The sequence below is a fragment of the Rhopalosiphum padi genome, chromosome 1 (genome assembly GCF_020882245.1).
Source record: "Rhopalosiphum padi isolate XX-2018 chromosome 1, ASM2088224v1, whole genome shotgun sequence".
Lineage (NCBI taxonomy): Eukaryota > Metazoa > Arthropoda > Insecta > Hemiptera > Aphididae > Rhopalosiphum > Rhopalosiphum padi.
Genome location: NC_083597.1, coordinates 81,767,810 through 81,839,898, shown reverse-complemented (window position 1 = coordinate 81,839,898; position 72,089 = coordinate 81,767,810). Strand labels below are relative to the sequence as shown.

Below are 72,089 nucleotides of genomic sequence, written 5' to 3'. Positions count from 1 at the left end.
TTTATTCGTGTACGGGTATTATGCGTATATAATATACGCGCGCAAACAACGCATACCAACAAAAGTGTATCTTGTTTTACACACGAACGAGTTACAATGAACTTTACTATTCGAAAGGCTTTGTTTTCCGAACATGCCATTAGCCGCAGGCTTCGATGTTAAACGTTCGAACTTGATACGCGGAGGTTACACGGCACAACCATATTTGTTTACTTTATGAATCGCGTATAATATTGCGCAGGCATGCGATTTGACGTGTCGAAAGCATATATTATTATTTATTATTTATTATATTTATATTATATTATATTATATTATTATCTGCGCGCATCTGAGATACAAATCCCACGAGGACACGTCTGCCGTACGGCATATTGTAGGTGATACACATTTGTGCCGAGTAAAATTATTGTTTACTGCGGTTAAAGTGCCCATTTAAATCTGAACCATCTTTACAATCACACACGTCCTTCGCGCACGCTATATTATAATAATGTGTGTTACAGACGTGAAAACTTGGCAAACTATGTAAAAAGGCATATACGTATTGCACATACTTCCCGACTTTTTTTCAGGAACACGTGTACACTGGGCTATTGTACCATTGTGAAATTCAGCAAAAACCAGTCGCTACATAATACGTTTAAAAAAAAATTCCATAAAATCATTCAATGACAGTTATTTATTCAAAAGTACAGTCAAATCAAACTTATAATTCTCGATGTCTATGATATATTATACATAGGTATCTAATATTTCAAGCAGTAAACGGAAGTTTAAATTATTTTATTTTTTACAATTTTTCGGAAATATAAAATAAAATGCCTTATTCGAAATAAGCCAAATGCCGTGTTTTACCTCTACTGCTTCCAAAACAAATATGCAATTTCTATACTAAGTCCTGAACCCTGGTTATGGTGTATTCCCTAGATTCACTTACAGGATCAAAATCCTTCTGCTATTTATATTATTTATTTATTTTTGTTTGTCCATATTAGGTAGCACTATTATACTGCGGTGGAATAGGATTTGATAAGCCCGGGGTAGACTCGTTTTTGGAAACCGAATGCCGACTTTTTTCCTTCGCTATTTCATTATACACTCGTCGTTCGCTCCTTGTCTGCCTGTTTTGGTTTGTGTTGTTATATTATAAAACGCACGTGAATCGATGCAGCAGACGGTGTACAATATAACCCAGAGAATTCTACTCGCAGATCCATATATATATATATATATATATTGTGGTAAGAGCAACCGCCAGGAATTCGCTATATTACTTAACCGATATATTATTGTTTAGTAAGTTTCTAAAGACTTAGCTATATTATATTGTACAAGCATTTATTATACTTACACGGTAGACTCTATCGACTTGATTAAAATGTAAGCCATTATTTATTATAAATTAAATATCTATTGTGCAAAATAATGTGGACGTGGTCAAAATAGTTTATTAATTACTACAATCCTATTGTACGAGAACACAAGACTATTGAAATTAATGAAAAACAATTGGTTAGGTAAGTGTTTATACTATGAAAACGTTGTAATTTTATTTCTATTATAACACGATCGCGCTTTAATTTTGTTATACGTTTAACCCTTTAATGTTTAATCCTTAACTTATATTGATTCATGATGATTCTCTATAAATATTAGTAAAGCAATAATAGGTAGTAAATAATTATACAAAAAATGGCTATAAATTAAAAAAAAAAAAATTATTAAATTGTTCATAGATTTTGAAACAATAAAGTGAATCTTCGTTTAAAAATAAAATTCTGATTTGTATATTTTTTTATATTTATAATTGATGTACATTTCTCTATAAAAAAAAAGTTATGAGTATTTACACAAGTTGGATTTTTTTAAATTTCAATTAAAAATAAATTATAAACATATTCAGTGGAAGTAAAAATAAAATTTATAACAAAAGTGAATTGTTGCTATTTTCATTACGTTTTTGGTAAATATAGCTGGTTCTGAGATAAAAAAAAAAATCACCAACTGACCTACCTGTTGCTTGTTCACAATATGTGATTTATGTTTTCAAATGCAATCTGCTTCAGTAAATTATTCAATTTATATTTTATTCAACTTCAAATTTATGTAAGTTATATAAAATCCAGCACTCTAAGATTGGAATTTTTATTATACCTCAGAACTAATTTCTAATTTCACTGCTGGTAACTTTTATGTTTTACATTCTATATGATACAATAACTTAACATTTAATATTTTAATTAAAAATCAGGAAACTGTGCTCTGCAGTCTGCAGTATAAGAGCCTGAATTGAGCTGTATTGTATATTGTAAAATAGTGCTAAAATATATTTAAAACTAGGCTTATAGGTGATTCGTGATCGTTTTATCGAACGTTTTTATTGATCACTTAATCCACATGAGCGCAATAGATGCAAATGATACACAAGTAAACGAAGAGTATATGGCTTGTAAAATAACGCGTAAAATGTGTAAAATTGAAATTTATTGACATCACGTTGGGATTCGGTTAACTTAAATAGTTTCTAGTGTTTGTACAGGATTTCATTTAAGTCAAGAATCCCACATTGTGGTTTAACAAAATGTTGTATTAATTTTGTATGAGAATTTCAAACTTCACTTATAACGTGACGTAATTATAGAAATCGTAAATTAAAATTATTCACTAAAAAATAATTATAACATACAAGTTATATTATGATATTTTATACAGGATTAAGGTTATTATTTTTAGTATGTTGATTAAGAAGATGATATACTGCGAAAAAATAAACTTTTTTGAAAATTCTATGTATCGAACATAAGGTCAACGAGCTGTGTGCTTTATAAATTAATGTGTAAAATTGTGATTCAATGATAGAGATATTTCACCTAAACCTTATATTTAGATGATATTTAGATGATTTATATAATGTATTATAAAAATAGCCTTTGCCGTTGTATTTAGTATACCTATAATAAGTATAACCTATCGGGTTACTAAATATATTATCTATAGGCGAAACATTATAGCCTATCATGTTAAAGTCATTTTTATACTTAAATTTACATATTTAGTATTCGCCTTTAAAATAGGTAATAATTGGATTCATCGCGTCAAATATCACAAATACGCAATAAGACTCTGTATTGTATGCTATAACGTATACACGCAATGGGTTATCTATTAGCGTTTTTCCAGTCAGTCGGTAAAAATTAACTCACATTTTTGTATTATATACATTATTAACGCGTCACTGAAAATAAAATACAATCCATTATTATTATCATAATATCCCATTGACACACAGAGCCTACTTTAAAATGGTGACGGTAAGCGTGCGCCAAGCCGCCAATATCACTATAATAAATTGGAAAGCCCCTCCAAAGAAAAAGCTCATCTAAAATCGACACCATAAACCTAAGTAATGAAGACCATAATATAGATTGGATAACAATCGAATCGTACTGAAAAAAAAACTAAAAGGAATAATACGCGTGGCCCGGAGTATATTACGCCTCCTACAGCCAAAGCAAATCCATTTAATATATATATATATATATTAGGTCTTTTGTTTATAAAAGCGACTAAAGCCACTTAGGATACCCACTATTAAAGGGGTTATTTTTCGTGGATACACGCAAGGTATATAAACCATAATACTATGGAAATTAATTATTCAAACTAAATTAAAGAACCAACAATTATTATATTACCTTTGGGTATAGCGGATGGTTATATAGGTATATTATTTATTATTAATGGTATAATTCATCGCCAATATTTGTGTAAAAAATGTAAAAAAAAATGCACGTAGACAATGCGATTAAACAGTAAATAAGTTCCAATTAATTAAACTCTAAAAGTTGTACGAGAGTATGACTAGTACGATCAGTATACAGTTCAATACCAATAATATGCAATTATTTATGTTTAATATTATTTTTGCAGGCAGTAGAACGGTTGTGAATTTATGCTCGCTACGTTTGAACTATATTATATAAAAATATGTCCATTGATGATGATATGGTAACTATATACAAAGAAAATTAATAATTAATTGCTCTGCGAACTTATATTAAAATAACCACCTCTCAATCAATAAGAATATTGATTTTAAACTTAAAGGTAGGTTTTTTTTTCCGCACGACTTACCAAAACGTTCTGACCAAAACCTAACGTATTTTTTGATAGCCACGAGATTTTATTAAACAATTTTAAGTATTGAGAACTTAGTTCCATCGGGATGGTAGCAATTATTTTCATGACATTATTAAGTCTATGAAATACAATAACTTTTTAAATTTCGAGTGGAGCGATGAATGTATTGATTATACAATAATGTTTGTTTTTTTAGCTGTATCTATAGTTTGTACTTTGGAGCGATTAAAATTAAAAATCCCCAATATTTTTCAAAATAATCAGGAAAAAAACAAACAAATTTTGTTATACAAAACCAGTATTTGATAAAATAGATTTTGTTTTTTGGTGAAAGTCAATAACAAATATTTATACCTATAAATATTTGAAATTTACCCAAATAATAATTTTTTTTTTACATTTAGTATGATTTTCATAATATTTTGATTCTTTCTTAGATATTTATAAATATTTGAAAGTTTCAACTATCATTTTTTATACATTTCGGTAAAATTATTTTACTGAGTTATATTTAAAAAAATAATACAAGGTTTCTTATAAACATAATTTTTCATATGCAATGTTATTTCATTGAATTCAAATTTAACACATCCATTTCAGTGACCCACCTAACATATTCATATACCTTACAGCAAAACGATGCCCATTTTCCTAATTTTTTAAGATAATAACAATAATAGTTGTTTATCTACGATCCGTTTTAACAAAAAATAATATATTTTAAAAGAAACGTTAATTCTATACTGATCTTCATTATCTGAAAATTGAAATGTGATAGTAATAATATGAAATTTTATTTTAAATTATTTCAAAATCCTATTAAAAGTTTATTTCATTAATAAACATTTTTTTTTAAAACACGAATGTAGCCCAGGTAACAGATATATAACGTATTATAATAACATAATAATAGGTACTTATATAGTTATATTAAAGTCATACAAGTTATTACAATTTATAATTATAAAGTAATAGAATAATAATAATGATGATAATCTATATACTAGGCAATACTTTGCTAGTGGTTTTAAGTTACGATCATAAAGTTCGTAATAGACGAACAATTCATATTAAGATGTTCCACGTTTGAATCACTAAAATCTAAAATTAGTAAACATTTTGTTATGTATAATAGATAAATATAAAATATAAATAAAACACTAAAATACATTCTACACTCGGAGTTTTATTAAATATAAAAAGTTGAGAACGTAACTATTAATATAGTCTTATAAAAAAATTAGGATATTATGTGAATATATTATATCATACGTGATACGATGGTAATAATAATATAATTATTATTAACTTCTAATATGTTCAAAAAATCAAAACATATTATAGCGTTTATTAGAAACTAAATAGTGTTGATACAATATAACATATCGATTTTTTTATGAATATAGAACATTTGCATTTAGTTTATTTTATGTTTATTTAAAAGTACAGTGATTTACCGTTCTGGTATAAAGTATAAGGAATTTAGGGATACTGATAGGAATTCGTGCTTAGACCTTTGCCGTGTAGTGTTACCCGCTTTTATTCACGTATAAATATGCAAATATTTTATGCAATACTTACATTCAATGCTGTGAATAGCCGTGTGATTAATGGAGACATGTCAATGAAACATTTTGAAATTGTTTAGTAGAAATAACTAATATTTTAAATAATCTATGTTAATAATTTTAGTATTTTACATAATGCGCGCAGTATGAATATTCAACGCTCGGTATTGTTTAAATACTCTATTAAATATTTATCATACACTATCCATATACTTTATCGATCGTGCATAATGTTGTGGAAATAAAAAAAAAATCTTAACTAATATTTACGGTATTATAATAATATGCTCATAGCGTATTACGAGACACTATACTAATATAATGTTATCGTGTAATCGATGCAAATGAACCGTCTAAAATTTCACTGTCGTGCACCCGTTCGAATTGATTTGTTCCCATCTGTATATATAGTTATCCGGATAATGTTACAAGATCTAAGCGGTTATGTTCGATCCCAGACTCTCCATTCGTGTTATGAACCCGCATCGCACGGAATTTGACCTCAGACCCGGATCATTTACTCTGCTGTCGTCTAATTCGATTAATTAGGGGATTATTTAAACGCAATCTGTCCCAAAGCTGTCAGCTAAAATATATTCCTCATTACACGATGACATAATATTATTATGTTACACAGGTATACTAGTAAGTAATAATATGACGTATACAAATAATAATATGTCGTACTATATGTAATATTTTGATCTCCCTGCCGCTTTAGGTTTATTGTTCGCTGACGCTATTGCAGTTGCCCTGGTTTCACACGTGGCGAATGTTCACATGAAATCAATCGCGTTTAATTTTAAGTGAATGTTATTATTTATGTTTGCAACGATTGTATCGCGTTCACCAACATCGAGAACGTTGCGGGTATTCACTTCGTGCGAAACCACCTATAACTACTTATAAGGTCGCCTATAGTGCTATAGACCAATAAAGGTGTGATTGCAGTCTACATTTTATATCCACCTTGTTATATTTGTAATTTTTTTTATGTCTGCTCGCATAATACCTATATATTGGTGTATCAGTCTTATAGTATTTAGATAAAAATAAATGGAAATATTGTAAAAATAACTTTTATACATGTTTTAACGTGTTCGCGTCCTCCTCTTGGTGTAAACAAAAATATATTATATACACAAATATGTATTTAATTCATTAATTTGAGTTCAAGTATAATGTAATTCCCGTGGGTATAGATAAAACAAATAAATACAGTAATCCAATGGAATAATAGAGCATCATTCTAATATTATTAATCATAATGAATTTGGTTAGGTTACTTACCTAACACCTAAGTTACCTTCGATAAACCGTGTTCGGTTTTCAATTCAGAAACGACATCAGGTCACGATGCATAGCTTACAAATGAAAAATGAGTTTTCAGAGGATCTAGAAGTTTATAGTAAAAACTTGGTATTCTTTTTCCAAATACCTCAAAAGCATTGCGTTTCTTTTTTTCAATTCTACATTTATTATGCTGTACCCGGTTATACGTCGAAATGAAAACGGCGACACGGCTAACGCAAAGAAAAAAAAAATAAGAAAACGATAACGCGTCCCGCTGCGGTCGTAAAGCACCGACATATTATGGTTTTCGCTCGGTGTGTATTTCTAAAAAGTCTCTGGGGCAGCGCAGCGTCCGTGGTTCAATAAACGACATTTTCGAATCCGGTTTTTTTTTGCATGTCAAAAGCGAATTACGAGAACGCCGCCCATCGCGTCAACCGTTTGACTGTTTGTAAGATAATATTTATTGCGCAAATTAATTCCGATTTAAAGCATCCATTACAATATGATGAGTAATAACGCAGTCGACCGTGCATAATCGGTGGCTCCTCAAAAAAGTATCATCTTATAATAATACATAAAAAACGTACGATAGATTAACGAAAACATAAGTATTGTTGTAAGTGTTACACATTTGGTTTATTGTTATTATAAATTGTTATTATATACAGTTAAACGGCGATTTTTATCTCATCATTTTCGTCCTTAAAAGATAATTTAAGCACAAAACAAAAATTGCACTGTACAATCGATAAGACGGTGCAATAATTTATATATTTTATTATGACCAACACAAATACACACACACACACATACATACATACATAAATACATACATAAGACACACGTAAGTACAAAATATACAGGGTTATTTATTAAACATTTTAGTCTCGAAATTCAGATTTTTAAAGTTTCTAAGTACAATATTATTATAAGACTCCATAAAGTTTTGTAACATTTGTATTTTATACTTAAAAATTACATAAATAAAAATATTTAAATACAATAAACTTACGCGTAGGTACAACGGGGGGGGGGAGGATGGCGAGTACGGTTTGCAGCCGAATCGCTCTGTATATAGAACGTCTCAATAACATATAATATTTTACTTGCCGCAATCGTCAGACAAGAATTTGATCGTGTATATGCAGTGATGATCAACATCGACGTTTCGTGTTGTATATTTATTTTATTCATTTGCGGGTCTATTAACGTTACTCGTTCGAGCTCTGCGCAGATACGCGGCGCGCACGTCCGAGACTTCTTTGGCTTTCCATTTTTTTTTCTACAAACATAAATTACTCTGATGGGATTCATGGGATTCATGGAACGAAAATGACCGACATAGCCGTCACGGGTAGGTATATATAGTCTACCTATATATAGTTGCGCAGTATGATGTGTATAATATAACGCATTCCGCGTCCGTACCTCATCGCGATACGTTTTTCGTTAGTCACAAAATACACTCATTTTGTAGTGTTGAAATCGTGACGATAACCTATGGCGAAGACGACTTAATCTCTCCGGGAATATTGTCGTTCGACACGGCATTATATGTATTATTATTTAATGGTATACGCTACCGGACGTCGCGCGCCGCATACACGCGGACGGCGGACGGTCGTAATATTATTATGAGGTACGTTCGCGTGTCGCACCGCGTTCACGACCATGACAATAATATAATATATATCGTATTAATTGGACGGGAGTTGGTAATGGCCTACACGATAAATGCGAAGGTCAAGCTGTTATATTTATTTGGCCGTCTGAGATTTATATATACAGTGGTAGTTAGGTAATAGCAGCTTTAATGAATATCAATAAAAATATTGAATTTGACTGCATTACATAAATACACACACACACACACACACACACACACACACACACACACACACACACACACACACACACACACACACACACACAGATATAAAGTATATCTAGAAGATCTGTCAGTTCAACACATAAATTACATGCCATATCTCCCGGATATACTTTGTATTAGGTAATAATCTGTGGGCAACAATTATACTGATTATAATATTATTTAGTGTAGTAATATTTTAAATCATAATAACTACTGCTATGTTGTTCTACAGTCTGACCTCTGACATCGTGAAAATATATCAGGCCACAATAAGATACAACATACAAAGTACACAATTAAAAGCATACTACTTACTTATTAGTACATACTTATATAGGTATTATACCTACTTGTTTAATTCCACCATGTCGACGTTGGTATATTGTTTTCGTAAACGTATTTTTATTTTTCCATCGATTCAAATAAAATCAACATGATAAATCAATTTATAACATTATTTTATGTTACGGAATATTATATTTTTAAGATTTTAAAAAATGACTTCATATTATATTATAAAATAAATTATTTATAGATACATAATTTGTTATGACTGGATATTAACTGGAAGTTGTAACTCCTGTCTTTCAAATTACATTTTTCCAAACAACTGTCTATATTTATGTTTTTTTCACGATTTTAAGTTACTATTTGTCAGTTAGTTTCACGTTTCGAATTCGTTACGCGATTCCATTAAATCTATATTAATTATTAAACTTGTAGCATCGTGATCGACCGATACAGAATTAATTCAATCATTTCAATCAATTTGATTTCGATACAAATAATAAAATAAATAATATTATTATGTACGCAGTTACAATTTATAAGGTTTCGTAAGTTCTGTTTAACGAATATATTGAAATTCAAACTCGATAAAACTCGCTCGATTTCACATGCTTTTTTCATAAGTGCATTATCGAGTAAATATTTTCCCGTGAAAATAGGTACCTATACAATAATATACGGAGAAATTCAATTTGTTTTGAATAGTAAATGAGATGCAACATAATTTACTGTATATTATGTATAGCATTTCACAATTATTGCCATTTTAGATTCTCATGCTGCAGCATCCCACACTATTGCTATTATTATGCTCTAATATATTTATAGTACAAATTCATACTGACTTTAATGAATTTTACCATATGAGAAAATCGTCTATTAAAATTTAGTTAATATTTTGAAAAGTAAATATTTTTTTAAATTTATTATGTTTTTTAAAAACGTTGAAAAATATAACATACTATTTTTTTTATGTTGATCAATTTACGATTTAAAATTTGAATTTTTACTTGATGTGTTTTTTTTAATATAACGTAGTTTGCGATAAAATAAATTATCATTATTATTTATTATTATACCACCTGTTGTAATACAATAACAATGAGAAAATCGTTTATGATTATGTACATGAAAACCATCCCAGATAATACCACCTACCTATAAATTATATACAAAAATACAGGTAACCATTAACACTTGGTGTAGGTTTATATACTATATACCCTAAATTCCCGTTACAACGAATACAACGAAAAATCCCGTTATAACGAAAGTCATAGAAGTCCCCTGCCGGAAAGCAGGGCTTATAAAGACTATATTCAAATTTTCGTTACAACGAAATTTCCGTTATAACAAAAAAAAATCGGTCCCTTGGAGTTCGTTGTAACGGGATTTTACTGTATAATAAAATAATTATTATTGCATAGTTACTGGTAACTTAAGACCGGAATTTGCATAAAATGCATTTTGCTATTTTTAACACCATATACATGCAGTCAATGAGTGTCCACGAATCATTAATTGATTGATAATTATCAAAATTGTATACTGCATATTTTGGCATATTCTGACATTAGTGCATATTCTAAATATTTTTGCATATTTTAACAAAAAACCGTAAAAATATACACCTAACAATCCAAAAAGGTGTTGAGTAAAAAAAAACAAATTATAGGTACGTTTATATAATATTAAATATTTTACGTCTCAAAGAATATTCGGAAAATAAAAAATAAGTTACTAAACTTTCATGCAGGTTGGTTGTACAAGTTTTATAGCGGAGACGTGGCTTTACCTATTTTATCTAATCTTGTTGATAAAATACCCGAAACATCATAAATAGGTACATTATATTACAACCACTGATATATATATACAAGACAATTTTTTTTTGTAATTTACCAATTAATTTTTAAACAAGTTAAAATTCCCAAAATTGGTATACTGCTATATTATACATTTTATACTTTTTATTTATGAAAATTTAAATAATATCATTGCAAAATCAAAATCAAATATAAAATGTAATAAAAATTGAAATTTTATTTTGCATCTTATGCATATTTTTCTTGCATGTTTTGACTTTTTTTAGTGAATGTTTGCATGCATATTTTACAATTCAAAATTCATAAAAATCCGATCTTTACTGGTAACCAATAGCGAAGTTTGTAAATGTTGTAAAGTCTACGGATTTGAAACGTTTAAAAGATGTGTACACCTTACAGAAATTCTAAAAAGTATTATCAACGACATTCATTAAAAAAATGAATTTATTTAAATATGTTCCCGTATCATGGAGTCAAAGTACATATCTATATCTATATTATTATGTGCATTATGTGTGTCATTAAAAAGTTGTTCAATTTTATTAAGAGTTCGTGTATATATGATCATTATAATATAGTCGCTCGAATGTTTGATTATAATTTACAATAATAAAAGTCAATGTCCTAACGATCAATGAAACTGAAATAAACGTTGTTGTTTATATATCAGTAAAAATAATGCTAACCATAATTTTTTTGTTTAATAAAATACTGGGTAGGTTTGGCGTATATTTATGTCCGAATATTATATTTTATAACAATCACATAATTATTGATTATAATAAAACCTTAAAACCTTAACTTAATAAAATATCAAATTTTATTCGTTCATAAAAACTAACATCATTTATATAAATGCTATAATACTTCCAGTTTTCTATATTTACATTTTATCTATGAATAAATCGACTCGTTTAATTAAATTTGCTTTTTTTATTGCACAGAATTCATTTTTATTTGTTCATATCAAGATTATAATTAAAAACATATTTTACGACAAATTTTAGTGTTAAACTCAATAATAATGATAAAAATAATAAATTCATTTAAATATTATAAAAAGTATATGAATCATATTATTACGATTTACGAGTATATTGAGCGTTAGTATTATTGTACTAAATGTAGTATGGTAAAAGTCAGTGTGGTTATCGATTATTTAAAATTTAAAACTAGTGATAAATAATCGTATTAAAATAACGATTCCTGTTTAGAATAATACAAAATTATTCTTATAAAACCATTACGATAATGGTATATACTTTATGTCTAAAACTTTAATTACTCCACACATTCTCAATCGCCGTCATCATCCCCCCCTATCCCATCATTTTTGTGGTAATCCATATTTGCACGCTATAACCATAATAACTTGAAAGTATTGAATAAGTAAGAAATTATGATTTAATAAAATTAAATCCTTTGTTTGATAAAAAAAAAAAATTAAATGTATTTTTACTGCGCTAGCTTGAATATTATATTTAATTGTTTTACAATTTAATGTTTACAAAATCATAAAATAAATGACCACTTTTTACTCAACCGAAAATTAGTTACATAAACGGAAAAACATTTTTGGTGCAATTTTTTATACTGAATAAAAAAATAAAAACGTTTATACAGACACACGTAATAATATTTTTTGCATATACTATATTCGTATAGTTATTTAAATTATTATTTAAATATAAATTCTCATTAAAAATTAATATTTAATAACAAATATAAACACTAATATAACAATAATTATTGTATCGTGTTATTTGAAGTTTTTGAACTTCAATTAATTATTAATACACCATACACTTAAGTATATGTTTAACTCATTGAATTCATTTAAATTGTTTAAACATTAAAGAAGAAAAGAAAATATTTAAAAAAGTAGGTATGTATAATTACATTTGTAAAAAACTATTTATTTATTAGAAAGTGCCATATTAATTTTTATTACAATGATTCACATTATAATATAAAACTATACATTTAACGTAAATAAAAAAAATTTTATTGGTTTCTTTCAAAATCAAATTCCGTCAATTTATAATATTGAGTGGGTCAAGAGTATCTATATGACATAATTATTGTAGACGGACCTATGTTTAATGCTTTACAAATTACGATTTTCAAACCAAATAGGACATAAATGGAATTTCAGAAAGCACAGCTATTTGTATCCGCTGTTGTTTTCAATAGACATCTAGTGCAGCGGGTTAGTGTTGGGTAAGGAGGAGAACTGGACGATATATCCAGGACGGAAAACCGGAAGTCTACTTGAAAATAGAGACATGCAAAAATTTATAGGGAACCACTTCGCTGTGGACAGGGTTCGAACCTGTGCGGGCAGAGCCCATTGGATTTCAAGTCCAACTCCTTAACCACTCGGACACCGCAGCGGATGACGATTTTGTCAAGATTGATCGTAATTATTATCGAGAAGCAAGGGTGGGCATTGGGCAAGTGCCCCCCCCCCCTTACATTTGATTTTTCACCTTCATTTCCCCCTCCCCCTATAATTTAATATTGAAAATTTCACTCTAATCTAAATATGCATTTTAAATTGAGTATTTTATTAATTTGTTATATTATCACTGATTAGATTATTTTTATATAACTTATATAATTCGTTAATTGTTATTGGGTTTAAGGAAATTTTTCTACTATTATAGTATTGTACGCCATGATATTATAATATGATTCCTGTTTCGTCTAGCTGTCTAGCAATATCATAAATATTCATAACAGTTTTTCCTTGGGAATGGAAAACGCCACTAACGACGACGACAAAGACGGTAATATGTTTTTGGAATTTTATAATGAAATAATATACATTACATTATTCAATATAGCGTAAAAACTAATCGACTACAGAGTATAACAGTTTTTCGTAACAAGTACTTACACAAATTAAAATAATTAAACTTAAACTGAAGTTATATTATATAAAATTTGACTAAATTATATTCAAATTAAATATGCTTTTTTTGCACATTTAGAATTAAAAATACTCAATTAAATCAATATTAACTGCACACTTTTAAAAATCTCATACATTAAAAAATAAAAAGTTATATATTGTTTATTACAAATAAAAGAAAATGGAGCAAATTTGAAGTTTTACTGTAGTACATTTGTGATAATAATATAGTAAATATATTTGTTGATTATTTATTTAGAAATATATACCCAAACCATTTTTAGCAATACTTTCCTGAAAATATGGTATAAACAAATTAATGGGTGATCGAGTAGTTATATATAAATACTTACCAGAAAAAAATTTGGCACCGCCACTGGGGACAATCCAAATAAGCAAATACGAAATTTTAAATAAACTGTAAACTAATAAACATCATTAATTACTTCTCTTGGAATTTAAAATATTTTTATAAAAATATGAAATTATTTCCGTTTCTCCTTAAAGCTTTATTAGTACATAATTATTGTTAATGTCTATTTTGAATTACGTACAGCTATATTATTTTGCTCACTAATAATGCTTTTGGTTGTACATAAAAGCCGCCCTAAACTTTTACCAGATTATCATGCAGTATGATTAAAAACGGAAAAGTGGGTGGTTTTTTTTTACTTTTTCATTTTATCATTACGGAATGAAAAGGAAAATCTATTTTGTTTCGGAGTTATTAAAGGTTAATTAATCGATAGATAGCGCCACAATAAATTCTTTTATTTATCTACACAAGAATAATATGAGTACTCACAAAGTTCCTAATTATCATTACGAATTACGACCACTAATATTGTCCACATGACGCAAAAAATCACTTCGAAATCGCCTCAGTTGTTCAATCGTGCACCATTAATATGCCACAGATAATATTATATGTACAGGGGCCATAACACTTAACAAGGAGAGCAAGCCGAGAAATAGCTCGTCCCTGTATACATATATAGCTAACAAATAAAATATATTTTAATGAAATTTTAAATTGGTAAAAGAATGAACGCTATTGTCGCTATTGTTCTACAAGCTTAAAATGAATTTATTTTTTCGTACTTTTCATGTAAATAACCCCCAGCTAGCAAGAACATTTCGATAATATTACGTGATTATATACTCTGTATACACATAAAAGCAATTATACGCAATTTAATCAGTCACGTAACGGTTAGGTAACATACCTACATGACGTTGTAAATTAACATTTAAATATGATAAAAAAATTTGACATATATAAAAATTGAAAAAGTATTCTTAAAAATGAACATCCCTCATCCTCCACGATGAAATTTCTATCTACTTTCCTTATTATATATATATTATCCGTAGACATGAATAAACGGACGTCTAAGAAAATTGTATAATAATAAGATTATAACACGACAGTTATACCTAATTGTTATTAATTGATATTAAAATTATATAAATTTAAATATTGATTGCACTTAAATGATCATTACATAATAATATTAATTGATCATTTATTTTATATTAATGTCTTATTTATAGATACCATATATATTTTATCATTTTAATCGTAACTTAGGTAAGGTAAAATTTGAAAATTGTAATTTTTATTATTGAGGGGGCGAGCGAGATCTGTTGCTACACCTCTCCAATTACAAATTGATTGCAATTGTCAAAAGAGTTTCGATCGATTTTTTACATTGGGCATCAGATATCTAAACATTTTAGTACTACTTATTATTTTGTCAATGTTTAAAAAATATGGATCGTTGTAGTATAATGTCACAAAATGATTTTAATGTTACTCGATCAATAATAATATAATATTTTATAAATCAACAACTTCAAGATAACTACTGTATATAACATTTTATATTATATGCCTACATACTGCGCGTATTTCAGTCATACAAAACAAGAATTGGTTTAAAAATGTAATTAATATATAAGCTTATCTTTCGAGGAATTCATTTTAATATTATAATACATGGTTATAAAACAAAAATACTTTCAGAACATTTCCTGAGCCGAAAAAAATCCATGAATATATAGGTATACAAGGTATATAGGTATGAATATATAGTAATAAAGTTATTTATTTAATAAACAGAATATATACATGAAATATCTCACAAGAAATATTAATATAAATGTGACGAGACTTAAAGGTGAGAAAACACTGCGGAAATTACATTTTATTTTTAAATATCAAAAAATGTTAGATTAGTTTTTAATAAAACGAAAACAAAACACTTCCTGTTATAAATTATATTATGCCACAACACCACAGTGAATTTGTATAGTAAGTACTTCAAAAATTGATTGCGGTTTGCTGATTAAAAAAAAAAAAGAAATCAATTAAATAACTATAAACCTCAACGATGTAGTTTCAATCATCGACCTGATATTGCACGTAAAAATAATCCTGTACAAAGGGATATGATTTTGTATTTTAAACGCGTTGTATCATGATCTCTTTATGTGTAGGTGGTCCTCGTTGACGTCGCTATCGTGCCTTTGATATAACTCGTAGTAGCTTCATTCTGATATACCCATACAAAATCATATCTCCGAAATTAATTTATATAACATTTTATTCCTACAACGATTTACTGCACACATAACATTTATATATGTTGGCACCATTAACCAGTTCTATATTTTACATCACATTTTGTCACTTCAAGGTAAAAGCTTCATCTAATTTTCAGCATCTATATATATATATTATTATTATGCTTCATACGTGAAAACGTTTTCTTAGGAAATTCTCCAATTTTCGCTCGAAAGCACTCTCGTCATTTTAAAAGGCTTTTATTCTATAAATGTGTGTATAAAAAAACCCCTAACTTTGAGTGGCTGGTCAACATTCTGTAGGACGTTTTAGAAGTTTTTTTTATTATTTATATACACTAACCTGCCTCGTTTGCTCCAAAAACCAAAGTGAATTTTTTTATGACGTTCACCACCTTGTATATATGGTTGCTGGAGTTCAAGTAAAACGGATACAAAGTATATTAGTTGGCTATTATTGATTTTTTTTTTTCGATAAATAAATAACGCAATCTCAGAGATATAGAAGAAGTTGTAAAAAAAAAGTTATTGAATTCTACCAAATTCAAATTGATAAATAAAGCAGAAATGTAATATTATGTCATTCACCGAGAAATTCGAAGTATCTACCTAAATAAATTAGATACCTAATCATCGCTATGCTGTTACCCGTTATATAACATGAACTTTATTGATATTCAATAAACCAACGAAATACAAACAGTATACTAAGATATAGTTGCAGCCATTGTCGTCATTTACTAGCAACGAATGAACTATTGAAAATATTTAGTTTAGTTTAAATTTTAAATAGATAGTATTTTTTTTTTTAATATTAAATTAAGTTTTATATGATACATTTGTATGTGCATAACTTTAAATTGTTCACAGAATATTTAACATTAGGTATTGCTTGGCTGTTGGATTATTGGATGGAATAACTTTTTAAGTAAGATGTCGATTTTCACTTATTGAAACAAGGTTAGGTTAACGTACATAATATATGCTTTTTTTCTTATTTGTTTTTATAAGTCAATTCTAATACATTTCTCTACAATACAATTTTACGAAAAATTAATAAAATGTGTAAGTTTATGAATTCTTACTTAAATAATCAGTTTTAGATAATAAACTGAAACAACTTGAATATTTTGATTGCAAATATTAATTGTCTAGTTTCAAATATATCCACAGACAACATTTTTTTATTTAAAATTAAAAATATTATAATGAATAGTGCTTTTTTATTTTTAATTTAATAACTTTGATTGATACAAACATTTCATATCTTCTTTTTATATATTGAATTATAAACGAGTATATTTAAAATTCAATATTTTGAAATACATTTGAAAAACTTGCAACAGTACAATATGATAAATTACAGTGGAGAAATATAAACGAGTTTCAATATTATCTTCAATACCTACTCCAAATAAATATATTTCATATTTCTTTTAGATAAATTTGATATTTAAAGTCAACATAATATTTATGATTTAATCATTTTATCAGTTATCTATCATTACTACTAAAGAAAACACACGCTATTGGTCATCTTGCTATTGAAAATAATTATATAAATTAAATAAATCTTAAATAACTGTGCTTAACAAATTGTTGTATAATCTATTTAAAATATTATTACTTTAAAATTATATAAATTAATAACGTTAATTAATAAATAAAATAATATTGTGGTAGAATGCAATTTCGTATAGATTTTTTTGCAGTTTTATTGTTAGTTACAGCCAAGTAATCCACCAATTTTTAGTTTTCAGTTACCTACGAGTCTATGGAGAATTGTTTACGTTTCAACTACCTACTTTTAAAAAAACTCAGGCTAACGGAAACTGCTGAAAAATCGAATTTAGTTCCCTCGCGAGTACTTGCAAAAACATTTGATGTCCGCACCTGGGGCAATTTCAAGTGAACATTCTCATAGTTTTTTTTGTATCATTAAAATTTGCCTTCCTTTTTTCCCCTTTATATTTTACCGAGATTTTAGTAAAATAAAAATCATAAGTTATGTCAGTTTTAAAAGATATAATGGTAAATATTACTATTATTTCTGCAAAAGTGTAAAACTGCACTTGCATACAGCACGCTATTTTAAATCAAAGAATATTTTTTAAGAGTTTCTATTTATTTATTTATTTTTGTTTTAGATTTTTCCACTATGCTTTAAGACAAAAAAGTTGCAAAATAATAGCATCATAATTTACAACTGTCAAAAACAAAAGTAGGTACCAACGAAATTACGTTTTTACTACGTTGCAAAAAATAATTACCTATTAACACATAATAATAAAACCGTGTTTTTAGAAAACGTATTAAAGTCAATATAATGATCCGAGTATAATAATATATCAAACAAACTTCCACCTACGCTTAAATAAATAATACTCAAATAACAAACAATAATAAAGGCAGGTATAAATATCTGTTTTTAGCACACAATGGTGGTTGTTGCTTGTTAAAAACATCCTTTGTCGACTGATTTGATATTTCACACAGAATTAATTTAAAACCCCCGTAGGGTGTAACGCAAAGGTTATCAGTAAATGGTATTTTCGTGATATTTTATAGTACGTTAAGTTACCATTGTTGTATTATAGTAGCACAATTTAATATTTACCCATATGTGTCGTAAGGAGTAAGGACATACATATTATATAATATTATGTACTGTATAATAAATAAACAAAAATTACTGTGTATTATGCAATTATTACTGATCGCATGTTATACTGCAGGTAATTTTAGTCTCACAAATAAGCTTGAAGACTTTAAAGTTCTTCCAAACAAATACAAAATATGAAAAGAAATTTGGGCTTTGGGTATACTTTTTATACGGTTGGTCCACAATTCATTTAAATGCACAAAACACAATAATAATAATACGTCATAGCAGATTTTATGTTATAAATTATATTATTAAGGTTTCATGACGATATATATTCCGGAGCGATAATTGTACCTATTTCAAAAGTTGTATTCGATTGGATAATTTGGCTGTTGGTATTTTATTTCAACAATGATGTACATCAAGAAGTATCGGTATTTCAATTTCTCAATCACTTTTTATCTACATTATGTTGAGTAATAGTTAATATTATATATATATTTATATATCATCATAAATATACATTTTCGTTTTAAAATGTCAAAAACCGTACCCACAGTCTAAAATCAAATTTAATATTGGGTAAAATATGCAGATCACAGGGAGATAGCGTATAATTATATGATGAGTTAATCGATTTAAAACTGTATTCGGTGTTTGCGAATTTTGCGCATTTTAACAGCAGTAACACGATTTTGATTCTGCATGAAAGTTGTGCTGCGTGTCAAACCACCTCATACACCACGTGTATAAATTATTATAATAATCATATAATACGAAATTTAAATTGATATAATATGAACGCACTTGGATGAGCCACGAAAACATCGGGTTTCGAACATGATTAAGGGATTTCGAGGAAACTTTTGGTCGCGTCAAATCTGCGTTGATCGGATTATAATAATAACACAAACGGTAACGGCTCTCGGTACTGACGACTTGGTAGTGGGTACCTATACGTGTGTTCAAATTGCATAGCTCGACACGGTGACGCCCGTAAGCCATGGTGGTAACTGGCGAGATTATAATATTATTATTACGGGACACCTAGCAGGACACCTAAGCCCTGCGAGGATACGTCCGACACGTTTTACGTCTTCAATTCGTTTTTAAGGGCTACAGTATCATCTAAACACACGTGGAATTCGAAACAGACGCAGTGGGTAGGTGTGTTCGACTTTTGCGCGAGATTTCCATTTTTTCCACGAACGATTATATTCATAAAATCATTCGGACCGAATAATTGAAAAATCGATAAGTCAAAACTTTTGTAAGTATGACAAACCTTGCACTAATATTATTTATGTATAAATTTAAATTATCGTATTTAGAACAACTAAGTGTCCTTTTTTTTTTTTTTTAAATATCTCATCAATATTATGTCAAGAATAGTTATCAGTATCGATAATATTTTTAATTAATGTTCTTTATTTTTTATAAATATCTATACGATAATAATGACCAAACAAGTTTATTCGTGTATACAGAATATTTCAAAATTGTTGGTAATAATATGATTTACGCACCCGCTGAGTGCTACGGAATTAATTAATTATATAGACAGCTAACGACTCACACGAATATAAAGTAAAAAAAAATATTAAGAATTAACATTATATAAATAATAAGTAAATAAAAATAAATAAGATATATATATATATATATATTTATATATATGTGATATAATATTTATAATGGTTTTTGTCATATATGTCATGATAATTAGATTTCCTATATTAAAATAGAACATTCCTATAAAACGAGTGGTGACTGGTGAGTAATATTATACTGTTTCGTCCATTGTACAATAAATAGATTTATAATTATTATATGAAAAAAAAAGACTAGCGTACAATGCAGTCATTCAGCTCGGTATAGTTACCCATTTAACTGATGTTTTACAGGGAAGAGACTATAGGCCCTTCTCACAAGTGTATAGTTGAGTGGGGTGAGAGTGTCGGAGCTTCTAGTCATGCGTATTTAATAATAATTGTGTAAACTACTGTATTTTTTGTGACAATGAGTACGCTAGCTGGCTGTACAATGTATATACATATATTCGTGGATTTTTCCTGGTGGAAAACGTGTCATTAGCGCATGTATACATTAGTGCCTATACCTAAGCTTGAAGGTTGCGGCGGCAGTGAAACGGTTAATGAGCCTCGTAAATGTCTTTTTCCCAGAATGAGAACACGACGAGGGTCTATAATATAAAGAAAATGTCGAGACACCGTCGACGACGGTATAGCCCTACAGGACAGTGCGATTGCCAGTTTATATATAATAAAATCGTTGCGTATACCCATATTATCTTACTAGTTTTCGAACCCTTTTCTATGAAACGCCAAATACAAAATTACACGGTAGTGATGGAAAATGGATTTGTGTACACCATGATAATAATAATAATAATAATAATAATAATATCACGATTTAACGAATGAATAATAATATGTCACAACTCGCGATTAGTATGATTTATATATTAGCTATATATCTAAAATCCTATATATTATGTATATCATTATATTATAATAAAATGAAATTGTATCTGTCATATTGATTGCACCAATATTTAGCATAATATTAATTTTTTAATTTGTAATATATGTCATTTTAATAATAATAATATAATATTATATATATATATTGGAAACTATATACACGATAAACATAAAAAAAATCAAAGTTAAATTAAATACGCATACAACTACCTTAGATACTATTATTTAGTAATTTAAATTTTAAAATTTGTAGTAAGTAAATTATTTATTTGTTTATTAAACATTCTTATTTCTACTTAAATTTATAAAATTATTTCATTTTAAAACAGTTAGTGTTTTCTGAAATTAGTGTCTTAAACTAAAAGGATCACCTCATTTCTATATAGAACATAATAAATTATATGATATTTATTTAAGATGTTTTAAAATTACAATTATTGTTATTTACTCCATCGAAATGTAATATTACAAACATTATTTCTTTAGTACCTATATAGGCTAAAATATAGTTTTAATCAGACGTAATATACTATTTGGATATATTAATAAACTTTTTACCTAATATGTAAGACATAGTTGTTATAACTTTATTTTTTGATGACAACACAAACAAGATTACTCCGCGTAATTTGTCAACACTATATAATATTCTATAAATTATACATAATAATATAATGTCGTGTGCGAGATATTCTGTCTATACTGCGTTATTGATATTAACGATAAAACGACAAGAAGTGCCTAAATAAAAGTATTGAAAAATGACAATAGCTACAACACCTAATAATAATATGTTAATATCGTTAATGGACTTTTAGATGTTTCACACTAATGTACACAATATTGAATGTTAAACGGTTTATCAGTTTTATTATTATAATACACTGATATAAATTTATACATTGTGATAATATATGGATAATATTTGTTCATGTATTAATAACGGTTAGTTTTATTTGAAGGTGTTTGCGGTGAAAAAATAACAATCGGTCAGTTGATCATATACAGTATATTATACTATAATATTATCTACAGAGGAATTCGACAACCTTGATTTTCACATTTTCTCGTTATTTTTTATTTTATGACGTAAGGTAGATATTGTGAGCATTTATTATGATAGGATTTTTGAAACATATTAGTATTATTAAAACAAATGCATATATTATATACAGTAAACAAATGAAAACATTTTTTCATATATACTACACAAATTAAACAAATAGTTATGATATTATATAGTTTCAAACAATCAGAATTTTAATAAATAAATAACACGGGAATGCTCGGTTAGGATATTACAAAATTTTGCATATTTTTTTTTTGGTAAGTCAAAAAATAATATATAGCCAAGTGTGTTAAAAATCACTTTCACTTACTGGAGATTAAATTAATATTATGCTATTTTTATATTGCATATTTTAAAACTAAAAAATTGTTTAGATTACATTATTGAGTTGATTTGTCAAAATTGAATATCCTAAAATGTCAATAAAATACATTATTGAGCTAATTTGTCAAAATTTAATATCCTAGTATCTCAATTGTTTTTTTTTTTATTTTATTATTATATTTTATTTTTTGACAGCGATAATGCTCGATTTTGCTTATTATTGACTATCGCGGTGTTATTTTATGTATCTATGGTCCGCGTATACTTTTTTTATAAAGAAATGTTCAAACATTTTTATATAAAAAATGCATAACTCATTATTTGAGCATATTTCGACATTTTTGCAACAAATAACAGCATAGGTATACATCTGTTAGTTTTTCTAAAGCACATTAAAAGTCCTAATTTTATAATGATGATAATAACATTCGGTAAATGGCTCTGTAAATTATATAATTATATGCGCACGGACCCCTTATTAAGAAGGTACATATACCTATCCACTCACACAACAATATATAGTCGTGATGCGGTGGTAGGACGATCGAGATCGGTCGGTTTTGTGATTCGGGACGACGATGCCCGTCGTGCCCTCGGGCAAGAGGTTGAGTCGGACGGTACAGCGGCGTGACACAACCCCGAAAATAAAACGGGTAAATTGGAATGAACGCGCGTGGGGAAATGATTAAGGTTTCGCCGGTGAACGAGGGTGTCCTATAGCAGCTGGTGTGCGGGGGCGCGCGGTGGATATTACAATAGGGGCGGGCGAACGGATTATTATATGCGACTATACACTATACACCTATATATACGAGCGTAGTACGAAGTATAGCATTTAACGTGGGTATATACGCGGAGTAAGGCTTTCGCGACATATTCACCCTGTTGTACGACTCACGCCGTATATAAATTAAGTCACCGCTCGGAATTTATATACCTGGCTTTTCCGTTTTCGCCATACCCACATACTGTTATACCCATATATTCATCTGATATATATTGCGATGTACTGCACCGGCCGTAGGCCAACCACTTATTTTATATATATTGTGAAAGCGAACGCGACCGTCCCGCGAAGTACCTAACCCAAACACGCACGCATATACATACATTACATATTATGGTGTGATGTGTGATAGCGAATGTGACTTATACGAGGCATATTTATATATATATACATATATGGGTTAAGTACAGCAAATTACGAAAAAAAATGAAAATTTAAAAATCCATTGTCGACCGTCGTAAATGTATACAAAACATTTTGATTTTCAATATTTATATCATTATACCGGTTAACAACAATTTTTACCAAACAAATTGGTAAATTTTGTGTTCGAGTGTGCAGTACTTCGCGACTTTTGTTTTCATATATTTTATCACGAAGTGACTATATATGCTTCATTTAAGCACCAAACTTCCAGCACAGTTAGTTCGTTCTAGTCTTAAGCATATACCTATAAAAATATTATGTGTGCGCACAACACATCTATAGACTTATACAAGTAATTTGTCAAAATAATTCGAAATGTATTTTTTCAATTGGAAATATCACAAATCTTTAACATGTGAAAATGAACGGTTAATGCAAATAAAATTATTCGTATAATTGTTTATGATGAATTCACGGTAATTACTAATTACTAATTAACAAAAGAATCTTTTTCGTGTAAATTAAAAATTAATATTTACGATATTCACTGGTTAATTATTTAAATTGTTATTTTACTTCATTTTCCGTAATAAAGAATATCGTATTTTCGCATTGCGATATTATATCCTACATCTAAAATATTATAATATATTAACGGCTATCTGCCAGCCTCAATAAAATGGGATTTACAAGACTCAGTTATAAAGTGCAAATATTTAACACATTGATATTAATTGCAGTATACTGTATACAGCACACCCAATAATGTTTTTACCGATTTTCGTTTTAAACACTCGATAACAGAACTGCAAATCGTTACAACTTTATCCCTAGTCTATCTTCTTCTTCTTTTTTTTTAATCTATCTAGATTACGTACTCTCAAAATCAAACTTGAATATATTTGTAAGCAATAATAATTATATTATGTACAATTATTAGATACATTCGAACGGTGCGTGGGTAAATGGAATTACATCAATTTGTCGTTCATTATATACGCTATCCCGTCCAAATAAAAATGTTTTATGTAGTTTTCAATAGCATGATATTTGATTTTTGTTTTTTTTTTCTTATATTAAATTATCTTTGTAAATGAAAATGCTATTATGTCCGATACAGAAACGACAAGTTAACTTTTCTGAAAAGTAATGATTTTAACTTGTTCCTTTTTATCCACGCCCCCTCTATTTATTTTTCGCGTCAGATATTATGCCATCCCAATTACTTACATGCGCTATCGTTGGTTTGCGATATTCTCAAAACAATTTCCAACATTATAGGGAAACAATTATTCACCGATCTGTGATCATTAACATGTTATTGTACGTATTATATTTAGAAGACAGTACCAAAGCTGTTTAAATGATTGCAAGACTTTACACTTTATAGACTTTGTTGCACGGAAATAGCACTTTTATAAGTTTCAAATATGCATAACAAATAAAAACGGGACATACTTATTTATTGATTGTGTTTTCGTGCAGAACACGTATTTGTCTTAAGCATGAATATATTATAAACCTAACCTACCTCAAGGCAGTCCTATTCAGTAGAACGACCATTGAGTTTCCCATACCGTCTTTTCAGAATATTTTATCATACCACGACACCAACGACACTATGACCTACACTACGTCAACGCATAAATATACATAATAAGCTTAATAATACTATCTATGAACACGCCCAATATTATCAAGTAAAATGTTAAACTAATATTATGTGCTTAGGTTTAAATCTCCGCATGCAAGACATTTTTAAGATTAATTTCAATTTATTTTATGGTGGATGCATACTATATTTTTAGTTACCCAATACATTATAAATTGTGCAATATCAACAGATGATTTTTTTCTCGAAATTTCTAAATTGAATAAATATTTATAAGCCACACTGATTTTAATATTAGTGTTTTAGATGAACGATTAATTAGTTATATTTATGTCATATTATAATTAACCCTATACTTATTAATAAATCACTGCAACGTCTATAGTAATATGATGTATGCCGTGCGGTCAACGACCAGTGCCACAACCACAGTTTTGAAGATCCTGAATAGAAATTATTTTAAAAATCCTTGCACCATCATAACGTATAGACGTATAGTTATAGATAGTTTTAGGGCAGGTACTCACCATCACCGATACATGTTTCACGAAATGACATCAGCAACTGTCTAAAAAAAGATCATTTGTAGGAACTTTTTAGATTCAACAAGAAAAAAAGGTCATCAAATAAGTTGGCACACAGGGAAAATAAAATTCAATCAAAATGTTTTATTTGACACGCGGGAACAGAAAGGTTCGCGATCTGGGTGTGGATAGAGTACTTATTTAAAAAACTTTTTATAGTTTTATACTTACACGATAATAATATAGATATTTAACATTGAGTTTGTATCGATTATTTTCAACTTTATAGCCCGATTTGCTTATTACAATTTTGAATATTATTTTGTTCTGTGTATTTGCAATATATTATATTAGGTGGACTACATGAACCACATCGTTATTTGTGAATTTATAGAAAACATTGTGTGGTGCGAATTTGCAATGACATCCAAGTGAAACGAATCTATAGAATTTAATACATTAGGTTGGATAAGTTACGGTAGAAGCATCATCACTTCCGATACATAGAAAACATTTGGTAACATCTGAGAAGAGCAGGTCTTGACAATTTGTAACCATTTTAAGTTATGAGTTAATACATGTACAAGTTTATATGAATGAAGTTATGTGCAAATAGTTTTTGTTACTATTGTGATAAAGAAAAAAATAGATATAAAAGTATATAAGTATAGCTACAGTGATACGGCAACAGCGACAGATACAAAATAAAGCTATTTGTGTGGTCTAAGTTATCACACAAAATAAAATTGTTTACTTGTATTTTTATTTTTTTTTCGGTGTGTGTAATATGTATTATTATTATTATATAATATATATAAACAAACATAGTTTAGAATTATTTTATGTCTGAAGTATTACACTATTACGGTGGATTTGAGAATGTTTTTAGGGACTAAAATGAAACAATATAGGACGTACATCAGTCTGCTTACTGTTATGTTTATTATTCACGGTTAGTAGGTTAATCGCATCATAACGTCTGTGCGGTCGTTATTTATTTATTAATTGTATATTTGTATATATATTATTTGCGCATAATGTAGTACGATGCACTTTGTATCTACATGACTAAATAGTAAAGGAACCCATCGTTTCGCAAAATTCAGATAAAACTTTTATAAAACTTTCATATGATTGCTAAATTCTTAAATGCTAGCTGTAGTTAAATATTTTAAAATTCCAAAAATCAAAGTTTGAATAAATCCATACATACGTAAAAATGTGTTGAGCGTATTTATTATTGGCCATGCCCTATTATGCTTTACGTGTTAATCACTTGTTGATACATTTTTTATTTCATCAATTTTGTAATTACGTAATTATGCATGCACAGATGTATCATATTGTAAGTAAACATAATGACGGGGAAAAAAGCACTGCGTTTCAACTCCTACGTTTTGTGATATTGTTTCTTCACAATACCGTTTTAAATTTTATAATGTATACGTAATGATGTATGTATGAAGTGAGTGCAGGGGATAAATAAAATGGCAACGAGTATAAAAGGTTCTGAATACATTTCTGAAAACTTATATATTTTGGATACATTTTCAAATAAAAATTTCCGTAGGTCAACATTTTAAACATTAAACGACTTTATAAAGTATTTTTTTTATTTTTATTATTATTATTTAATGACGTCGATTTCTACAGTTGTACAAAATCGAGATAAATAATGGAGACGTGTTAACTACGAGCGAGCGAGTGTCATTCAATTGTTTGTTTTTAAAATAATCGATAATTCAAACGTTCTGATAAGTTGAATATTCTTAAATTAAAATATTTTCAAAAAAACTATGTGATATAAAACTGATAAAAGGCATCTTTAGATGTAATGTATACGTTTGCAACACATTAGTAGTTATTAGTGTTACTACATTACGGTAGTCGTGAAACTGTCGACGACGCGAAACGATATGAGCTTTGTATATGTCTCCCGACAAAGGAGTTAAAATCGAATATGTTCTCGAAATAACCATAATGATAATAATAATAATAAAAACCTACGGTAATATGTATTATTTTTGTTGAAATATATAACGATCGATTATTATAGTCTGTCTGGGACAAATCTTTATACGCTATACGGTACACCCATGTTCACAGTATATGTATATACGCGAAATAATGTTTCACGGTATAAACCACCGCTATTTTTTTTTTTAATACGTCACCGTGTTTTTATATTATTATATATCATATAACATTATACAGGTGCACTTATCCGCGTACACGCTCAATGGACCGAAAACCGAAACGACGGTAACGGCGTGCACATGTATAATAATAAAGGTACAACAATAATACAGGTACAGCCGTTTACGTATAAAGTGCAATGACTCCGCGGAGAAGTAATAGTAATATTGGTACTATACCGTAGTGATGGGTTTGGCTTATTGGTCGGGCGATATAGGTCGGAGAATTACCTACCGTGCGTTTTATTGTTGCGTCGTTAATTTGCGTATAACAAATTTGCAGGTGTAAAATATTTTAAAATAAATAAATAATAATAATAATATAATATAACGACCATATCGACGATATCATATCTGGTGCGGAATGGCAGACTATGGCAATTGGATTACCTACATATTCAAAAACCTCAGCTGCCGGTTCTCGTCCTCCCTCAACCATAAAATGTATTGTACCCAAATGGGAGTGGGGGGGGGTGTTCTCGTTTGAAAAACAAAAGTTTGTATGCATTCCTTAAGCAGTGCGGACAATTTCGAGAATTTAAAAATATCGTGTATAAAATTCAAAATATTATAATTTAAACAAATACACTTCACGACAAAAATTGGGGGTGAGCACTGAGCATCGTGTGTTTGCGGGTGACGAATCACTCTGTATATCGAGGAATTTCTTCTCGTCAAACCGTTCGGACGGACGGTCGGCTGCAGGTCTCGCTACCAATAATAATTTATTTCCCCGACGTTGACGCGTTACAACTAATTATTATAATATTATTAAATCGCTGTATAATATAGTTGCGCGGACGAATCGGTTTGCGAATAAAACGCGTGCGCACACAAGTCCGCGCGCCATCGTGCCCGTAATAATAATATAATATATAATGTGATGTTATACTATTATTATTATTATTATTATTATTTCTGTGCGTTGACGACGACGGCCGCCAGCCGATTTGGTGCGCGTTTTTCGGCGGTGGCGGCAACGCTGGCGCGGCGGAGAGCGATCGCGGCCGCCGGCGGGGAACGAAATCGACGGAATTTCGTCACGGAATCTCGATCGTATGTACTGCGCGCACTCTTTGTCGGAGATTTGTCGGTCAATACGAAATATTTATCTTGGAAATTATTTTCTTTTCTGTACTGTACCGACCCGGCGGAATGGGTAATTACCGTCCAACGGCCGTAAGGCACTGCGGGTCTGATCCGTTTTGTTATTTTTTTTCCCCCCCGACGCCGCCGCTGCTGCCGTCTTCTTCTCTTCGCCGCGTTTTTCATCTCGTGCAGACTATAAAATATGCTCATATAGGTACACCTATATACCGGTACGGGGAAACTGGTTTTGTAATCTTGCGCGCGCCAGATTCACAAAATGACTTATGGTCAACGTGAACTCGACGTCAATCAGCTCATTTTTTATGATCCGCAAAAATTACACCTCGCGCTTTTGATTTTTTTTTTTTTTTTCGTCGTTCCTTATTCCCCTCTCCGTGTATACGGAGTGATCCATTTAACATAAGCCACTCGTTATTTAAAATAACACTTGAGTTTTTTGAAAACGCTTCTTTTTACGCGATTTTAAAAATGTTTTTTTTTTTTTTTAATACTCGAGAATTATGTAAAAAAATATATTTTTAAAAACTTCAATAGTTTTTAAAATATGAATATATTACGTTAAATGTATCACCCAGTGTACCTGTGTATAAATAAGTGCTCGCGTGTACAATTACGTCAATATATTATATGAGTGATTTCAGCTGTGTTACGTATTAGCTAGATCTTTGGTCGGCACGACGGCCAACGCACGAAATAAAATTTGAAAAATCTTCACCAGCCAAAGTTTATTGTTTATTGCTGTGGTCGAATGTCACTATACATTCATTACTTATATATTTACATTGCATTATTACTGTGTACAGCCGTCAGGATGACCGATCAGTCAAAATGATTATCAATCTACCCACACGGCCTATAATATATTATTATTAAACATATTTTCTCACGTCAAGCAAACTCATTCCTGGTATATTATATAATATAGTTTTCAGGTTTCGTGCTTTACACGTGTTTGGTCCGTCTCTTATTACTTAAATCATATAGGCAGTGATGCGCATTTACCAGATAATTTTTAAATTTTAGGTAGGTAATTAGAACAGTTGTAATTGAATAGTGATTAAGTGATTATATTGATTTAGTTTCTGGATTGAAGTTTTCATTGTGAAATTAATGATTTGACTTACTAAATAAAACAGTAAATTTATACTCGTAAAAAGAAAAAAATTTGTGTGTGTAAAATATAACATATTAACATATTACGTTAAATGTTTCAAAATATACTCTATATTGTATTACATTTTAAAATTTTAAAGCATTTTGACTAAACAAAAAATGTTCTATCGTAATGTATAAACATAAAATAAAATATATTGATAATTTAAGACATCTATTAATAACTCTTTAAGGGTAAAAATATTTAGAAAACTATACAATGTTTATACATCTTAATATAAATATTTGTTGACAATTTAAAGAGTGTATATTATTTGTTTTTAAGTTACACTAAGAAAACAAAATCGATTTTATCAAAACTGATTTTGCTTAAAATTTATATTTTTCCGATTGCTTTGAACAATACTAGGAATTTTCTTTTTTCAATTCCAGGATAACAATTATATCCGATTTTCCTCACTGAATTTGAAAATAAAAGCAATTTATTTTACAATAAATCGTGTGATAAAAAAAAAAATCACATCATTGTAAAATCAATAAGTCGTTTATCGCTTCAAAGGCTAAGTTCAGACAGTCAAACACATAAAGATATTTTTTTACTGTCGTTTAAAGTTTTTATAAATAGTTTTAGTTGGCGTTGTAACATTTAATAACATTCACATTTGTTCATAAATTAGAAGATATTTATCTTTCAGAAACTAATAACAATCGCTTATGTATAATATATACATATCAAATGTTTAATTATCAATACAATGCAGTAATTGTAAAAAAAGACAAAAATAAAATTAAAAAAATCGTTGTTCTATGTGTATATATATTATGACATTATGTTATATTATGTTTCTATATTATGTTCGATACCTAATCCACATAAACTAGTACTGATTCTATAAAAAGTTTTAATTAAATAAAAACACGTTATTCTTTTATAAGAATATATTTTATATTATGATGTATACCTAATATTGATTATTATTTATAATACCGTCGTACACTGTTATAATGAGATGGTCTCTCTCTTTTATCTGAATTCTCTAAAAACAAATATTATAAATTATAATAAATAATAATTATTTATATCGATTTAAATTAAGCAAAGTTTTCAATCTGGTTCGGTAGGTTTCCTATTATAGGACGTGCCCAATTTATTGAATAATTCTATCATACTATCATAAAGTCATAAGCCATAATAATTGAATTCATCAGTCACTCGATGATTGTTCATCGCCTATTAATAATGGTATTTTAAATATTGAAATTATTATTTCGTCATTAATCAATATTTATTAATTAAATATATAATACTTATTCTTTTCGAATGATGTTACAGAATTATACTTGGTAATGTAGGTAAATACAATTTAAGGAAAATAATCAATAAATATTTCAACATTTTATGTTATTTTTGCAATGTATATTGTATATATTTTGTATTATAAATTATTGATTATAGTATACGGCGGTAGCAATATCCTACTCTCGCGAGTATATAAGTTAGACATCATTCAGGAGTAATATTAAACATTTAAGCTGTTTTTCTATACCATATCAAAACTAAATAATAAAAAAAAACTTTCTATAATTTTAAGAAAAGATTTAAGTTGTATTGTAATATATTATTATTATAATAAATTTATAAAATTAATTAAAAATATTACAATATTATTATAATAATAAATTTAAAATATTACAATATAATAATAATAATAATTATTATTATTTAATTTTTATTCAAATTTGAATCGATTAAATTGATAATAGTATAATATTAAATATTAAATTAATTATTATAATTAAGTATTATAGGTTATATTCAAATTTATATATAACTAGGAATCGTCTTATTGTATTAGTTCATATGCATTTTAGTATTTTTTTAAAAGATATATACAAGATATAATATATTTCAAATTATATATTTTGTATTTTGGAATTCTATAAAATACTAAAATAAACACAAAGCAAATATAAACTGAAAAATCCTTAAATATCAAAAAAAAAATTACTTTTGCATTATACTTTGAATATCATACATGGTCAATAGCTAACAAATTTAAATTATATAAAAATTTTATATTATAAAATGAACACGCGCCAATATAGTCATATAGTATTTTCGATATTTTTAAATTGCTTTAAGAAAAATATTCTCCTGATAAATCTTATATTATAATTATAAGTTTTTGACTGAGGAAAAATGTGTAATTTATTAAAAAACAAACTAAAAATTTAAAAACATTAAACAGCTTTTTCTATAGCTTTAAACTAGTCTAAAATCTGAGTAAAATCTATTATAATTAAATAACTAAAATAGTATAAAGAAAATAACCCCTACCAAAGCTTCAAATTCTTTAAGGGTAGCAACACAAATTGGTAAAACTCAAGCAAAAATCTGCATAAACGTAATATAACCAAAATACTTTGATGTGAATCAAAAATTTAAACGCAGTATGATGGAGAAATGCACTTATTTTGAACTACAATATGTTATACAAGTTTTATCAAATTGTATGGATATTGTCAATATTTTAACTTCAAACGCTTATAAATTAAAATCATGACTATATTTATGACATACTTTTACTGCTGTAATAATAAATTATACAAGCCCCATATTATATTTAACATTTTTTAAAATTAGATTTTCACTTATCCGCATAAATTGAAAAAATCCATAAAATTAAATATTAGGAATGCGAATAACTAATTCATATAACATATTTATAACACGCTAATATATTTAGTGGAAAATGCTATTAGTTTATAAATTAAATAAAAATAAATAAATCACGAGTTTTGTGAAAAATTAATGTTTTGTAAATATTTTTGTACTTCCACTATTTTTATATTGCTTTAATTATTTAGAAAAATATAGGAATTTTTTACTAAGTAGGTCAAAATTGGTACTTGATCACTTCCGCTGTTTTTCTCAGAATCAATAATCAAGTTATAAAATACTCAATGTCTCAATATATACAATATATTATTAAAAAAAAAACTGCTAAAGCGTTGCAGCCCTTGCTGAGTGTACCGAGTGTACTACTATTGCGTTTCGAAAACTGTGGATCATAAAGCGGTGATATTGAATCAGATAATGTATATGAAGCATAAATATAATATATTAGCCTACTACAATAATAACTTCTTAATAACGGAACGTTTAATGTTCACAAACCCCTTCAACGTAATCTCGAGATAATTAAATAAAATAACTACATAGAGAATCTTTGATAATATTAATGTATAAGTGAGATTTTCCTTTTTTGTTTTATTTTTATTGTCTAATACGCATATTATATGTAACTCTAAACAGTAAATATATTTTAGCAAAACGGCATCTCGGATAGGCAATTTAGCTACATCGCCGTAGCTGGTCACGGACTCACGGAGTCACGGCATGTCTATAAACACTTCAAACGGAACTGGGCAGATTGCCACAGTTTCTCATCCGAGTTTTTTGATGTCTAAACGTAACTAACCACCCTGAAACCGCCGAGGCTTCGACTACAACAGGTTTTGCGTATTAATTTATTATGTTATAAATATTTTTGATCCATTTACTATTATACTAGTTGCAAAAAACAATATTATAAATGTAAAATCTAATTATAAAATACTATAAAATAATAACTATAAAATATGAAATTTATCAGATATTCATCTAACATCATTTTATATCCATGTAATCATCAAAGTCAAAAATTGATAAAAATATCAATTTGTCTTATTCCATCAGTATAGGCAAAATATGTATTTACATATCTATGCAATATTTATTTATTTGTTTATCTAAAGTAATCATCTGAACATATGTAAAAATATAGAAAAATAACGGGAATGTTTTCGTAGACAATATTGATTTTGTTTTTTTTTTGTTTTAATACTAAAAAACAACTATTGAGTCTTGAACTTATCAAAAGATATTTTAATAAACATTTTCTTAACATAATACAGTTTTCAAAATAATCTAATTTGTTTTATGCTATAAAATATAAATAAACATTTGAAATTGTCCACTTCATTAAGTTACTTTATTTATATATTCGCGTATAATATAATTTTTATTTACGAGTAAACATATTTACAATTTTAAAAGAATGATGTTCTTTAATAGATATTTGAAGTTATCATTTTGATGAAATCGAATATTTAAACGAAAAATAATATGATTTTATTTTACTATTTAAGTTATTATGTTTAAATACTTTTAATTAAAAAAGTGTAAATCCTAAAGAGTTGAAACTTTTCAGTATTACGCATGTTATTATTTATTATAAACAAAACAATTTTCAAAAAATTTGGATTAATTTGTAAGTATTTATACCAAGAACTTATTCAGATTATATTTACTTGTTTATTTTGTTTTTAACCAAATTGTTTTTGACAAAAATTAGTTTAACCTACTGTACAACTAAGAGTACAATAAATTACATACAGTGAAATAGCATTATAAATATATAATAGGTAAAGTATCCTTAAAAATATTAGTTGATAGACTATTTTTTCTCAAAATCGTTCTCTGTACGTATACAACGATTTATCATTGAATTCGAATTTAAACAAATCAATCGCATAAGCCTACTGCTTTCCTGGTTTTTAAATCTATCATGTCTAGTTCTTATTTTTATATTGTTTGCCTGATAATTTAGGTTCTTGTTATTTATATTTTTCTCCTCGGAAATTATCTTTATCACATTACCATTCGAATTTTGTAAACGACAGTATTATATTACAGTTAACTGTACAGCAAATTAATATAATATATACGTTAATAAGCATAAATTGTTATTTACAATAGTTCATTATATGGAAACTGATAACAAAAAGTCAGTATCATGATTAACGGTTATTTCCTAGTTTTATTTAACTATTCTGTATTGTTTTATTGAAAACAATTATTCAATAACTAAGCAAAGTTGTTTAAGTTTTTAATATAGCCTAAATTAATTTTTAATTCATCTTTTTATTAAATAAGTGATATACCAATTATTATATATTTTGCTGGTTATTTATTATAATATAAAAGTCAATAGATATATATATATATATAAAAATATTTTTAAACCTTTATATTACATACATCGTTAATTGATTTAAAATTTGTAATACAAAAGACAATACATTGTGTCATCCACAATACTATGTAAATGCTAAATTTGTATTCTTATTGTTTGGAAAAAAACACTTCAACAACAATAAGTAATTTATTTTATTTGCAAAGTGAGACACATGCATTCACTAGTATATAATGTACTCGTATACATACATATATATATATATATATATATATATAAATCTTAAATAATAAATTTGTTACATTCATTAAATATGTATAACATAGATACAATAATAATAATAATAATAATAATGAAAAATACTCTCAAATTTTATGCAAACGCTTTCATTTTATAGGTATATTATATTATATTGAACCTTTTAAACGAAACACTTTTTAAAACAGTTGTATTATTATAATTTACCATTCTGTAATAATATAATATATATCATCTGGAATATTGTCATCTTTAGTGGTTTAAACATTTTTATTATTATACTATTATTAAATTAATTGGCTTGGTTTTAAACAAAAATAAAAGGTAATACTAAAATTTAAATAATTTTGGTTTCAATACATGACATTTTTTGCTAGTTCAAAAAGCTTAAATATCGAATACAATGTTCCTCGTACATTTGTATTATACATAATATTTACAAATACTTAGGGTACAAGATAAGCATGATTTTTTTTTTTATAAGCATTTAAGTTCGAATGTTAATAGAATTTGTGAATATCGCGAATATTTGTAAATAATTTTATAAAATCAAAATGCATAAAATATTTAATTTTTATAGCTTAATATTTTAATTTTAAAACAAGATTAATAAGCAGTTAATACAATTACTAAAATATCTAAAACACACATAAGCACAGTTTTTTATTTATTGAAATTTGAAGCTTAAATTTGGATGAAATTAGATATTTTAGCAAAGAATAATGATAAAAAAAAACTTTATTGTAATTTAAAAATATTATGCGTATATTTTTTTAAATTTAACCGTTTATTATTATATTTAGCATACAATTATAATTCTGTATGCTGAATTTTTATCAAAAATTAATTCAACCATCTGCATTACTAATGGTAAAATAAATTACTTTAATAGCAATATTTAAATATACCATGGACTATATTAAATTAAATACATATTACATTACAGTGACTTACTCTTCAATGACAAGGTACACTCTACACTTACTGTACAGCAGAACGATTAGCTATACTCTTTTTTTAATTTAATTCTGAAAATGGTATAGAAAAACTATTTAAATTCATAAAATAACTCCTAGATGATTACTTATGATATACTCGTATATACCTTTGGAAATAGAATATTGCTACCATTATGTCATAAGTTCAAAAACCAAAAATTATTATAACAATGATGGAATATACTCGTACTCTCACTAAATTATATTAGATAGGCAACCAAATCAACATTTATTTCAGGTATTTGCCGGAACTGCCTGAAACTACACGAGGTGAAATATGCAGATCATATTTTTCGAACAACTTCCTTTTAAATTATTCCAATATGCAGTTAAAAGGAAATAAACTGAATTAATTTAAACATAAATAATGTCGACCTCACAGCATTGTGCTACAATATTTGTTAAAAACGTTTGCAAATAACACTTTATAGTGTATAGTGTATACTTATATAATATTATACTCGATTTAAAAAAAAAATAATTTGTTCTGCTTGTTTTCCCATAGAATTATTAAAAAATTCAAGGTATTAAGAAAAAAGAAAAGTTTGAATTACTCAAGCTCCAGTAAGTTTGAAAAAAAAACTTAACTGATGATTTAAAATTTTGTTTTATCAATTTTTCTCTTTCACTCTGTTTCTTGTATACACATTATACTCTGGATTAGTCTTTTCCGGCTTTGGAAAATCTTTTGCAGTCATGGGGAAAATATCGTTTAACCATGAAATAAAAATATTACAAATTAAATCATATGCTACTTTTGAACTAATATTCTTTTTTCATAAATCTTTTCTTCGTCCTCAAATATGTTAAGGTATCTTAAGACTTAAATTATTATTTATTGGTCATCAAATAAAAACGTTCTTCTGGCCCGACCACAAATGTCATACGATACATAGTTGATGATCTTCTTCCAGCTTCGTTTACGTATGCCATATATAGTGTCGGTTAAAAAATTCCATACCATTCGATCGTCTATGTATGTGTACTTTATAAAATTCTTAATCGCATGCCAAATTCTTAAGGCCCGAAGGATTCGTCCACACTGTTATTACCATATTATGCATATGCATCTATACTGTAGATTAATAGATATAAGTGATATAACATATAAATGTATCAAATCTAAAATCAATATCTATTAAAAATAATTGAATTTATAGTTTAACGAATAATTCATAAGTTAGACATTACAGTTTCTTGTATTTTTATTATTAATTCAAAACGAACCTTAACATAATTTAAAATTGAAATTAATTGATACATTACAATTATTATAATAATACATTTAACGTATAATATTATATATATATATACATAATTATATGCTCAATATAATATACTTAAAAATATATCTAATGTTTTATTTTTAGATTATATTATACATGGATATTATAAAGGAGCGTGGCGTGCGTATAATGCTGCCGATTTTCTTGTTAGTTGTAGATACTCGCATGTTATGGTATTGTAACGTCCCCTCTTCACCGGGCCTACGTCTTTCGACCTACAGGTTTTAATATTGTATGTTACATATTTTTTAATTTGTTAATAATAATAATTGTTTAAAATAAAGAATTAAGTCTATTTGTCGATTGCAAAAATGCATGTAATATATGTATGTTATAATATAAAAAATCGAACGAATTCAAAAAAATAGTTTGATATATTTATTTATTCATAGAAATAATTACTTATCGTATAATATTTATAAGTTTTATTTTTTGAATTATTGATAATTAATACTAAATTTATGGATTTTGTTAATTACAATATATTAATTATTGCCTAGTATATAAACGGCGTTAATGACTTACGTAGTACAATTTAGAGTTGTGGATTTCAACCAATCACCAAAAAAATAAATAAAATTGAATCTTTGTTATTGTTAAATTTTAAATTTTAATATTTTTTTTATAATACTCTTTGCTATCTAGTCTCTCTCAATAACTCAAGTATGTCACATTTTATTGAGGTTTAAATTAGGATGTCATAAAAATAAATTGTTTTTGATGTTTTAACTAAGTAAGTTTTTGATTTATTTACTAGATATTTCTTAATGTTATGTAAATTAATTCAATGTGTTCACAATCATTTTAATATTATTAGCCACCGCTAGTCCGCGCTGTCCATTCTATTCATTACAATATTTTTATTGAGCACCACTATAGTGTACCTATACTATTATGTGGATATGCCGTAGTTGTATATTATATTAATATTATAATAACTTTTTTAGGTAAATAATTATTTTTTTACAAACGATTTTAAATCATAGTTTTACGTCAAAGTATTAACATTATTACATGGCTCTAAATTGTATTATTTGTTTTCAACATTAAGAAAAAAAATTTAAATGAGAAATTAAAAAAAAACTTATTACAATAATATCTATACAATCTATATTATATAACATGATATCTGTTATATGTTTAGTTAACTGATTTAAGTTTTAATTTAAAATCATAATAATTTGTGTCGACATGGCACATTTTAAAAACTTTCACGTAAGAACCAATTAAAAAAAAACATCAAATAAAATATATGGACAATTTCTGATTCCCAATGTATAAACTACAAAATGGACAAAATCTTAAAACGTTTTATTTACCATACTTTTCAAACTTCAAAAAAAGTTCTGATAATTGAATGTTATCATAACTGTTTTTAATTAAATAATGCTTTGAAGTAATAACAATAAGTATGTACAATAATAGAATTGTTTATTTGACGTTGTGATACAATATTATTTACAATGTCATATTACATAATTTTTTTTTTATGTTTGATCGGAATTTGATAAATAACAAAAACAGTCAAGTATCCAGGAGTGGTACATGGGGCCTGGACCCTCCTCATCCGATATGATTTAAATTAAATTTTTTGAATATCAATCATATAAAAAAAAATATATCTATATCAATTGTAGTAAAAATTATTAAGACCTCCTCCTCCCACTAAAAAAAAAAAAAATTCTAATTATGAGTGAAAAAAAAAATATAATATTTTTGTAATATTAATATCATAGATAATAGTGCCCTTAATGCGTATCATCTATCGTATACCTTAATTTATTAAAGCTTAGCAGAAACTAAACAATTAAACTCGATTTGGACTTCAATATTTAATATTGACATAGATTGTAACTAATTGTATTATAATAGCTTTAATCAATAACGTAATCTTGATTACAACTCAATATCCGCGTAACCTTGCGCGCAAACATTGTTGCTGTTGTAGTCAATAGTTTATATTGTTAAATATTAGCAAACATTTTCAATTTGGCTTTTGATATAAATAACCAAAGTTTTCACGAAACGAATAAACGGAAATTCCGTTATGAAATCACGTTAAAGCTTATATAGTTTCCGGATATACAGGCTGGCGGGTTGATGCGATCGATCCGTTTCCAAAAGTAGTTCGTTTGCATTCCCGAACTATTAAAGCAAGTTTTCCACACATTCGAAATAACCGGCGTGTAACGAGAAACCAATTACTACAATGTTATAACTACCGAAATAGTATGGCCGGGACGATCGTATGATAATATTTCCGCTCTGCCGCTACCACACATTACACAACACTCAGTTTAATTACCGCGATTCGAATTCAACGCATGTCCGCGTACTAAATAATTTTCGATCGTCCTTTGAGTTAGATTAACATTATCGATGTCGCTGTAGACTTAACCGTCTACTTCACGGTACGACACATAAACGCTGACTTGTTGTATGTCATCCGTACATATTACATATACGTCTACGAAATTCGTTATTTGTTTAGTTTAAAAACAACGTCATCCGTAAAACGTAGGCAATACCCGCCATCCGTGTTAAAAGAATAAAACACTTTTATAGGTTATCGGATTAAAAGTTTTATATCCGATTTCGAACGGGAGTTATTGTTAACCACCTCGGGCTTGTATAGTTTTTTCTTCCGGTTCGCTTAGGCACAATAGTACAATAATATAGACGTTCGATGTGTATATATACATATTATAGACATTCAATTGGAACTCGATTAAGTCGCCATTAAAAGTTTTCCGAAAGTTAAGCGTGTGCGCTGCTCTGCGTTTGTATTTGTGTTTGTGTGTGATAAGTGCACGCAAAATTGTACGAGACGCGCTCGGCGAAGTTTGCGAAACTTGATCCGATGACGACGAGAAGCCGAGCGATCGGATGAGGAGGATACTTTTCAAATTACCATATACCATCGTAGAAAACCTACTTAAGCAGCCATTACAAGTTTAATGAAAACCTCCTGAAACTTTGGGTACCTATGCTAAATAACAAACGATGAGTCTGTTGTGGACCTTGTTTATACAATCTTATTACGAATTAATTCTATAATACGCATATAACTATATATTATTTTTTGTTTTCATTAAATTAACTATGTTGAATTTATCATATTTTTTAACAACTTCCACCACTTTGAATATAAATCGAAATATTAACTTCGGTACAAGTATAAATATGATATTAAAGTGGTACACAGGTATTACATATATTTACCAAAAACTATCATGTTTTTTTTTTCATCTCGAGCATAATATTATATTATTATTAAATAGCTAATATATTAATAAAATAATTCAATATTTGAAACTTGTGCATAATAAAAAGGAATATTATTAATAGTAATCTTTTTTTTAAAATGTTTTTAGTATTTAACAACGGCGCGGCGTAAATTTAAATATTTGCAGTATCTTAAGCTCGCATTCCTCCTTTATCCATAGGTTATTATTAAAATAATCAAAAAAGTTTAAGTTTATAATTTATTATTATCCTTTTTTTTTTGCCACGACCTACTTATTATTTATGAAGCAAATTGTAAATATTAAATCGCTTGATTATAATTAATAATTACAATAATTAAAAAATGTTATCATCTAATATAATTAGTAATTATTAGGGCTGGGATTTATGTGTAATAAAAAACCAAAAATATGTACATATATTTGTAATTAAAGTGGCCAAAATATGTACTAAAAAAAAATTTAAATTATGTTAACGTGTAAAATTTAAATTAAATTCTAAATAATTTTTGAATAATATACAATAAATTGTTTTTAATTTCTAATCAATTTAATTTAAAAAATATAAAGATATTTTCACAACCACGCGAACGCAAGTGCTGACACTGTTGAAAATTCGTAAATATATTTTGTTTAATAATTGTTGAATATAAATTATAATCTAAGATCATTAATATATAGTTATCGAATAGAAACAAATAAGATAAACTATAATCAAGTTATTAATATTTAACTAATACTTTCATATACTCATTTTCTATATGCATCATATATAATGCATTAATGCATTATATATGCATCATATATGTATTATACACTTACACTTTTTACGAGTACTATTATCGAAGTATAAATTAAATGTATAATACTACTTATAAGCCACCGAAATTGTCAAAATTTACGAAATATGTAAAAAAAATGTAAAATAAAATATGTTTTATTTTATTGCAAATCACGTGAAATGAATTTATAATTTGCAATACTTAATTTATATTAGAATATTAGATGATAACATTTTTTATTTTTTGTTAAGTACATTGGTACATATAAAGTTTTTTAGAATTTTCACTGATTGAAATCGCTAAAATTTGTTAGTGATTATATTTTGATATTATATGCAGCTCTTGTATATTTTTAGTCATTACTTTTCAATAATATAGTTGTATAAAAAATTAAAATATTTCAGTTGAAGAAATATTTAGTATTCACAACATCGATTGAAATACAAATCAACTAGGTACATGTCATGTATGATGTATATAATAATATATCGTGGTTATTCGGCAGCATATAATATTATAAACTTGTAACAAAATTAATGTATTAAGCGTTGAACCACCGATCCTGATAATAATTAAGATAATCTAATAAATAACTGTTGTAATGGGGACGAGACAGGATGATTTATCGGGCAGCAAACATCTATAGGCGCAGAAAGAAAATATCTCAAGTCATTACGGACTACGGTTATCTGTTGGTGCCGATAATTAAAAAAAAAAAAAATACGTTTAAAGCTGGTCCTTTTCGTTAGGCGGCAGCAGGAATTAACCACTGCAGCACGAGAAATTGCATCGGGAAGTTTTGCCGGATTTCCTGTACTGTAATTTACGATGTTTTGGCAACCGTTCTCGGGTGGTTTTTATTTTCAGCAGCAGATAAGTATGAAAATACAATATTATATTTATATTTTTAAGCTACACTGAATATTCTTCACACCTTTGTAATCTCGGCTGGCAGAAGGAAGAATCTGTTGGAACAAGTGATAATATGCTAATATAAAAAGTACCTATTATAGATTCACTATCCAATCTTATTTTTGGTATAAACCGAGTATTCAAAAATTATCAATGGATTTAACTTAAAAATACGGATTTACAAAGACATTAACATAATATATTATAATATTTACATTATTTTATATAGTGTATACATTGTCACTTATTTATAAAATAAATATATATATATTATATTTACTATTTTGATATGATTAGTCATTTTTTTCTTTGATTTTTAATAATCTAAAAAAATATATTCATATACATTATAATATAGGTACTAATTTATTAATATAACAGTATGATATTATGTTATACATAATAAATAAATTTAAGTATCGCAGTCAAAGTGCAGTAATATATTGTTTATAAATTGCCTTGTAAACTATAACTATATAATAAAGACATAAATACAATTTGTTTAACGGCGAAGAGAAGGTTATTTTATTAAATATGCATACCATAAACAGGCATGGAGTATAACTTTTTAATATTAGTCTATTATACATATACATCCATACTACCTAATTACTTTATTAAGGATGATTTATTCATCAACGGAGTTATCACTTATAAACGCGATTATATCTATTAGGCTTATGGTTAATAAAGATTTGTTTTCAGTGGCTCAACACAAGCTAAAAAAGAAACCTTCTCTCTCATATCGACACTACTAATAAAAATAACAATTTATTAGTAATATTTTAATAATAAATTATCGTGCATTATAATCAAAGTAAGTGGTGTTTTATAAGATAAAAAAAATGTAATTTAATAATAATAAAAAAATAGTTCATGATCGCTTGGCTTATAACTCATTATGAAATTAATTACCTATTTAAAAAAATATTTATTGTAAAACTTTAAAATATAATATTATGTTTACGTACTTATAAAACTCGTGATTAAAGGAGTGAACATATTAATTTTAACACATAACCAAAAAATAATAATTTAATAGAAATAATTTTCTTGCAAATTCATATCAAAAAATTTTAAACGAAAAAAATTTAATAATAAAAGTACAGTATCTAAAAAGCGAATGGATTTAATTAAAAAATATTTGAATAAAACCTTGTGATAAAAACAAAATATGTTTAAATTAAAATATTAAACGATTTACGTACACAATGATTACAGTAATATAAACTTACAGTTTTAATTTAAATTTTCTTAACGATTTAATGTTAGATAACAAAACATATAACTTGTTCTAAATACTTAAACAATATCAATCGTATTATCGACAAAATGTATTTTAATATAGAATATATAACAAATTTAAGTCTTACACATATAATTTAAATAAATGGTTAAAATTGTATTTTAAAAATTGTTTGCATTTTACATTTTATAATCGTTAACCAAAATATTATACATTTAATAGGTATATTTATTTAAATATATTTCCCACAATGTTTTGTTTGTCGAAATTAAAATAATGAAAACTAATTCATAAATAATTTATGAGTATACACAATTAAAAAATGTAACTGAATTTCTACTAATGTACCGGTAAAATAATAAAATCAAAATTAATTGTATTCCTAGACTTTAGGTTGACATAAATTAATTATTATAAGTTATTTAAGCTTTTTATTTTTTTTCATAGTATAATATTAATTATATTAATATCACAATAACATCTGATAATCATATTTAAACTGTAGTACATCAGTGCGATATAATTGATATATAATAACACGTTTAGTAAGTTATAATGTTTGCAAGTAAATTATATTTCATATCGTTTTTCTCGAATAAAAATACTCATGAGTTGGCCTACTAATGAAATGGCGCACCAAATGCATGTATAAATATATATGTGCCCCCACTCGAAAAATCAGTGCTAAAAATGTCGCGCCGTCCGATAAAAGCGATTGAGTTTTAATTGGCGTCATGTCATTTAAACGTATTGAAAGGTAAATTAGTACTATAAATAAATCGTCTTAGATTATACACTTGGACGTTCGCACGCAATTGTGTTACCTTAAAGCTTTCATCGGGTACAGATTCAGACGATATACCCGACGCGTCGTTGGACGTATTTTCTTGTATACGACAGCGGTACGAACATTAACATTAAAAATGGTAAGTCTTTTCGAATAACGTTTAAAACTATGTACGACGAAAAAAAAACGTTACTCGTCCACCATAATATAATATGATATATTGTGTATAATAATAAATTTTGGTGTGTATATTGTGTATGATGTTATAGTCGTGGATGGACCCTCCCCCTCAGGCGATCGACCTCTCGGAAGGCATAACGTTGAGCAAAGATCAATTGAAAGGTAACGACCACCGCGGTTATTAATTTCTGTCGTGTGATTTTAATATTTTATTGTGTTATCGTATTAAGTTTTGAGAAAGGCTTTCGACACGTTTGACACGGAGAAAAACGGCAAAATTACGTGCGCCAACATTAACATTATTTTAGACATGTTGGGCCATGCTACGGACACGGTAACCGTCAGGAACATCGTCGCCGAAATCGACCACCAAGGTAAGACCGAGTGGCACACATCGGCTAATTTATTGATTCGCGATCGATTTCGCGCTTTGTTCTAATTATAATACATTATTATATTGTGTAAAAACCAGACCGATTTTGATCTTATTCAATTAGATCAGTTGCATAATATTTTATTAAAAATATCTGATAATGCAACAGCGCAGACCTTCAGATCGTCGAGTATCATAATAGGTAATAATCTCAATGCACGCAAAGGGCCTTCCAGCGAATGTACTAAATACTACTTATATAGTACGGCATATTATTATTATGTGCTATAATTTCGCGAACGTTGCCTAATCTTTGCGTTTAAATCTATATGCATATTGATACTTTTTTAAAATGAATTTATCGTTAAATATGCAATTATGCGGTACATAAAAGAACGCGCGTTCCAATAGATTATTATCAAACGGCTCTTTTAAATCGTTATTCCACAACTATGCGATTTTGTCGTGGACATTTTTTTTTTAAACGCGTTCTATACCGAATCGTACGCAATAGCTACATACGCTTTTGAATTTGTATTCGTCCGTTACAAATACAGATGATGCACTTCGGGTGTTACGATATTATGAATAAGTGTATTTCCGGTGTGCTAATTTCGTAATCACAATCCAAAACAGACATGCGAATTACGTTTAATATTTATTTAAAAGCTCTATGAAAATATGATGTTATGGTTTATACCAAAGAAAATCGCGGTCTCAAATATCAATGCAATTAAATGCATAACTATACAATAATTTAAGATTAAACATAACAGTATTGTTTTGTCGATTTACGGTAAAATATAAATAGTAATATAGCATAATAATAATAATAATAATAAAGTATATGTTATTTTATTTATTTTTATCGCGTGATGAAATCGATGATTCGCCCACTTGATTGGCGCCCACGTTTTTTTTTTCGTTTTATTACTGCCTATAAAAATAAAAATTAAATATACAAATAATTTTGATGCAATCTACTATTTGATAAACAATTAACGTATTACCTAATAAATGTACGCGCGCTGCAATGGTTATTTGAAAGTTCGAAGTTTCAATAGTTCTTTTTTATAAAATAAATGTATACCGACTGCTTAACACAAAACTTATAAACAAATAGTGGGTAATCGTATGTTTAATATTCACACGTTGACGACTATAAATAATACGAATTATCCAAATAATTTTAATACATTTTTGTTCTTATAAATGGCACAGCATAATTTATTCAACTCATATGACACCAACTAATAAATTACAATACCCCTCCGTCGATTCAATTTACAACGCGTCCAGTGCAACGTACAAACGACTATAATATAGTCCTTTAACGTTTTTCGTGATTGAACCGATGACCCTAAACGAACACTCTTTTCGCGTACCACTTATATGGACATACTTTCTAGTGGGAAGTGTATACACGACGTACCCATTCAACGTCTGAAATAATAATTTGGTTAATCCGACAAAAATTGTTAATACGTCTTATCCTTTTATGATATTATTGCTTCGCGGGTATAGGTATACGCACGCCGCCTACATGCGAATAATAAATACTTAGTTTTACTATGTGCGGGTTGCCCAATACAATATATATATATATACGCGTATAAAAAAGTTTCATAAATTAATTAATACCTGTGTGTTCTATTGTTACGAAAACGGTCGAGGATTATAAAGCGCTATCGATAGAAAGTGTTTTGTAGCGAATTTCAAACAATGTAGGCACAAACAAAACCTTATAGGATTTAGTTTTTTTTTTTTTTTTTTTATGAAATAAAACGGTTGACTTGTATAATAGTCATGTTCCTTTTTTCCGCTCTTACCTAGCCACTGTGTAAATAATATGCAATAATACATTTAACATTTAATATTAAAGTAGATCACGAGACGTATGGCAGGTGCTTAGTTGTGAAAAGTTTTTTTCTTTTGTATATTATCCAGTATATTCATAACAAATAAAAAATTTAAATAACATACAATTTATGAAAATCATATTTTTATTCGGGTACAATTCTAATGCATTTATTTTAAATGCGTATCTTAATTTCTATATAACAGCAAATAATTTGGTCAAGCTCAAATAGTGGTTTTTAAGGTAAGTACCTAGATGAAAAAAACGTACTTATAATCAAGATATAATACGCTCTCTCGCCGTTATATTTAAATGGTAAATGGTAATCGATTTATGAAATATGCACTTAAAATACTTGAAATAAGAACAGAAAATTCGATATCATTACGTATTACGATAAAATGGGCCTTTTACCAAAATATATATTTGTCTTCTAATCAAAAATATATATAATAAAAGTTATACTGTTTTAACGATAAAAATGCAAATTTAAGTTAATAATTAATTGTATACGCTTATAAATTTAAAAAATATACATATTATTGTAAGTAATTTTGCGCAATCTATATTTTTAATTTAATTATAATGTACAATTTATACACACATACACATAATATACAATTATTATAATTATTATTTACACAAGTTAAAGTTAAACTAATTTTAAAAATACCTGGTTGTATAAAATCAATTAAGATTACCTCGTGGATTAGTTAATGGGTATTTAGCTTTTTATGTTGTAATATAATATACATAAAGAGTTTGAATGAAAATCGATGGGTACCTTCTTTAAATGGTTTGTTTAAAATGTTAAAACGTATAATAAAGTCTTAATTTAATAAAGTTGGTCCTTCGCAAACTATACGGAAAAGTAAATTAATTAATATCATTCAGTATCTTCAACAACGATGTAACTTTACTTAACCGTTTTCCTGCTCGTATTATATACATCCGGTCCACACATTTAAGCCATATACATCATCGCTATATGCATACGATTATATTTTGTGTTTGTAGATCAAAAACTACAACTATAGCTTCATAAATCATTAGCTGTGTTTTTCATAATTTTTACGTTACCAAATCGTTTAAATAATTACTATTTTCAATTACGTCGAACAATTAGTAATATTTTTTAAATATAAAATATCATATTCTCATTGTTTTCTAGGTTTGGTATTTAAGTCGACAACAGTCTGTATATATAAGAAAGTTTCTCAGTATGGAGTGTTTAATCGTGCGATTCTTAATCTATTTGGTATAGTATTATTTTCAATTCCAGATTTTTTCATTCGTATATTGTGCTTTTATTTGTCTTCAATTTAGACTTATTAGTTCGCTATAGTGTGTCAGTTGCGTTTAATTTTAATTTTGTACAAAATTATTTTATACATGCTTTAATTATTTTTAAGAGCAGTGTTTTTGTTGGTTGTATATTACTCGTTTTGCTTCTTGATCCGCTTATACGCTTGTGATATTTTTTTTTCTTATATTCCGTTCAAACGACACTCTTATATAATAAATAGTTCTCAATATTCACGCAAACCGATTGAAATATTAACAAATAATAGTATAGCTCGTATTGGACCTGAATCAATGTAATAAGTTGCTTTACAATACATGATAAAGTTATCATTTTAGTTTTATAGAGACAATTCACTCGTCGAAAAATATAAGCCTTTTAAAAGTTACTATCTGTGTTATATTTATATACATATATTATTATTATTAAGTACTAGCTATGGCTTGTTCATGATGAAATCATTGTATTGGAAAGTAAGGCCGACTGGGCAGTGGGCAATATACGAAGGTTTAGGCTTCTGCATATTTATTATGATATTATATCATATATAGTCTAAATTTATGTAGCAAGACCTATAGTAAAACAATATTTAGATTTTAGACTCATTAATAAGTCGCGGTATACAGAGAATTCGTATTTTAAGCAATGTATCGCGAAATAAGAAATAGTGTCAACCTTAATGTCGAAACAATTAAAAATAACAGCATCTATAGTATATTAGTATACCGTAGATTAGTAATTTTAATAATTATTGTCTTATGTATCGTTATTTATTTATAAATATCATATATTTCGATTGGCCTACAGTTAGATATTCACTTCATGTGTATAATTTTTGAATTATATATTTAAGCGAGTAGCGTGTTGTAGATTAATTTAAATGTAAAAACTTTTTTAATTGATTGGTGTCATGAAAACATGGCAAACATTGTATTTAATCACTCTAAAACACGAGTTTTAAATTTTTACTTAATTGATACATTAATTAAACAATATACTCAAACGTTAAATATTAGGCATTAGCAGTAAGGAGCCTACATGGTCTATTTTTTTTTTACCACTGCGTATAGAGCTTTATAATAATAATATAGTTTGTATGTCACATAAAAAACAGACAATTTATTATTTCAACAATATATTATGAAAATAGATTTTAGGGCGCTGAAGAAAATACAAAATTCTCAGTCTGATATACACTGACTATTATATTATAAATAAACTAATATTTTACGAATAAAAAAAAACGAAATACAAACACATAATATTTAAACATGTATATATTGCAGTATACTATATCAAATAGCATATATCCGACCATAGTTGGGCGTAAGTCTTGAGTTAATGACGTGGTTGGATATAAATCTTTTTCAGCAAATGTTTCGTCTGAAAAAAATTAATTTTACATATTTTTAATTTTTAGCGTATTATTATGCATATCATTGATTTCTTATACCGCGTATTTTGTAGTTTTTTATTACTTTGTATATAAATTCAAAGCCCCGTTAATTAAAAATAAAAAGTGTAAACAGCATGGTACATTAAACGTGCTATACCTACTCATTTTCTTTTTCAATTTTTGTACTTCATATTTTTTTTAAATTGCAAATCATATTTGCATAATAATCAATAGTAAATCATATTTTCAATTTTAAATTCACATTCAAACAAAATACTTTTATCCAAAATATTTTTATAAATATACTAAAAAAAAAAAAACACAATAATAACTGGTTGATAAAATAGAATACTATACTATATACCTTTGTTGTGTTATAAAAATGTATAATGCCGTAAAATATTCTCATCACATTGCATATAGTCATGATATAGGACATAGGTGTACATTGTTTCTCTAGTTAATAATTACCACTGTATCGTATTATACTTTGAAATTGCATTAAAAAATATATAGATATTATAATGACTGCAATTTTACGAACAATAAGTGCATCACATTTAATTGCAAACTATGCAATACTTTGATGTGAATTTTTACGTTCCTTACAGCCTACAAAACAGACCAATCATAATTATTACTAAACTTTTTATTAAAATAATATTATTTTTTAAATCTATAAAATATAAGTACTTAATAATATAGGCAATACACGTGATTATTCAATAACTTAAAATGAACAGAATGATATTTTTTCGATACAATAATAAGTACATATACATACGTTTATCGGTATTTTTTGTCTAAACTCTAATGCTTCGGAGCTTTTAAAAACTGGGTCAAAGAAAACTTACCATTATTTATGAGTTTGGCATAGACAAAATATATATCCATACGTTTTAATAAAACGGGACTCTTCAGGCTCCACGACACAAATATCATCCTCAATATTATATCTTGAAAAAAAATATCGGTATATATGAGACACTTAATGTGAACAAAGTTTTCATTTTGTCCGTCAAGACTAAAAATATTTTCGTATTTATGGAATTTTAATTTTTATAGTATTTCGAATAAATTTCCATATTATATAGGTTATATCACACCATACACTACATTCTACAATATGTTATATAAAATAATATAATTTAGTCTAACGCGTTGGTGTTAGGTGTTATTCTTTAAAAATATGATTATGCACAGTATGGCTATCCGGCTATGTATATATATATTTGTTTTTCTTCGTGATAGTTTTTAAAAACTTCCACTCAGATTAAAATATAGTTATTATATAATACTGAATAACGCTATACTTTCGAGGAATCACGCTAAACGCATCCGGTGAAGTATTTTGATTTTTATAACGATAGCCATCGAAGTAGGTACATTGTAATAATAATTTTAACATTTGTTAATACTTAATAGTGCGTATATTATCACGTTTGGTGCTCTAATATAATGCATCTGAAGTATAATAATTCGCGTATATTTAACAGTCACCATTGTAGGCCAAATTTAGCACAATAGATGGCCTTGTGTGTGGTAAAAATAATATATCACACTGTGCCGAAATCTGTGTAAATCGTCGATTGTTATTTATTTTTACTATTTGTGTCTACATTTTGTACTTGGGTTTGAGATGTTTTATTGCTATAATACAAGTCGTGTTTTCTCCATACAGGAACTGGTACATTATCCTTTGATGACTTTTGTACGTTGGCAGCGAGATTTATGACCGAAGAGGAAGAGGACTCCGAAGCGATCAAAACAGAACTCAGAGAAGCTTTTAGGCTATACGACAAAGAAGGTGTGAATAACGAAAATACTCACTTACTAGCTAAATACGAATTGCGCGGGCCGGTTACTACTATATTAAGCTATCGGAATCGGTAATATCGATATAAAATAAAGATTGTTAATTTACATGTATAGGAAATGGATATATAACAACTGAAGTGCTGAGAGAAATATTGTCTGAACTCGACAACAACATGTCCGATGAAGAACTGGATCAGATGATCGATGAAATCGACGCGGACGGATCCGGTACCGTAGACTTTGATGGTAAGTCGTAGAGAGTTGTACATTATTATTTACAATAAGCTAATAGAGCTTTGCAACAGATCGGACATACATGTTATTAACTTCTCCCGCGATATAAATCATACGTCGGCATCTTAACATAATACTATAATATTATTATTCATAAAATATGTATAATTTATAGGACACCATAACAGTGTGACAAAATATAAACGCCGCAGTGTATTACATTATTTCAATACAGTTGTGAACTTAATATAGTCGACATTTCGTAAAGACATACTGTCGAAACGCTTTGAATGGGTTTAACTATAAGAAAAAAAATATCTCGAGTATCTATGTACACATTATTACGTAATTATCATTAACGCCTCAAGGGATCGATAAGGTTGGTATGCAGATGACGTCCCCCGTCGCGTTATTATCGACAGTAATCATATCGTCGGTTTAGGGACCTGTCAGACGTGGATAGCGGAGACGATGATTATTATTATTCAGGTGAATGCGCGATGTCAGTGTTGTTATTAAAAAAATAAAAATAAAATAGTTTATCAACGGCGGCTTCCTGTTGCTTTCGAAACGCTGATAATCATTATTATACATATTATACGCAGTAATTATTATTGCGATCGATCAATCACGATCGTTCCAATCGTAACACAACGGTAACACGACAGACCCTGTGGGGCCCGCCGATACATGTATTATGTTTGTTCGTCCGTCACGATGATTAATTTATCGGTTTTTAAAACAAATTCTAGTGCGCCGGCGACGAAAGTGCGGCATGTGCGCGCTGGTCGACTGATTAATAATTATAATAATAATGATATAGTAATAACAACAGCGATAATCGGACGGTAATAATTGAAAGTTGGAGACAGCTGTTGCAGTTACAGCAGAGGCTACTCGCGGATATACGTCATAGTACACGGTGCTTGTCAAACAAAGTGAAATGTGACGAAGCTAAAATATATTATTACTATTATTATACTTTTTGATCGACCCGCGGGACGTTAATTGCGAGAAAAGTTGAATAGGTCTTTGCCGTGGCGTAACGTCTATAACGTCTTATTAGCACACACCATCGCCTATATCAAACGTGTAAATTATTAGTTTCTAGAAGCGACCCCTTTCGACGTAAGAAAAATCAATAAAAAAAAAAATTTCCCCCTTCCCGACGACGACGATTGCTCGTATACAAGCGCACCCGGGGCCTAACATTGACACATTAACTGTAATACTTAGATACACACACAAAAAAAAAAAATAAAAACATTAAATATCATCAAAGATCGGTTCAACTATCTCTCCTATAAAGAGATAATAAGTAGATGCCCATAATATATTATTATATAGTCTATCCAAACCATTCATACCTATAATAATAGGTGTTTTATAGAAAGAATTCAGTTGCGCAAAACCATTAAAACAACCTCAGCGGTCGAATTTATTTTATTTTCGGTAGCTTGTTCCGTTCGGTTATCTATATAATTATTGTTAGTCTAGTGTGTTGTTTTACGCAAACGGTTCTCAAATTCGTTATTATGCAAGATTTTCTTTTTCACCGGAGTAAGTTGTATTTTACAACTCTCCCGTATCACGAGTATTCTTTTTCTGCAGGAAATGTTGCTTCTTAAAGGAGCTCCTTATATTGTAAGATTGCCTACCCTGGCCCGGACTGATCCTCGAAACAACCCTTGTAGGTAGAACAGCGTAATATTTTCACGTGTATTGGGGAATTTAATCATTAATACGACAACGCCTGTACATAATGTCTAACATATTAATTATTTTAAGTAGTAAATTGTAACAGAATAAACTTTTTTTTTTCAGAATTCATGGAGGTAATGACTGGTTAATGCGAAAATATCATAAGATTTATCAATATTATACAATCAGACAAATACAGCACTTTTGAAAAAGCAACATTTTACAATGTTATATTACTGTTATAATATTATCATTATTTTTTTTTTTTTGTACGAACAATTTGCAATCCGTATGGACATAATTCGTTGAATACTTTACACACTATGGGAGCTCCGGCTGATTTAATGCATTAATTTATAGAGTAATAATATAAACACCCATTATAATTAAAATATTGTATTATATCAAACTGGTTAGTTATTTTGTTCCCATAAACCGTATGTCATATCGTCATATTGCAATATACGTGTTTAATTCAAGTAAGTACATTATATTTTTATAAAATATTGCAACGCGTGATCGAATAAATTCTCACATTGTAATTATCTATTAGGAAATAAGCTCTACATTTTTCTAAAACAATTGTGTACAATGCAATCAACAATTAATATTAAATGATAAAAGTAATATTATTAAAAGTTATCAAAAACTAATAGTATATCGACTAAATAATGATTTTTCACGGTTTACATAACATACGTATAAATAAAAATATAACGTTATTGGCTGTATTCATCAGATGATTATCATAACACAATTAGAAATACGGTGTCGCCAGAATAAATTAGCATTATTCTTTAAATAAAATACCGAAGTTGAGTATTTTTTTTATTATTCGTGGTTTGTAATATTTTTTAAATTATTAAAATAATAAATGTAGTAAAACTTACGCTGTACACAGTTTGCGGGTACGCACAGCTACCGAAATGAGATAAGTATTAGCTAGGTCGATTCAATTTATGTAATTGCTTTGTGAATACCTACATCAAATTAAATGCATTAGCACTCAAATTGTCTTAAGGCTTATACTTATAGCATGCTATATAGTAACTGCAGTTACTTAAGAGCAGTTTTAAATTGTATTATACATGCAAATATAAACAATATGTACTCGGTACAGTTAAAACGAAAACGCTAAAAATATGTAATTAGAGCACAAAAAAAAAACATGATCTGATTGTATAAAATACATTATTTTTTGCACGATACCTAATGTTTATGATAATTACTATAAAAATAATTTGTTATTATAATGTCGAACCAGAGAATAACCTGAACAAAATCAGTGATTGAATGTTTTAAAATATTAAATAGATACATTATGAGGAGAAGGACAGGTGGGTGGTTTCCGATCCGTAATGGACACGAATTGGTAATTTACGTTTACGCCCGAAAAAGATAAAAGTTTTTTTTTTACCGCCGTCTCATGTGCTGGGGCTGAAAACGGGTTAGGATTAAACATTTATTTTTTACAATTAAAAGTGACTGGTTTAAATTTTGCAGTGATATTTCGTGGTGTTAAATACGATTTAGAAACCCATTATTTTAATGTTGGTTAATGGTTACTTAGCCACCCAGGTCACAAGCACAACTCAAAACTAGTTCTGATTCCATAAATTTGTATCTATATAATATGCTATAACCGTATAACCGTATTAAGTAGTATAATTTATACGCAATACAAATGCGTTTATATAACTGAAAACCAAACGCATTTAAAGATTTTCGTTAAAATAATATCGTAAATAGTGTTCTATGGCAATTTCGAATGTTTCGATAACGTTAAAATAATAAAAATTAAAAACACATTGAACTGGATATTTATGTTTTAATTTATTTTACCTTTATTCGTTATTAAAATCTTTGAGGTAATCCATAGTAATTATGGTCATTAGATTTTAAACAATAATTAAAATATTCTATAGCCATAGCAAAATACAAATTGATGTACATATTGTTTGCGTTTATTTACATTATAGCCTTGCAAAACTTTACTTTTTAGATTCTGAGCGAAGCGATGAAAGTAGTGATTTTATCATGATTGTTTTTTTTTTCTGTGATTACCCGATAAGTCCTTAATAAAATGCTTCGATTTTCAAAAACAGAAGTGGTTTTGAATATCAAATTGAATCTAGTTTGTACTTTAGTGAGAACAAACTTAAAAATTCCTCGTATTTTAATTCGTCAAAATTTAAACAATTGTTATCAATTTTGTAGTTGAAAATTCATAAAAAATTTCTTTGTGTATATTAGTTTTGAAAATGTAATACAAGATATTTCAAGATAAGTTCATACTGGAATCATAAAATCTAAAATAATGTATACCTAAAGGCAACTATTTTTTATAGACATTTGAAGTTCCAATTTGGACGAAATTAATTATTTTAATGTTAAAATAACGATATGTTAATTATTTCGTTATAATTTAAAAACATTATCCGTGATAACTTGAACTTTTATGTATTTTATATTATTATAAAATATACTAGATATACGGCATACGCAATAAAGTTTTTGATTTATTTTAAAATATTATCTATTTTTTATAGGAACTATGAATCTATTTTTACTGTTTTACGATATTTACAGAAAGATATTATTAAATATTTTAAGTTATATAAAATTGATATAATATGGTATGATAAAATTATATAGTATAATAATATCATAATAAATTTAATATTTTTGGAAAAAATTATAACATCTTACTATAATAATATTAAAAGTTACTGCTATATAAAATAAACATAATATCACTTGGTAATATATAGGATAATAAACCGTTTTCGCTTAGAATCGTTTTTTTTTTATAAAATATTATTATATTGAAATCATTGAATTCAATGTATTTAATTCAACACACCATCCATAAATATAATAGTGACCCACTCAATACACTTTACAGCAGAGCTATACCCACTTACCTACCTTTTTTAATTTATCTTACTAAAAATATGGATGACAAAGGCTATAATATTAGTTACTATTTGGTTTCGTGACAAATCGAATGTGGTTGTAAGAACTATTATGATTTAACTTCGTTGTATCACTTGTAAAATTATATTTCTATAGTTTTTGATTCATTGAAAAGTCTGTTTATTTATTATATTTACTATTGGTACTGACTGTCTTTGTTCAAATTGTAATTTCATATTAAATTTCATTGTTTGTTTAATTTGTTTATATGTTGTGAACGTTTGTTTATTTGAACCTAATTTATTATGCATTTGCTATTTTATTTTATAATAAAATATTACGCAATTTATTTTACGATCGTTATTTACTTTTTTTTATCATTTGCAACGTTAAAATCTTAATGGAAATTTGTTTAATAATTTAACTTTATGTTTTCAATAAAAGTATTATGTAATTGTTATTTATCGTTTAATTGAAGTTTAATTTATTTTAAATTCTAATTTCCACATACAACTATTGTAATTTGTAATAAACCGGCCAATAATTTAAAAGCAAAAGAGTAATTACCAACATTTTATATTTAAATTACTTATGAAATATATAGTGTATCAAAATGGTACAAATTTAATCCAATAAATTTAACAATATAAAATAATTATATGCTAACGTATTTTATATTATCCTCTGCGGTATCGATTTAATAAGAAATTATATCAACATCGTTGGTAAAACATACTTTTATAATGTCCAATTTATTTGAAATTTAAATCTTGATTACAGCATATTAGCGAGGTTTGAGATGTTTTCAAGATTACTCTTCCTACTCAGTCCCTACTCCGATTATGTCAATTAATTTGATTATTTAACAAGTAAAATTAATTGCTCGTACATTGTTTATGTAATATATTGACACAAAGCAAATTACATTTTCACAATGTTTACATATGGTTGTTGTTTATATTATACATTATTATGTACGTATTACAGTTAAAAATTATGCTTCATTATTAATAATAATGAGACCGACACGATGACTGTACTGGAAATTCGATTTAATTAAGATATTGAATGACCATACTATAACGCTTTTGGGCAAGTTAACTATACGGACGGCATTCAATTAAAATTTGACACAATGTACCTACCTAAACAAAGCATTTAAGCATAATCAAATTGATGTGTAAGTGTAATATTTCAAAAAAAAAAATATAGAAGTAGGTACTATATTATATTAATTAATAAGTAATAATTATTATAGTTACATTAAAATAATATAGTCTCGAGCTTTGTTTCATTTTGTGTTTTAAAATTCAGAATTAAATATGATTTGATAGTATTAGTTTTACTGTATTATACAAAATATTATTTAAATATATGAATCCTATATTATATTATATGGAAAACCAAACAATTTTTAAAAGCAGAAAAATCGGTATCTAAAAAACTGTGGAATAAAGAAACTTAAAAACGTCATTGTAATTTAATAACAACAATCATCTGAATACATTAATAAAGTCATAATAATAATATAAAAAACAAAATAAATTGCTTATAGGTAGGTTTTGAGAGAAAGTTTTTAGTATTACAGTATTACACATTTCTTGATCTAAAAGAAAATTACAAAACGAACTTAACGAACTCGAAAGTGCTGAAATGTACCTTTTAGTATCGATAAAAATTAAACTACGTTATTACAGTAGTCATATGATAGTAGTTATGGGAAAAATAATTAAAATTTAAAATACTGTGTTTAAAAGGACTTGATACTAGTATAGCTATATACCCACCCGTTTAATATCTAATAAGTATTGAATAGTATAGACAAAATTCACTAAGCAAAATCAAAATTGAATTGTCTAGACTAATACTGGAATTTAAATTCCTACCTATTACTAACTTTGAAGTGAGAATATTTTTGAAATAGCGTTATATATCTTCTATAAAATATTGTCTAGTAAACATTTTACAACGATTTACTTTTTGTTTTTGTATAATGTATCGTAATTCTTCTATTGTAACTTTATGTTAAAAAATATTTTACAAAAACAAAAAAAACACGCGATTTAATCTCGAAAATTTTCTCCTCTTAAAATTTAGTGAAAGGTGTTTAAATTCTCATATTATACTGACCCAGACGCCACGATTTCGATTTTGCTTAAGTGGAATTAATTTCGCTATATCCTCCGCCGGACGAAAACTGGACGGCGGCGTCCTACTCGCCAGTATACGCCGGTCCAGCCTTGTATACATAATAAGTATAACATTATAATAAGGTACCGGATTATTGTTGCGGGTAAAGCGCCGGCCGAGCAAATATATAAGAGAAACAAAAAACAGAAAATAAAATAAAAGAAACAAAATGCGGACTATATTATATCGTTGGTCAAGGACGTGGGCTATACATTATACGGCGATGATGTGACTTGCGCAAAACAATATCTTTCGGATTGCACCCGGCGGGGGCGTCGGCGACTTAAAACAATGCACGGGCGGCAATGATGTAGGTATATTAAACACGCATATATACACATTTTTTTATTATTATACAACACAATATAAATAATGGTTTAATACCGGTGCGCAGTGTCTCGGCGTAGTGCCCGTCGTCATCGTATTATTATTATTATTATTATTATTACTATTATTATGTAGAGCACCGGATTTTCGCCCGAAGTGATCTTCGTACAGTGTCCTGCACACAGCGCGTATTGTTTACACTGGCCCAGTTAGCCAAAATAATATATCATCAAGGTCCGTCGCCGCGCCGGTCCGGCTACAGCGGACGGCTATAGCTATAATACTAAACGCCACTGACACCTCAGTTCAAGGACAGGTTTCCCCTTTTGCGGCTGAATGTCGAAATTCCGACGATACACTCCACTATACGTACACCTCCTGCGCACGCACAATACTGTTATTATAGTGAATATATTATTTGGGCGAACACGATTTTCGGTCCGGAGATTAAAATTGTTTATTTATCGGGATTACACCAGTTGGGTCACTGATAGTCACATCGATTCCGCCGGTTTGTTGCTATAGTACAGTATATATAGTACCAGCTTAGTATAATAATATTCATATTATAAACAAAACACGCGTAACCGCTATACAGGTGATACGCCAAACACGATCACTCGTATTTTTTATCTTTGATAATGAATTTACACAAATAAAAATAAATATATATATTTATATTCTACGAGATGTAGGTACCTATTGCCCTATATAGGAATCGAATTATTAAAATGCGGCAATTTGCAGACACGCAAGTATAATACTGTATAAAAGGTGTAAGTAACAAACATAATATAGTCTTTGGATGATATTTTTAATATAATCATATACGTAATGATAATAAAATTGAAAAATGCTGTTATATTTTTTGAAAAAAATAAATAATTATTAACGAAACTAAAAATAATAATAACTATACCTATGTATAATATAATATTACGTTATACCTATTAGTTATTAGTAGGGCCCGGATTTTTCTACAGTTGCATAATATACTTTTCTAGAGTTTTCTTAGAATATTTTTTATTACAAATTTCAATATATTGTAATAATAATAATAATAATAATGTATTACCAAGACTTTTAATGATTAGTTAGAGCACAACATTTTTTTCTACTATTCTTACAATATTTAGCTATACATAAACGTAAATTATATTTTAATGAAGGCATAAATAACATAGGTACTTACTCAAATATTTAAAATATAAGTGTATATTTTAGATTAAAAAAATAAATAATTATAAATATTTATTAAGAGTGATAAACTTACACTTAATTTCAGAAGCATTCATCGGAATTATATCACAATATTCACATTAACAATAATTTCTAAGCTTTTCCTCGATGTATTATTTTCTATATTTTGTATCTCATTTAATGTAGGTATTCTGTAATTAAAAATTAAGTTAATTAGTCACTGCTTAGTAGTATACTATAGCAACATACTAACATTGTAACGCAAATAACGTTATTTTTTAGTTTTATAATAAAATTATACATGATTATTCTTTTAAAGATAAACACCCGTTTCCTTGAGTATGAATATTATGAGAAATTATTTTTGTTTAAAAAATTGAATGTCAATACAAAACAAAATTTTTGATAAAAAAATAAACATATATATATATTTTACTATTCTTAATCGTTATTATATTTAAATTTTTATCACAGCATATAATATTTTAAACTTTCTATTCTAAAATACAATATTTTTCTGAAAATATCAATATATTTCAAAAAACTGTTGAAAAAGTAACTATTTTATCGTATAGGTAGTAAGTGGAGAGTGTATCTTATCATCGAGTAAGTCATTGTAAAATATGTCAACAGCGTAGCCATGATTTTTCCGGTGCGAGGGCGGGCTAATTAATTTTTGTAAAATACAATTTAAGATTTTTGTAACGATTTTCATAGACCATTAAAAATTATAAACATTATTAAACTTTTTTAATATTTCAGTTGTGAAAAGGTCAGCAGCTCCAGGGGGGAACCAGGGGGGCTACACCACTAATGGATGTTTAAAATTGTAATAAAATTATTAATCATCACTGAATACGATAATACGATGAAAATTGATTTTGAGAAAAAACTGTCTAATTTTTTTAATAATTATTTTCATATTAATATTAAATGTCAACATAATATGCTCAAAATCTCACCGAAGTACAAACTAGATTTAGTTTACTACCAGAAACCATATTAATCGAAACATTTTAACTGCTCCAAAAGATGATGACAAATGCACAAAGATAAAATACCTATTATTGTAAAATCAATACATTCATCACTCCGCTCAGAATCTAAAATATATGTTGCCATGATGGTATTTATTATTTTAATTTTTTTAATATTTGTATATGAAATAAACAATCTATAGGTACATAGGATGCACAATAAGCTTATATACTAGGGGTAAGAGTTTTCATAAAGGGGTTAATTAAGCAGTCACACATTAGCGAAAATTATCTTAATTCATTTTTTTAACTATTTATTATTTTGAGATGATTATTAGGGATACGGGTTATATTTGTAATAAGTCAACAGTGACACCACTTTCTTTTTATCTTGCAATAAAGATTCCCTGGCAGTATTAGGATGGATAGATTTTTTATAAGGGGGTTGGGATGATTTTGGAGTCACTTGTGAAAGCGTGTATAACAGAAGCTTGCTTCTTCATCGAAAGTTTTTATATTAAAATCGTTAAGTAGTGTTTGGTTGGAGATATATGGCGGAGTGTTGAAAAGATATCGAAGCACTATATTTTGAAATGCTTGGATTTTGTTAATATTAGATTTTTTGCTGTATCCCAGAGCTGTAGTATATAAGTTCAAATAGGTTGAGAAATTTTTATATATGTATTATGTACTTAAGTTTTAAGATTGGTACTAAAATATTTTGATAAAGGAGGGTTGATTTATTAATTTAAATAAAAATAAATAAATAATTTTTTAATACTCATATTTCATACAAAAAAACTTGACTAAATTGAACTTAAATTAAATAAAAAGACTTAAGTATATTATACATTATTATGTCTAATTAAAAATGTATTTTGTGTACCATACATTAAATGTATTTCAATATCAATTCATTATCTAAATGTATTAAAATACTATATGGTACTAATGACATACATTTTCTGAGCTTTAATTTATCACATCACACTGAATAATTATTTTTACTATAATTATAATTTGAAAAAATATACAGGTTCCAATAAAATCTACGATTTTAACTGAATTAAATAACATATTATATAATATACATATACTGCTTAGGTATAACACTATATTGTGTATATTATTAGTTTATTTAATCTCCAAATTAGTTACATAATTAAATTTTAAAAAATCCGCTTTATTAAGTAAATCATGTCAAGTAATCAACATAATATATCTGTAAGGATATAAATAGTATTAATGACTTATATTCTAATTTCTAACTTTATACAGTCATACTTATATAACATCAATATTATAATTACCTATTAGGCAATATCCTAATTCTTTGCAATAAGTACGGTTTTGTATAGTAAACTAGCGTGTTATTTAAATATTGTTATTAAAGTTTTGTTCCACATTACCTTTTATATGTAACTATTAAACAGCTTATTTAAATAGGTAATCAATTAAATATTGTAAGCCGTGCAACAGCTATGAAGGACCCTCACATTTCAGTATTTCACAGCTAGTTTAACGGCGGTTCCATGGAAAACAGCTATTTTACTATTTCAGCTATAAACTAGCCTCTATCGGATTATTATATAATAAATATAATATTTGGTCCTCGTTAGCGTGCGGAGGAATCCAATACCTTATAATATGATACTATGACACATAATATATTATTATGACATAACCGTTCCTACGTATTATCAATAATTACGTTGACGCCAAGCTTATTAATACTCGAACATGAAATAATATTTCCGATTTCTGTGACCTAAATGTTCTCGTTTTTCCGTCGAATTCCGATCGTTAGCGCGCACCAATGCGCCCATATACACGTGATATTTTTTCGGCCAAAAAACTAGAAAGTGAAATACCCTATGTGCGTATGGGTACACTGCAGAAATGTCGATATATAGGTGCCTACGATATTCCGCCAGACATCGAAATCCGCTGAGCGGTATAGAGCTATCGTGGGGTGTGCCGGTGTCAGCTCAGGTTACATAATTACCACGGTAACCGACTGGCAATAATGAACATTGTACTCTGCACGTTTATTTTATTATTATTATTGTTATTATTATTTTCTATTTTTTTTTCCGAAACACCCACGGACGTGTATCGAAACGCAATTATCGGGACACGTAATCCGCAGCGCAAATCTATATAATATAATATTATATACGTATAGGTATCTCATATACACCTTTTAATTGAACGAATTCTCATGAGCCTTTGACTTACGTAAAAAAAAAATCGTATTAATGCCGTTTCGTTACACGCATAATAACATAATATATATATATATATATATATATATAAAACAGTATGTGCGCCAGTGTAAAATACATATATACCTAGTGTTATATTGCACGTATGCGCCGTAACTATCCGCACACGAATGACACGTGAATTTCGATTACGCAACTCAATCATGATAATAACGACATTATATTATTATATATATATATATATATATACATATTATGTGTATGCGTTCGATTGGTTTTCGCGGGCGTCCAAGTACACGACGTTCTGCGTTTGTTTCTTTTATTTCAGACACCGGGCAAAACGCGCATATTGCATAAATCAAATTAGATTTAAGACAATACGCAAGAATATAACATGTATAGTACGTATATATATATATATGCGTTTGATAATCAACAAGTGGTTCGGAATTCGGTAATTTCGTTCTTTCTTTCTTTGACGCAATATACATATACGCGAGCTGTCACTATTCTACATATATAATATACGTAGGTACATTATATACTATATAGAGTATACAGTCATAAGAGTGTATATTATGTAGGCAGGTACTCCGCGCGCGCAGAATCCTGTAATTGTGCGCAACAATATACACGAAAAGTATATTAACAACAGTATAATAATAATAATAATAATAATAGTACATTATTTATGTGTGTATTTCGCTCCAGACAGCATTTCCATGTATTTTTATTGATACGAATCTAGGGCGTATAATATTATATTGTGCACGTGGACTTATTAAACGCGATACGTTGAAACCTACACACGTATCGATTTAACAATAAAAAGTTAAGACTTTAAAATGAATTGTTCGGAGTAGGTATATAGAAATCGGCGACGACGAATTCCAAGGGCCGTCGAGCCGTTCCCGTTGTAACCGATACGAGCTCGTTCGCTCGTTATAGGCATACACAATAATATACGGTCAGACCGAACATTTGTTGTGACTCGTTAGGACGAGTGGCCCCATTGTGCACGGAAAACCGGGAAAATACCAACAAAACAGACGGTTTTGCTATAGTGTTATTGTCGAGTTTTATTGTAACCTCTCATCAAATAATTACACATTAAATTATAAATACAACATGGCGTGTAATCTCTTTAATTTAATTTAAAATGGCCAAGATGGGTCTTTGTGTTGTAAAAATATTTTTTGTCAACTGAGGGTTCTAATAAAATAAACGGTTTTCATTGTGGCAGCACGAGCTTCGCATATCATCGATGGTACAGTTCCAAAATCATAATCTGCCACCACTCGATCACTTTGTAGTTTTTATCAGGATTTAACTAATATACCAGCACTTCCGGATGGCCAGACGTCATCACGAATCCTAGAACACATTGCTTTTGAGTGTTGACTCACCTGACGTCTGCGGCCGAAACTATAATATTGTACCGTTGGCGAAAACGCGGAATCCAAGACGCAGAACACTTGAAGTCGTCTATCTCTCAGCCAGTATAGTTCAGTTTTTGTTTTCAAAATATAACCACTAATAGGTTCTTTCGAGAATCGTTGTCGATTACACATCCAAGTAGCTCTTTTCAAAGGTCTTTATGCTGTGCGGTACGCCACCGTAATTCTATTGACGTCTGCTCCGTATATGTTCGAAATCGTTGACTTCGAGGGGCTAAGTTCTTTTGCGATTAGCGTTAACCGATTGTATTCCAGCTGTGTGATTTAGCAGAGAGCTTTGCTCGTCGTTTTTTAACCGTTCGATTACTCGTAAGTCGATTTTTTCGTCAAACGTAAATTGACGATGCGACGTGATTGGACGTTTTTACACTACTGATGTTATTCATAATCATTACTAACTTGAAAACACCCAAACTCGTAGAAACGTGTTAATATATATAATTAAAAACCCAAATCTACATTGTACGAAGATAATGATATTATTTTGTTCGTAATAACCGATAATAGCTCGTTGTATTTTTCCCGCCGTTGCCGATAATCTCGTTCTAACCATATCTCCTTGTAAACGTATATATTTTTATTTACACGATCAAATTGACTCGTGCCGGAAACTAGCGTTTTGCTTGTTCTATCGGGAGCTCGTTGCAGTAGTGATTTATACAGTATTTACAAGTATTATAAATTATAATAATACAAAAATATTAATTATATTTATATGCATACAAAATGTATGTATATGCGTATGATGATTTATCACTCCCACGTTTTTCTTCGATAATTAATGTATTAAAATTTTGATTTTTTGAACTTTTAACTATACTTACTGAAGGGAAATATTCTCAATGATAAAGATTTTTTAGAAGTGTTCTATGGTGACACAACTTTTTTTGTTTTCAAACAAGAATCAAGTATTTTCTTGCGAATTGTTAATCAAATGACTTTATTGAAAACGTTATAAACTATAATTAACACTAGATCAAACACGAGTATTGCATTAATTGTTATATATTTTCGAAAAACAATTTTATCCTTAGTAGGTGTATACATATACATATTTTAATAACTCATTTACTTTTTACTCATTTTACTCATTACTCATTTACGCAATTACTCGTTTGAATTTTGATTTAAAAATTAAATTATCTACTTGATAAATATTATAGTATAAAAAAGGTTATTTCTGATTAAAAAAAAATGTTTGTATCGCCACAGCCCACAGGACATTTATTAAATGGCACACACAAATCTAAATAACACCTATCGCTATAAAATTTTCCGAGATTTTAAACATTAAACAAAATATGTATATAGAACTATAAATAGCCATATAGGTATAATAAAAAAAAAACTTTACATGTTTTATACACAGGTGCTAAATCGTCTGAACACTATTGCGCTCGCATACAATTTAAAATTTTTATTTTTAATCTTATCTTGTACAGTTGTACCTATTGAAAGATTTCTTGCACAGTGCCGTTGTTAGTAAATAATAACTATGTATACTAGTCGCTATGGCCATACGAAACTATACATAGGTATTATTATATATTCTGTATATAACAGGCACATGATAGTATGATGCGTATAGTATTTAAATATATTTATAAAACAACAGCCCACCATCCTAGTCTTGTCCGCGTGAAGCAAACCTTTTCGTCCATCGTAAATAAATCATATCGTGTCCAGGTTACTTAATATTATTAGCAAGTACTCGCCGTGCTATGACACGGTGGCGTCGGCGTTTTCGTGATTATTGTATACAAGTTTTGGCGTGGCAAATATGGTAATACGTCAAATAGCCGATAAATAAACCCGACGCAATTCACACCTTTCTATTAATGAACAAATGCGCTCATATTGTTATTCAAATGGTTTTTACTGTCTATTCGCTAACTACAAATAGTTTTGAATCTCTTATTTAGCGCGTAATCGAATAAATAGTGTGATGCGCCATGCTAATAAATTAACATCACATATCTATAGAACAAAACACTAGATACAGTAATATATCAGGCAGACTTCTCATTGACTCCGAAGTCGAAAGCACACATCAAATGACAACTATAAACTAATAACTAAAATTCAAAATACAATAATTGCACTGCTTACAGCACTCAAAATTATTTATTTATTTGACTTATTAATGTATTGTTGTTATTATGTACAGTAAAAAATTTGTAAACTTCTATATGTTTGGATATTTTATAATAAATAACACTACGTCAATTTTCTGTAGAACAAAATATTAGAAACGAGAATATTATAACAGCCATATATAGCTTAAAATGTATCAACGTTAAGTTAAATATTGATTTAATTACATAATATAATATACTAAATGTGTACTTCATTTGTTGTATTTAGTTTGAAAATATAATAATAATACGATATTTTAAATAACACCTATGACATACATATATATATATATAAATGCATTTGATTTTCCTCGAAGTAATGTACAATAAAATTTAAAACGTCACAGTATAACAAGTCTGTTATTATAAGTTATAATTGAAACTCGATTTATTTATTATAACTTATTAACTTGTAACAAATAAATCAAGTTTCAATCAGAAAATTTAAAATATTCAATACGTTAATAGAATTTCAACAATAAATTCTGTCATTATCAAAAAAAAAATTGTTAGGTTATAAGTTTACAAGAATTTCACATGTACCAGACACGTTTTTAATATTCCAAATACTTATACAGAGAAACTTGAATAGTGTAGTTATATCGTTTTATTCAGCGTAATGCTATTTGTATTATCAGCCAGGAATTCCGTTATTTCCTTACAACTAATGTATATAATAATAAATTTATAATTTATTTTTATTTGAATTGACAATGCGTGCGCTGTCTATTATCATAATAGTCGAAATTTCCTATTGTCATTTCTTGATATTCTTTATAGAAAACACTTTTAAAATTAAATAATTTTTTTTTCTTTTTAAAGTGATTTTAATGCACACAAAACTTACGTATATTCTATCAATAATATTATAATATATTCCATAAACTTATAAAATAGCAAACAAGTTTAAATTATAAATTATTGACTTCATTTTATATATATTTTATTATAGTATAATAGTTATATTTACCTATGTTCAATGTTTGGGACGTGCAGGTACTAAAATGTGAAGAATTAAATGTATATCATATTAAAATGTTCGTGCTTACTTTTAATTTATCATATATATTCTTTGAGAAGTTATTAATTTTAAACAACAATTTATCAGTAATATCATCGTTCTCGTTAAATGTATAATAAATTATTGATTAGGCCTACATATCTACATTATTTAAAATATATTTTATTATTATTATAATTGTTTGAAAAAAAAAACATTTGTTGTATTATTTATTTCTAGTTTACTTCATACACATAACATCGTGTACCTCGATTGCAAACATCAATTCTAGATTAAATATTTCTTGAAGCTTTATCATTTTGACTGATGATTACGTTTATTATTTTGCAAATAATTAAATACAATTCAACTATTTATATTTCAAGTTCAGATAGGAGATTGGTGACACTATATCGTGTGTTTTTCTATCTCATCAGTCATCACTTTCTAATTTCTATTGTTTATATTAGTATTTTTACAAATCCTCAAGTTTATAATACAGAACATGTATAATTTGCATAGATTATAACTATTATTTATTAAAATTATATTCGTGAATTTAAAATATGTCAACTTAAGATCTCAGTGGGCACATCATGGCTATACGTTTATGATATACTATAACTGCAGTTATAAAATATGTCTTCCCATCAATACGTATTACAATTGAACAAAGAATCATATCGTCTGTGGCGATGATATTGTTTACTTTGTTTCATTAATAACGTCATCAAATACATTTCTCAATGTCATTAATTGAATTCCACGAACTTGAATCTTTCTTCTGTAAGGACTTTCACTTTTTTCATTCGATCGTCCAATTTCTCTTCTTGCTATTTAAAACCAAAAACACACATGGTACTAAAAATAGTTGTATTTTATACTTGATTTTAAATTATTTCAATGTCATATATATATAGAATAATATGAATAATTTGGACTTAATGATTAAAGCGAATATGAATATTGAATAGAATTTATATTTTCTTTTCATAACTATTTTTTTTTATATAATATAAAATAAGTTATATTACCTCGCTATAATTTGAATATTTTATACTTAATGACTATTATTTTGTATTTAATTAACAATGGAAAAGTGAATTATGCATCTGTATTATATAGGTACGCATAATACCTGCAATAACACAATCAAGTAAATTTCTTTAAATATTTTTTTTTTTATTTAATATTTGTTACAATAACTATGATCATGTGCAAGAATATAATAATTAATAATCAAAAACGATAATGTGAATTTGCAATAGTTTTAGATTTTAATTACAGATAAACATACAATTTAAAAATCTCTGTTTTCTTGTTAATTATCTTCAAATTTCTATCATGGAACATGACGTCTTTGGGAATGCCCTCTTGTTCCAAAAATATTTGACCTCAAATTCATACCTACGTCCTACACATAATATAGATTGTCACGGTTTTCTGTGTGTTTATTTCAAGAAAATTAACAACTTGTTCAAGACAAGATTTTAATTGCACACTTGTTATTTTCTTATGTTTGAATTTTTTTAACCACTTGTTGTTTTTTAATGTTATTTTGGTGTAAGAAACCAAAATCTTGTTTCACTCATAACGGTATTGTCTGTTTGATATACTATATATACGACAACCAAATAGATAGGTAGCTATTATTTATAAGCTATATAGCTCTTTTTAAAATTATTTTTCAACAATTTAACGAATTCTGTACTGTGAAATCATAATATAATACCAGTATTTAATAATTTAATTAAATTTGATGTTATCAAACTGCATAATATAGATGTATTAGTTGGAAAATATAATTTTCGTATTTAATTTTATTCAGCATGTGATACATAACTAATTACTGTTATTTTCATTTCAGTTTTATACTTTTCTGATAGATATCAATTGTCATTCAATTGAAGTTTAGTAATATTTTAAAATATCATTCCAAAAAATAATAATAATGTGTTATCAAAATGTACTGTAAGAGGTATTTAAAAATATTAACAATTAATTAAAAATATTTGATACCTAATATTTCAACCGTTTATGAATAATTTATTCATATATCGAATGGGTAACTATATTTGATATTTAAAATACATAATTGAATTTGTTTTATTTGTTTGTTAGAAAAACCACAACTTTAAAAAAATGCATTGTTTATTGTTCACAACATACATAGTTGTATATACAAGTAGGTAATATTTTTTATTTATTTTCAGCTTCATATTTAGATAATATTTAATATACATTATGCTTATATTATACTTGACAATTTATAACGTCATTAATTATAATTCCACACGAGGAATTGAGTGTACATTATAATTTATATAAGAGTGTTGTAATATATGCAAAAACAATAATTGACATTTTAAGAGGAGATTTATAATCTATTTTCAGTTAATGAATGTCAAATATAAATATCAAAATATTAATTTAGCTTTTATTTTATGAAAACCATAATTTTTTTTTTATGGTATATATAGTTATCACTTATCACTAATCATTAATCAATAAGGATATGAATTATTAATAATATTTATTTGTATAGCAAACTACGCCGTAATAATATAAAAATAATCAATTAAATTTATGATTGTTGTTTAAGATCGTCATCTTCTAGAGGTATAAGCATAATATTTTACTATTATATAATTTTGAATACATTTAATTCGATTGGCGCTGCTGTAAAAAATGTATTGAATAAACCAAATATTATTGTAGGTCAAAACAATAATGTGTCTCACTGGGTTAGTCCAATATTTTAAAAGTTATAGTATTGGATATTATTTTATTTTTATTTGTCACAACTCGACCACACACGCATCCCACGTTACACTCTAGACATTATAATCTATCCGGACAATCTTAGATTATCTGACAAAATAATATTATACGATCAACTAAATAAACTTTTCGAAATGTATACATAGATTGCCCACACGTTCGTAGACTTTAAAAGGTGTTATCGACAGTAACATATTAATTTATCGGGAAATAAACGCACGCGGGATAAATGTGTAGATAATAATATTATAGTTCAAATCGACTCTGATTCATCTGTCCCGGATATACCTCGGCTATCGGCCACACGATAGGTGGTACTTAATTCAACTTTTTTTTTATGCATTATAATATGCGCGTTGTAAATATTCGAAAAATTTTGAAATACATCACGACAAATATAATCAACTATATTATATGAGAAACTATATTGTTCGGTTTTACAGAAAAATATCGCTATATTTATACACTGCGATTTGCTAGTGGTACGATTTTTTTCCTCTCGACTGTTTATACTTTATTTAGAATGCATTCAAGCGTGTATGTAAACGGTTTCGTGGATATGACGTTTGAAATGTACATAATATGTATATGTAAAAAAAAAAACCATAACTTGTGTATGGATGTATCTACTCGTATAACGAATACACGTGCGTATAGGTACTCAATATTGTAATATATTATAGACTACAATGTATAGAACATTCTCGTACGTATATCTCAGCTATAGTAACAAAATTAATTGGTATGTTTCGAGAATGTTAACCGGCAACGTATAACAGAATA

The 72,089-nt window shown here is 27.6% G+C and overlaps 1 protein-coding gene and 1 non-coding gene across 2 annotated transcripts; one reads left to right on the top strand and one right to left on the bottom strand.

Moving 5' to 3' along the window:
• Nucleotides 1-13,305: 13,305 nt before the first annotated feature.
• On the bottom strand, nt 13,306-13,387 carry Trnas-uga (transfer RNA serine (anticodon UGA)). Its single transcript has one exon. It is a non-coding gene; the product is annotated as a tRNA-Ser (tRNA).
• Nucleotides 13,388-45,189: 31,802 nt separating this feature from the next.
• LOC132917288 (troponin C-like) lies at nt 45,190-54,507 on the top strand. Its single transcript, XM_060977961.1, has 6 exons — nt 45,190-45,374; nt 45,505-45,577; nt 45,646-45,789; nt 52,027-52,152; nt 52,278-52,409; nt 54,222-54,507. The coding sequence occupies exons 1-6, from the start codon at nt 45,372-45,374 to the stop codon at nt 54,245-54,247; spliced, it is 504 nt and encodes a 167-aa protein (XP_060833944.1). The 5' UTR covers nt 45,190-45,371; the 3' UTR covers nt 54,248-54,507.
• The last annotated feature ends 17,582 nt before the right edge of the window (nt 54,508-72,089 follow it).

Excerpts from the sequence above, each read along its gene's own strand:
- LOC132917288 (XM_060977961.1), top strand. Across the intron at positions 45,578-45,645 it reads GAGCAAAGATCAATTGAAAG|TTTTGAGAAAGGCTTTCGAC; the intron begins GTAACGACCACC and ends TATCGTATTAAG. Across the intron at positions 52,153-52,277 it reads TAGGCTATACGACAAAGAAG|GAAATGGATATATAACAACT; the intron begins GTGTGAATAACG and ends TTACATGTATAG.